General features: G+C 51.1%; 1 protein-coding gene across 1 annotated transcript; it reads left to right on the forward strand.

Moving 5' to 3' along the window:
• The first annotated feature begins 36,078 nt into the window (after positions 1–36,078).
• On the forward strand, positions 36,079–57,043 carry PAK4 (p21 (RAC1) activated kinase 4). Its single transcript, XM_023760534.1, is given in 11 exon segments — positions 36,079–36,299; positions 45,403–45,476; positions 47,110–47,328; positions 47,330–47,368; positions 50,451–50,912; positions 51,124–51,561; positions 52,240–52,373; positions 52,600–52,726; positions 53,960–54,085; positions 55,428–55,562; positions 56,047–57,043. Coding segments are annotated over 9 exon segments (1,782 nt in total). The 5' UTR covers positions 36,079–36,299; positions 45,403–45,476; positions 47,110–47,163; the 3' UTR covers positions 56,203–57,043.
• The last annotated feature ends 5,899 nt before the right edge of the window (positions 57,044–62,942 follow it).

A 62,942-nucleotide genomic window follows, 5' to 3' on the forward strand; every position in this document is an offset into this window, starting at 1 on the left:
GGGACCCTCGAGGATGTCCAACATGAGCGGTTAGGCCCGATCCCCGTTTAGGTTGGGATAGGGCCTAAATGGGCAGTCGGATATCCCTCTCACAATCCAGGACTGCTGGCTCCCAACCGCTCACCTGCCTGCCTGCCTGATAGCTCCTAACCACTCCCCTGCCAGCCTGATAGATGCCTAACTGCTCCCCTGCAGGCCTGGTCACCCCTAACTTCCCTCCCCTGCCAGCCTGGTTGCCCCCAACTGTCCTCCCCTGCCAGCCTGATCTCACCCCCAACTGCTCTCCTCTGCTGCCTTGATCTCCCCTAACTGCCTCTGCCTGCCTGATTGCCCATAACTGCCCTCCCCTGCCGGCCTGGTTGCACCCAACTGCCCTCCCCTGCAGGCCTGATCTCGCCCCCAACTACCCTCCCCTGCTGGCCTGATCTCGCCTCCAACTGCCCTCCCCTGCCAGCCTGATCTGGCCCCCAACTGCCCTCCCCAGCAAGCCTGATCGCTCCTAATGTCCTCTGCCTCAGCCCCCACCACCATGGCTTTGTCTGGAAGGAAGTCGGACATCAGGAAGATGGCCGGTTGACCTGGTTTAATTAGGATATTACCCTTTTAGTAGTATAGGTAGATTATATAGGATAGGATTGCTTAAATGCGGGGGGGGGGGGAGCCTTTTATCATCAGGAGGAGATGCTCTTGGCAGACAAACAGACAAAAATACATAATCCCTATATCTGGACTGATAGCCAGCCATATACTGCCAAACCGGTCATTAAAAATTGAACTGCTTTCTTACACCTTACACCAAACAGCTGCTGCCCTTAAAACCTCTCCTCAGCCCCCACCTTAGGTTCTCCCTTCCCAGTTCACCCAGATTTGGTTCTGATTGGTCAGTTTATATGCCAGTCAGCATCTGCGGGCCTATCAACAGGTCTGATCAGAGAAGTGAGGCCTGAGAGAAAGGGAGGCGTAGCTGCTGGCCAGGCCTGGAGTGAAAGAGAGAGGCAAGTGCTGATCAACAGCTGCCATGGAGGCTACAGATCAGACCCTGCTTCTCTCTCCAGGCCTGATCCGCAGCCTCCTCGGCAGTCAGTGCTGGGTCGCCACAGCAACCCAGCACTGACTTCCGGTTGGTCGAGCCTTCGGTTGTTTTGCATGTTATGGACCCTGGGTTTTTATGTATTAGGATAGATAGTATGGAGTTTCCTCAAAAAATTAAATATGGAACTGCTATTTGACCCAGTGACCCTGCTTCTAGAAATATATCCTAAGAAACCTGAAACACCAATCAGAAAGAATGTATGCACCCCTATGTTCATAGCAGCACAATTTACAATAGCTAAGATCTGGAAACAGCCCAAGTGCCCATCAGTAGATGAGTGGATAAAAAAGCTGTGGTACATTTACACCATGGAATACTATGCAGCAGTAAAAAAAGAAGGATCTCTTACCCTTTGAGACAGCATGGAGGGACCTGGAGAGTATTATGCTAAGTGAAATAAGCCAGTCAGAGAAAGACAAGTATCACATGATCTCACTCATATGTGGAATCTAATGAACAAAAGAAACTGATGAACAAAATAGATCCAGAGACATAGAAGCATGGAACAGACTGCAGAACCTCAGAGGGAAGGTGGGGGGGGGGGGGGCGGGGTGAGATCAAAGAACTTGTATGCATATATGCATAGCCCATGGACACAGACAATAGGGTGATGAAGGCCTGGGGCAGCCTAGAAGGGGTCAAGGGGAGAAATAAATAAATAAATAAATAAATAAATAAGAAAAAAGATCTGTTTAATAGTGTTAAAGAACAAAACTCAACAAAATAAGTTTTAGGATCTAATTAGCTTTATTAAGTGATTCATTAATTAAGTAGCACTCCATCTAGCAACTAGAAGTGAGCATCAAGGAGTTGTACAAGGAGGAAGGTTTTAATAGGCAGAAAGAGGATGGAACTAAGAAAAGAGTGGATTTTAAAAAATCCTCACCTGAGAATATTTTTCCCATTGATCTGTAGAGTGGAAAGGAGGGAGAAGGGGAGGAAGAGAAAGGGGAGAGAGAGAGAGGGAGAGAGAGAGAGAGAGAGGTGTGAGAGACATAGATCGTACCTCCTGCATGTGCCTGACTGGAGCCAGGAATTGAACCCGTGATCCTTTGGCACCGATATTCCTGAGGCAAACTGGCCAGGGCAAGAGTGAATTTTTCAAGCAAGATCACCTTCCCTTAGGGCAGTGGTTCTCAACCTTCCTAATGCTGCGGCCCTTTAATACAGTTCCTCATATTGTGGTGACCCCCAACCATAAAATTATTTTCATTGCTACTTCATAACTGTAATTTTGCTACTGTTATGAATCGTAATGTAAATATCTGATATGCAGGATGTATTTTCATTGTTACAAATTGAACATAATTAAAGCATAGTGATTGATCACAAAAACAATATGTAATTATACATGAGTTTTCCAATGGTCTTAGGCGACCCCTGTGAAAGGGTTGTTCGACCTCCAAAGGGGGTCTTAGGGGACAGCATGGGGGTCTTATCAGGCAGATTACCTCATTAGTGTTGATCAAGAAATTCCTGACTGGTTTAAAACTCCACTCATGGGAGAGGCTGAAACTGCAATTAGGTTAGTTATTAATTTTTGGTTTGGTGACGGGTTTAGCAAAAGTGACTCCATTTTGTTGTAGCCAGTTTTACTCAGTGGTTAGAGCGTTGGCCCTCAGACTGAAGGGTAGCGGGTTCAATTCTGGTCAAAGGCACATACCTCAGTTGCAGACTCGATCCCACACATGTGTGGGAGGCAACCAATCGATGTGTCTCTATCACATCACTTCAATGTTTCTCTCTTTCTATCTCTCCCCTCCCATCCACTCCCTATAAAGGTCAATGGAAAGAGTTTCCCCAAGTGAGAATTAACGAATAAACAAAAAAAGTGACTCCATTTTGGCTGTTTCTTTTAAAAAATATATATTTTATTGATTTTTACAGAGAGGAAGGGAGAGAGATAGTTAGAAACATCGATGAGAGAGAACCATTGATCAGCTGCCTCCTGCACACCTCCTACTGGAGATGTGCCCACAACCAAGGTACATGCCCTTGACTGGAGTCGAACCTGGGACCCTTCAGTCCACAGGTCGATGCTCTATCCACTGAGCAAAACTGGTTAGGGCTTGGCTGTTTCTTTTTTTTAATTTTTTTAACAATAGCCATTTTATTAATTTCTTGTTCAGCAACTTTATTTTTTTTCTTATCTATTGTTTGTATTTTAACTTTTGTTCATGTCCTTTGTCTATTTTTTTATTGTATGTTCACCTTTCATATTGATTTTTAAATGCTCTTTACATATGATGGAAGAAAGCTTTGCTTGCCATTCATATGTTGTCACTTCTCTTTTTCCTTGATGTATTGAAATGGATCATTTTTATTAACCCGAATCTACCTCACTCGCCTTTCCTATTTCTATCCTTTGAGGGTCACCTCCTCACCACCACCTCCAGGAAGCCTTCTCTATAGAAGGCTCTTTAGAGATGATTATTTTTTTCTCCCAGAACTCCAAAATGAGAGGGCCTGATAGCCTATCCTGAATAAGCCCTTGGAGCAGGTCTGTCACCAGGCTTATTCCAGGGGTCTGATCTCTGGCAGATTCCCAACTAAGTTACAGGAGTGCTTCCTTCAGAATGGGTTCTAGAGCCTAATGCCTTGCAATTTGTGCAGGGCACTGAAGAGGCAAAGGCTGTACCTGGCTCTCCTCCTATCACTGTGACCCGACTAAAGTGCAGACATTTCAGTTACTAGCCTTGTATGTGTGATGTTTTTTTGTTTGTTTAAATATGTTTTTATTGATTTCAGAGAGGAAGGGAAAGGGAGAGAGAGATAGAAACATCAATGATGAGAGAGAATCATTGATCGGCTGCCTCCTTCACGCCCCCCACTGGGGAACAAGCCCGCAATCTGGGCATGTGCCCTTGACTAGAATCGAACCTGGGACCCTTCAGTCCACAGGCCGACGCTCTATCCACTGAGCAAACCCTGCTAGTGCTTGTGTATGTTTTTTTTAAAATGGAAACTCTGTACGGATAAAGAGTTCAAAAGTGTGCAAAACCAAGAATGTTTAATGCTGGCGAGGCTATTTTATTTAAAGGGCATATTCCCTCTGAATGCGGTGGGGTGTGAATTGGATCCCTGTAACACAATTTGGCAATGTGTGTCCCAGGCCGTGTGGAGGCAGCAGAGGGCAGTTAGCGAGAGCCTGGGAGTCAAAGCTGGGGATGAATCCTAGCTCTGCCCCTTAGCTTGTGAGACTTTGAGCAAAGTTACTTCTGTAAGCCTCAGGTTCCTCCTCTGCGAAACAGGGGTGGTCATAGCTACTGTTGTTAAAATTACATGGCCTAGCACCATGCACAGAAATGCTAGAAACATGGAAACAGTTACTATTATTAAATCTTAAAAATGTGCATTTCTTCTGACCCAGCAGTTCCATTTGTGATAATCTATTCAAAGGAAATAATGGCAATAATTATTATTATCTTAATTTTTATTTATTGATTTGAGGGAGAGAGAGAGAGAGAGAGAGAGAGAGAGAGAGAGAGAGAGACTTGTTCATTTATTTATGCATTCATATTATGTATGTGCCCTGATCGGGGATTGAACCCACAATCTTGGCATATCAGGATGACACTCTTACCTACTGAGCTACCTGGCCAGGGCCAAAGGCAATAATTACTGATGTGCACAAATATTTGGCTGCTTTGATTTATTTGTGGGGAGAGATTATTTATAATAGCAAAATATTTATCACAGCTTAGAAGGTCAACAAGAAAAAGACTAATGGTCACCCTGGCCCCATTGCTCACTTGGTTGAAGCGTCCTCCCAAACAATAAAAGGTTGGTGTGTAATTCCTGGTCAGGGCACATATCTAGGTTATGGTTAGATCCTGATTGGGCATAAGGGGCAGCCGATAGATGTTTCTATCTCACATTTCACATCAATGTTTCTCTCTCTCTCTCTCTGGGTGAGAATTTAAAAAAACTAAAAAGCTAAAACTAATGATCTTGAAGAATACTTAATGGCATGGGAAGTATTGGTGATATTTATACTCTTGTTTAAAAAGATGCAAAATTCTTTACTATTTTTTACATATTTAAAAACTTTCAATTATAGTTGACATCCATTATTATATTAGTTTCAGATGTACATCATAGTGGTTAGAATTTATATAACTCACCAAGTGATCCCTTTCATACATAGTTATTACAATATTATTGACTATATTCCTTATGCTGTACTTTACATCTCCATGACTATTTTCTACCTACCAATATATGCTTCTTAATCTCTCACCTTTTTTACCCAGTCCCCCAATCCCACTCCCATCTGGCAACCATCAGTTTGTTCTCTGTAAAAAGATACAAAATTCTTTATAAATGTGTGTTTCTGGTTCTATTAAAAAATGTAGTTAAAATACAGAAAAAAATGACTCATCATGCATTTATTCATTCATTGCTTCCTAAGACATTAATTAAATGTCTATTATGTGCTAGACACTGCTGGGGCAGGGGAGATGCATTAAACATTTAAGAGTACCTCTGAGGAGATGGAATTACAATTCATCCAACCATCCATTCAACAAATGTTTATTGAGCATCTAATCTACATGCCAATAATGCCAGGCCCTGGGCATGCACAATGAACAAAACACAAACATCCACGCTCTCATGGAGCTGACATTCCAGCAGGAGAGACAACCAAAAATCAACAACTATGAATAGCTAATTATCCATGATGTTAAAAGGTGTTTTGAGCAACAGAAAATAAGAAAAAACAGACAAGGTAAGGGATAAGAGGAATATTTGCTGCTGTTGTTAGGGTGGGAGGAACAGTCCCATTGATAAGGTGTCATTTGAGTAAAACCCTGAAGGAGCAGAGGGAAGGAGCGGAAAGAATACCTGGGGGAAGGGTGTTTCCAGATGGAGGGAACAGCCACTGCAAAGACCTTGAAGTGGAAGAGCACCTGGTGTTTTTATGGAAGAGCAAAGTCCTGGAGCCCAGTGAGTGAAATCATAGAACATGTTGTCCGAGTTTAGTTTATGATTTCTGGTGTGGTGAGATATATATATATAATATATATTTTAAATTTTATTTAAAAGGTTAAGATCAAATAGAATCTTTTTTTAAAAAAAATATATTTTATTGATTTTTTACAGAGAGGAAGGGAGAGAGATAGAGAGTTAGAAACATCGATGAGAGAAACATCGATCAGCTGCCTCCTGCACATCTCCCACTGGGGATGTGCCCGCAACCAAGGTACATGCCCTTGACCAGAATCGAACCTGGGACCTTTCAGTCCGCAAGCCGACGCTCTATCCACTGAGCCAAACCGGTTCCGGCTCAAATAGAATCTTGGTTCCAGGTAAAGTTCCCGGACTCAGACAAAACTCATTATTTACTTCTTGTAATCCCAAACCCTTCTGAGCCTCAGTTTCTTTATCTGTAAAACGGTCATCAATAATACAATCGGGTTGTAGTGAGTGTTCAGCAAGACAATGCCTTGCTGGGTGTCTGGCAGATAGTAAATGCTTAAGAACTGTTTCTGGTCATTATTGTCCATTACTGCCTTCCAACCCCTGAACTTCTTTCCGGGGAAGGTGGGAATGACCATTACAAGAGAATAGTCATTTCCCCTTTAAGAACTAGAGTGGGCTGGGATCCAGCCTCCCCGCACCTTTTCCAAATTTCCCAATCCCAGCTTGGCATTTTCCGCCCGAAGGTCTCCGATTGGACAATCTGCACCAATCAGAGGCTGGAGCGGGCGCTGCCAGGCGCTCAGCTCCGCCCCTAAGCGGGCCCTGCCCCCTACCCGGTCAGCCCTGTTGCTATAGGGACTGGTGGGCGGCGAAGGGGGAAAGCCCCGGATGTTCGTTGGGTATTCAACATGGCGGCGGCAGTGGCCGCGGTGGCGGCGGCACAAGAGACCTGAGGGCGACGCGAAGGCGCGGAGTTCCGAGCCGAGCAGCCAGGCCGCGAGCGTCTACGGCGTCGAGCCGGTAGGATAAGCAGTCTGGCCAGGGTAATGGGGTGGTCTGGGCGGTGGAAGTGGGAGTGGGTTAACGTAGTAAAGAGGGGGCGGGGCCGCTGGGGTCAAAGTTCACTCGTGGAGGGTAGGGTCGCGCCGCGTGTCGAGGGTCAGTGGTGGAGGAGGTCAGAGGTCAAACTAACGAAGGGGGTGTGGCCAAGGGTAGCGCAAAGTTCGAAATTTGAAGTGGGGGGCGTGCTAGAGGGGGGTGGGGCGAGTGTCAAAAAAGGGGGTTAAAATAATAATTTGAGGAGAGGGTGCGCCTCCGATGGTCAGAGGTCACAATCTTGGGGGGATAGGGGGACAGGTGGAAGGTTAAGGCAGCAACCGGTGGGGCAGATGAATGAGATTTAGGTTGGGGGGCATCTTTTATGGGATCAAAGGTGAGGCATGGACAAAGGGGAGAAATCATGTTTCCAAGGGTCAAAAGTTAAAACCCAAGTGGGACATATTGCCCGGATGGGGTGGGGGACAGGACATCCAAGAGAGAGGTCAAAGGTGATATTTGGTGGGGGAGAGAGGAGCCCCCTTCCACAAATAATGACAATAATAGCAAACAGTCACAAAGCCCTCTGTGTCAGGCCCTGTGTATTGAATCCTGACTACAGCCCGGTGGGGTTGTGCCTTACTAAAGGCTACGTGACTGCCCCAGGGTCACATAATGAGGAAGTTTGCAGCTGGGATTCGAACTCTGAAGTTCTGGGCTGAGTTCTGTGCCTCTTAAATAATCACAGTATCGGTTAATATTTAATGTGGGTTAGCACACCGATCAGTGCCCTGTGTGCCTGGTCTTATTATACCACGATCTTGTGAAGTGGGTACTAAATAGACCCACTTTACAGACAGAAAAGTGAGGTTCAGAGAGCTGCTAAGTCACAGGCAGATAACAGGCTGGGTCTGAATCCCAGAGCTCTCACCCCTGATCACTACCTGGTAAATTGCTGAAGGTCTGTCTTTTTTTTTTTCCCCCTATATATATATATTGATTTTAGAAAGGAAGGGAGAGGGAGAGAGAGAGAAACATCAGTGATGAGAGAGAATCATTGATTGGCTGCCTTCTGCCCGCCCCCCACTGGGGACCGAGCCCGCAGCCCGGCATGTGCCCTTGATCAGATTCAAACCTGGGACCTTTCAGTCCACAGGCTGACGCTCTAGCCATGAGCCAAACTGGCTAGGGCTGAAGGTCTGTTTTTGGAAGCAGAGACCGGGCAAGGCTGGGCCACTCCCTGAGCAGGAAAGGATTGTCTGTTTGGCCTCCATGGAAGGGTGTGATCTGGGAAGAGAGGTTCCCCTGGGCTTATGGGATGGGTGTTTGTGGGTGGCCTGGAGTCCAAGTATGTCTAATGGGCTTCTGGCTGGGAGGGTGTCCTTGGGTGGTACCCTGTACAAAGCTGGGTGTTTTCTCTACTTAAAACCCTAAGCTCTCATCATGGTCCTCAATTGCTCCCCCTTCATTTCCTCCTGCTCTCCCATTCCTCGCCTCAGTCCAACCACATTGGCCTCTTTGCTGTTCTTCAGCTCTGTGGACTTACACCTGCAGGTCTTTGACCTTCTTGTTCTCTGTGCCCGGAATCCTTTCCCACCTGCCCCTCTCAATTGTCACTCACCCACAGCCCTCCCAGGACCACCCAGCTCTCCCTGCCCTCAGACACTCTCTTTTTTTTGTTTTCTCCCCAGCCCTCACTCTGTCCTTACCTTGGTTGTCAGCCTCTCCCACTAAAATGTGAGCTCCTCACTGGGCAGAAATTGCTCCATGTTGCACTTGCCCTGAATCCCCACTGAAGCGCTGCCTGGCTTGTGAGGATGCTTTGTTGTGGGGGTCGAATGTTGGGTACTGTGCTGGGTGCGGGAACTGTAGCAGTGGACAAGACACATGGAGCCTCTGGGGCTCTGGGTCCCTTGGTCGGAGAAGACATAGTCTGCGAGGACGTGTTCAGGGAGCCAGGAGAGTGCCCGGACCTGGGCCCCAAGCTGGGCTGGGGACTGTGTCCCTGGGAACATCCCCTGGGTAAGTTCTGAAGGATGAGTAGGACGAATGGGAAATGGCAAACCAGGCAGGAGGAGACGTTCTGTCTGTGAGTGGAGGTCAGGGATGGATACAGAGTTGGGGGCTTGTTGGTCACAAGCAGCCTGTAGGCTTACACCTGCAGGCCGACCACTAGGGTGCCCGGTCTGGGAGGGGGATGGAGCAGAGGTGGATGAATAGCTTCCTGTGTCTGTGGGGCTGTGAGGCAATACTAGGGAGTAGTTCAGAAAGCAGACACGAGCAGGGATGCCGGGTTCTCACCCCGCTCCATCACTCACAGGCTGTGTGACCGTGGGCAGGTTGCTTAACTTTTCTGGGCCTCAGTTTCCTCTTCTGAAAAATGGGCCTAATGATAGTGGCTACCTCACAGAATTGCTGTGAGGATGCACAGTGTGCAGTGTGCCCAAGGCCTGGCACACAGTAGGTGCTGTGTATGCACTAACTTGATGTTGCTGCTGCTCCTGCTACCTCAGAGATGATGGAGGGGCCTCTCTCTACCTGCCTCCTGGCTTTCTCTAGCAGCCACCCACCCCTGGCTCTAGCAGTGTCACTGAGTGGGTGGACTCTCCAGGCAGCCTTCTGAGGCCAGCCCAGCCCTTGTGGTGCAAGCTCACTCAGCATCTCAGGGCTCAGCACAGGGAAGGAGCGGAGGGGCTTGGCGTTGAGGACCCACGTTCTGGTCCCTGCCCTGTCACGTACCAGCCGTGGGACCTTGGGCAAGAGATTTCTTATGTGCCAGTTGTGTTCCTTATGATACACTTTAGACTATCAACAAAAATAGAGTTTAAAAAAAAAAATAGAGTTTTCAGTATACCAGAACACCGACATCTCCAGCATCCGGCCTGGGACAGAACATGTAGTGGATGCAGTTAAAAGCTCCACTCCTCTGCCCACCCCTCCCAGTCCTTCCTGCCATTGGCTGCTCCTGTCCTGGAATTTGGTGTATAGCGTTTCTCTGCAGCCTGTCACACTTTTGCTGTCCTGAATTGTATTCACAAATGCTAGAGCAATAGCTCTCAACCCCAGCTGCACATTGCTATGTATTGTAGTCACCTAGAGAGCTTTCAAAACTCTGTTGCCCAGGCCCACCATAGATATTCTGCCGGGTTCCGGGGTGGGGGTTGCAGCAATAGTATGAGGTTCTCAGGGCCTGCCAGGGTTGACCACCACCATTTTACAGGTCATGTAAATGGGATCACGATGAGCAGTCTGCTTCTATGCAGCATTAGGGTTGGGTATTTCTTTGTGTGGATGTGTGTAGGTCTAGGGCAGTCATTCGTTTTCCTTGCTGTCGAGTGTTTCTTTTTGTGATTTCTGCCACACAGGAGTTCACTTTTTGGTGGCCATTTAAGTGGTTTCCCATTGGGATTGTTATAAACAGCACTGCAGTGAACCTTCTAGAAAGTGTTTCCTTTTGTACTATCAATGGCCAGAGTCTCTCTTGAGCACATGTCTTGCTTGCCTTCCAGATTGCTTTCCTGAATGTTTGTACAGTGTGCTTCCCAATAGGACTTGCAGGTTCCCTTTCCTCTGCGTCCTGCTTTGGGCACTTTGGTGGCTCTTGCTGAGATGATTTATTCAGTCATGAGATGGTAGGTTTTATGGCCTCCCAGGCTGGTGGGGCACAGCTGGGGAGATGGTTCATGTGATGGGCTTAGGTGGGGCCTGACAAGCACCGCTGAGCCCCAGAGGGCTTCGGCCTTTGCTTCTAGGGCATCTGGGACAGTGACTGCAGCTTTGACCCAGCTCTCCTTGGGCTTCTCCCAGGGCACACAGTTGGGGAAGGAAACTGTACTGCCTTGCACCTCCTCAGGAAGGAGGCAGGGAGAAGAAGGTGAAGCTTGGAAGGGAAGGGCGAAGCCTTGCTACACTCATGTGTCTGACCATTGGTCCCAGTGGTGACCCAGCACAGCCATTGGCCCATCCCTCTCCGTGGCCCATTGTATTATAGTACAACTAGAGGCCCAGTGCACGAAATTCTTGCACAGGTGGGGTCCCTAGGCCTGGCTGGTGATCAGGGCCTATCGGGGCCGGGCTGGCCGGGGCCTGCCAGACGGGGGGAGGGACCGCGGGAGGTTTGCCAGCTAGGGGGAGGGACTGGGGGAAGTTGGCTGGCCGTGGGAGGTTGGCTGTGGGAGCGCACTGACCACCGGGGACAACTCCTGCATTGATCGTCTGCTCCCTGGTGGTCAGTGTGCATCATAGCGACTGGTTGACTTGTCGTTCCAGTCGTTCAGTTGTAACTGTCACTTAGGCTTTTATATATATGAAAGAGACAGACTTGTCCTCAGCCAGTGACAGCCCAGAGTGGTCGGGGCAGGGATAGGGAAGGCACATGGACTGTAGGAATCCAGAGGAGGTGCCTGTCACAGCCTGGGAAGTCATTGAGAACTTTCTGGAGGAAACATCTGATCAATAAGAGTGAGACAGGCCTACAAAGAAGATGGAAAGAATATAACAGTTAGTGAGGATGGAAAGTACAAAGGCCCTGAGGTCCAAATTAGTTTGGGATGGTCAAGTATCATCAAGGAGGCCAGTGTGGCAGAGTGGGCGATGAGATTGGGGAGGTGGGGAGGATGTGGAAGGTAGAGCAGGTGCTTTCAGATTGAGGGAAGGATGGATTTCACTGTGTGTAATGGAGAGTCATTGGAGGGCTTTAAGCAATGTCTGGTTTCCTTTCATAAAGATTTCTCAGGCTACCCTGTGGGGAACAGATCATGGAGGGCAGTGGCAGGGAGACCCGAGGGGAGGTACTGTGATAGTTGAATAGAAGAGGGGGCATAGGACGAGGGTGGCAGTGATGGAGGAGGTTTAGATGTGCTGGCCAAGATTTACACACATTAACTCATTTGATCTTCACAACAACCTACAAGGTAGGTACTGTTATCCCCATTTTAGAGATGAGTAAACTGAGATCCAGAGAAGAATGTTATTTGTCTAAGGTCACACAGCAGGCAAGTGGCAGAGGCAGGACTTAAACTCCACACCTTCGGGCTCCAGAGTCGCTGCTTGTTGTGGTTACTTGCAATGATTTGGAAGTGTTTTTTGTTTTTGTCTTTATTGATTTGAGAGAGAGAGGAAGGGAGAGGGACAGAGAGATAGAAACATTAATGAGAAATATTAATCGGCTGCCTCATGTTCACCACCTACTGGAATTGAGCCCGCTACCCAAGCATGTGCCCTGACTCGGAATCAAACAGTGATCTCATGGTTCCTAGGTTGACACTCAACCACTGAGCCACACCAGCTGGGCCCAGGCTGCTCTTTAGATGGAAGCTCCTTGGGAGCCTGTTCAACCTGCATAGTTTCTGGACTCTGGGCCCCTATCTCCCTCAGGGACCCCCACAACCCTCTTGCCTTTTTTGTCTATCACCTCATCCCTCCTTGTCCTGCTGGCTCACCGTGAGCCAGACTTCCTGGCCAGACGCCGCTTGGGGTGTCCCCAGCAGCTGTTTCTCCCATCAGCCGAGCCGGGTGGCCACAGATGCAGCCAGCAGGAAGCAGTCTCCTTCCAAGGCACAGTTAGGGAAATGGGACCCTTCCCGCCCCAACCACCCATCCGGGGCTGGGGCTTATTGTCTGCCAGCTGCCTTGGCCCACAGGAAGGGTGGGGGGGCAAAGAGGGTCAGAAGGGGAGCTTTCCTAAGTCCCAGGGAGCCAACCATGGCAGATTCGGCAGAAGCCACTATTCACTGTAGCCTGTCTCCTGGGGCCCTCTGGTCCCACCCTGACCTTCCCCAGGATGCGAGATGATATGCTGCCGCCCTCAGGGCCACACTGGCCACACATGTCCTTCAGCCTGACCCCACTTTCCCCAGCTGGGGCCCCTGAGGAAGAGACATTTGTAACCTGTTGGGAGAATTGGAGGAGATAAGGCTATAGAGTGCTTTAGCACATTGCCTGGCACACGGTAAGCTGGGGGTAGGTGTCCTCCTCTGGGCTGCAGCCTCCTCCTCACCTCTCCCAGCCTCTAGTGACACTGCACTAACCCAGCAGCTCCCTGCTTACCAGGCGCTGGATCGTGCTTTATGGCCATCAGCACAGTGGCACCACCCGCAGACCCTGAGGAGGAGGTGTTATTAACCTCATTTCTCTTTTCCTGCATTTTAATTTTAAGAAGACACATTTTTGCTCCATGGGCATGTATTATCTAGTCTCCTAAGTAATCACTGAAACACTGAGCCCAGCACAGAAGGGCATACAGTGACAGGGACATCTCTTTCCCATTCTGGCTGGCTGTCCCTTTCCCAGAGGCAGCCATTGTTCCCAGTTCTCTTTTTTGTGGTATTTGTTCCTACACGCGTTCTCCCCCTTCTCCCCCCTTTGTTTTTACGCCAGTGGAGCCAACTTCCCATGTTTGTATTCCGTCCTGCCCCCTTGCATTTTTCACTTTATTCACTTTATTTTTTTTTGTTAAGTATATTTTTATTGATTTCAGAGAGGAAGGGAGAGGGAGAGAAAGAAACATCAATGATGGGAGAGAATCATTGATTGGCTGCCTCCTGCACGCCCCCTACTGGGGATGGAGCACACAACCCGGGCATGTGCCCGTTACCGGAATTGAACCTGGGAGCCTTCAGTTTGCAGGCTGACGCTCTATCCAGTGAGCCAAACCAGCTAGGGCAGCATTTTTCACTCTTAAGTTCTGTGTCAGGACAGAGTGCTTCCTTGTGCTGGTGGTGGCTGTCATGTTCCGTGGCATCCGATGGCCATTCAGGCCTTCTGGGCTTTCCCTCCTCTGAACAGGGCTGCACGTGCCTGGGAAACAGCTGTGGATTCACCTCTGGAGTTGGGCTGGGGTCCAGTAGCTCGCCGGTGGTGTTCTGGCCTTCCTGAGAGCATGTTCCCCTTTATACCCCCATCCCAGTGGCTGATGGCACCAAGGTTTCCTCACCTGCTGGTCATGTGGACAGGGTGTTATCTGATGCTTCAAACTTTGCCTGTCAGATAGGTACCAAATGACTCTTGTTGTGGCTCTGATTTTAACATGAGAAAAGTCTTTATGTTTATTGAAAGCCATCTGGGTCTCTTTTTCTGGGAGCTGTCTATTCATGATATTTTTACTTTACCTGAGAAGTGGAAACGAAGGCATAGCCTGGAAACCCCACAGCAAGTAAGCCTGACCCCGACTTGAACCCAGGCTTACCTGGCTCCAGTTTGTAGCTCTTTTTTTTCCCCTTTCCAGTTTGTAGCCCTTAACCTGTCTGACACAGTGAAGGGCATGGACTCTGGAGCCGGCTTTGCCACTACTGGCTGTGTGATCCCAGACAAGTCACTTCACCTCTCTGTGCCTCAGTGTCATCTGTAAAATGGGATGTTAATGGTATCTCTTCATAGGGTTGTCTTGAGGTTATAAATGCATAATCATCAGGTAGAATGCATAGCAAGTGCTCAAAGACAGTTATCTGCTAGCATTACTACCCAGTATTAGTCTATATTGTAGTATTCACAGAAAGTACTATTCTTTCTGTGAACTAATGTGTTGGATCTTCCCAGCACCCCCAAGTTGTAGGTGTTACTATTCCCCTTTCAAAGGGGAGGAAATTGAGAACCTGGGAGACTTGCCTGGGGTCACAGAGCCAGCAGAGCTGGGATTTGGCCCCAAGCTGCTGGCTGCCCAGTCTGGCTCCAACCCCTATGACACACCACCTGTGCTACCCCCTTAACTAAGCCTCCCTCCCGCCCCCTCTTGTCTCCTCAGTCCAAGCAGGCTACAGCAGAACTATGAAGGGGAACACCTTGACAGGTGGGGTCACCAGGCAGGGTCCCCACAGAGGGCCTCCCTCTTGGGCCTTCCCTGCTTCCTCTCCAGGTGTCCCAGCCTGGAAACTCCTGATAAAGGAGCATTGTGCTATGGTTTCGGCTGGCTTTCCCAGTCTGGTTTCAGCCACTCCCACACCAGGGAAGTAGCCTGCTGTCCTGGGCCTCCCCCCACCTCTCCTCCTCTCTCTCTGCCCTTCCCTCCTCAGTCAGTGCTGGGAATGGGGAGAAAGTAGGACATTGCAGGAGGGCAGGGCTCTTCTGTATATCAGCCCCCGGGTGAGGATTCCCCCAGGGAGTTCTGCCTCCTCTCTCCCTAGGGACCCCTCCTCTGCTGTCTGCAGGGGCCTCCACAGCCCCAGTCCCCTTCCCCCACACTTTCCACAGCATCCTGGCCCCAGGTTATTTGACTCTGAAATGCCGTGTATATATATACACATAGAAAAGTGTATGTCAGTTTGATAGATAATGACAAGGTGAACAGACACTTCACCCACCACACCAAGGTAAAGACAGCTCAGCATCCTAGAAGCCCCCATCACCCTCTTGATCACGACTCCACTAGTAATCACTCCCCTTATCTCGGGAGTCACCATGTCCGGGTAGCTTTTACCAGGTGTGCATCCCTGAATTCTAGAGTGCCACCTTGCCTGCTTTTGAACTTCACATAAAGGGGATCCTTTGCATGTCCTTGTTTGTGTCTACCTTCTTTCATCCTCTGTCCCCGTGGTTGCATATATTGTCAGTTCATTCACCCTCCTTGCTGTGTGGTATCCTGTGCTGTGAACAAATCATAACTTAGTTCTCTGTCTCCTGCTGCGCAGGTGTGAACATCCTCTTTGAATGTGCCCACTGTGCGTGTGTGCACGAATTTCTCCAGGGAATAGGTGCAGGGTGCTCCGGTCAGAGGGTTGGGTATCATCACCGTTAGTGGACCCCGCCCTGCAGCTTTCCAGAGTGCTTGTACCTGTGCACACGCCCAATCCTCACCAACACTTGGTTTGTCAGACGTTTGAATTAACCTTGAAACATTTTACATTCTGTTCATCTGCAAAAGTAACACGTGCTTGTTATAATTGAGATGAGTCCCTCGTGTCATTTTCTCCTCCCTGTGTTCCTGTCCATGCCAGCTCTTACCTGTCCTACCTACAGGAGTCAAGTGCTTATTCCTGGATAAGCCCTGTGCTGGGGGCACGGGACCCAGAGTTGAACACAACAGGCTCTGTCACTGAGCTCAGTCCTAGTAGGGGACACAGAGACCGGAAAAAAAGCCCCATCTCCCCTCAGTGACCTTGTTTGGGTAACAGGCACCCCATCCATCCTCTCAATTGGGCCAAGAATCTGGTATCATCCTGACTCATCTTGCCCTTTTCCTCCATATCCATGAGATCAGGAAAGCCTATTGCTCTACCTTCAGAATAGAACCTGGTACCTTTCCCTCTTCTTTATCGTTACCTCCAATTCAACCCACCCTCATCTCCCCCCTGGGCCATTCAGCAGTATCCTCCCTCCTCCCTTCCCCGCTGGCTCCATAGTCTGCCCCTACAGAAGCCAGAGGGAGCCTGAGTCAGATCATGACCCTTTCCTGCTGGGGACCCTCCCGTGGCTTCATTTCTCTTAGGAAATGCCTCCAAGGCCCCACAAGATTCTTGTCCAGTTTTTCTTTTCTCAAGGATATTTTTTCCATTGATTTTTAGAGAGAGTGGAAGGGAGGGGAAGAGAGAGAGAGAGAGAGAGAGATGTGAGAGAGACACATTGATTGGTTGCTTCCTGCATGCACCTGACTGCAACCCAGGTACATGCCCTTGACCAGGAATGGAACCCGTGACCCTTTGGACCCCAGGCCAGTGCTCTAACCACTGAGCCAAAACCCACCAGGGCTGGCCCGGCTTTTCTGCTCACCATTGCTGTACCATTCCTAGAGCAGTCTAGGCTAGGTCCTGTCTCAGGGCCTTTGTTCATGCTGCTCTTTCAGTAACTTGTCTCTCTTGCCCCCCACCTTCCCCTGCTTGATTTTCTCTATAGCACTCATCATTACTACTTACATTACATTATGATTTGTGGTTCTGTTGGTTTATTGTCCCCACTGCCCATAACTTAGCTTTATAACTTAGCTTACTGTATCCCTTTGCTATATTCTCAGAGCATGATGTGTAGTAGTCACTCAGTAAACACTGGTGGACCAATGTGAATGAATGAATGAATGAATGAATGAGCTATAATAAGTAGTGAGTGTCATTGCCAGAATGAAGGAGTACAGGGTGAGGAGTACAGGGCAGGCTTCCTGAGGAGGAAATGGCACTTGCAGTTAGCTTAGAGAGGAGGAGGGTAGGGGCACTGGTGGCTGCGGGAGCTGCCTGTGCAGGAGTCTAGGCGGGAGCATGCAGGGGCACTTGAGGACCTGAAGAAAGACCAACATCAGTGTCAGTTCTCCAGGTGGTCTGGATTCGAACGATCACAGCCACTCGAGCCTCTCTGTGTCTCAGTTTCTTTCTCTCTCTAGACCTGAGGTTACTCTGGGTGTCTGGACATCTCTGAAGTTCTGCTCCTAACATACTTCCCCAGGGCCTGGCATGAAAATGTGAACGTGATCGTTTTCTTTTTCTTCCCACAAATACTCGGGAGTGCCTGGCCCTTAGTGGCCTCCAGGGACACAGTGGTAGATAAATAGACCCAGTTGCTACCCAGTTTGGAGCCTGCCTCTGGGACTCTGAGCCTTCTGAGGCACCCCTGCCTGGAGGCAGGAGGAGGCCTGAAATAATCTTGGGCCTGGGCGTCTTTATTCCTCAGGCTGATTGAGTATAAGGAAAACAAATTGAGGGTTTGCAGTGCCAGGCCCAGTGACCCACACAGCACCACCCACTTCTGCCTAATCCTTCCTGGAATCCCAGAAGGTGGCTACAACCATCGGACCTGCTTCACAGATGAGGGTGAGAGTGACACCAGTGGTGTGTGCTTGGCTCACCCTGCAAGCGGGTGCTGAGCACATGTGGTGGCATCTCCTTGTGGTGCTGATTTGCATTCCCCTGGTGGCAGGTCAGGACTTGTTTTCGAACATCCCGAGAGCCTGTCCTGTGAAGTGCCTGTTTTCCCTTGGGCTGTCTGCGTGTTCATTTATCTCTGAGTTAAATCCTGGGTTCTGGAGGAGAGCCTTGTTTCTAAGATGTTACACTATCTCCTCCCAGTCTGCAGCTTGCGTTTTCACTTTTTTAAATTGTCTTTTGATGAACAAAAGTGCTTAATTTTAATGTCAAATGTGTCACTCATTTCCTTTGTAGTTTTATGGTTCTGCTTTTCACATTTATTCTATTTGTTCTGGAATTGGTGTGTGTGTGTGTGTGTGGTAAGCATCCAGTATTATATTTTCCACCTAGATCCCCATTTATGAAAAACAGACCAACTTTTCTCCACTGCGGCCCTGATCATAAATCATGTCTCTGTCTAAGTGGGCCTGTTTCTGGGAGCTCTCTTCCTTTCTCACTCTGTTTTTCTATTCCCGTAGCAATACTATACTGTCCTCATTTTAGTTATAACAAGTCTAGATCATGGGAAAACAAGCCCTCCCACTTATCTTGGCTATTCTTGGCTTTTTGTAATTTTGTTTAAATATTAGACAAGCATCTGTCACACACACAGATATGGCATAGACTCTTTCATTCCATGAATGTGGTCTATATTTATTTATGTCTTTTCTGATGGCTCTCAGAGAAGTATCATAGTTTCCCATCACAGTCCTTGTTCACCTCTTGTTGGATTTTAAAAAAATATATTTTTATTGATTTCAGAGAGGAAGGGAGAGGGAAGAGAGATAGAAATATCAATGATGAGAGAGGATCATTGATTAGCTGCCTTCTGCACGCCCCCTTCTGGGGATCAAGCTCACAACCTGGGCATGCGCCCTTGACCAGAATCGAACCTGGGACCCTTCAGTCCTCAGGCTGACACTCTATCTACTGAGCCAAACCAACTAGGGCACCTCTTGTTGGATTTACTCCCAGGTACTTCATGCCGTGGCAGGGGGAGCCTGGGCCCTCCTCTCCAATGAGGTGCCTTGCTCACTAGGTTGGGCCTTGTTGGGTGACGCTCTCATAGCAGCAGCAGGGCCCACCTCCCCCATTCCCTGCTTCCTCCCTGGCACCATCCTGGGCCCTGGCAGAGGACAGGCAGGGTGCCTGCAGAGGAGGTTGTAATTTTCCTGAATGACTTTAAGCCTAATGAAAGGTTTTCCTTGACTAATCAGTTTATGGTTTAATTATCTGGAACAGGCTCAGGAATACGGGAAGTAGGTCTGGTGGGATCTCACGGTGTGGCTAGAAGGAGCCAGGGCATAGCCCTACCCTGGAGGGTGGCAAGACTGGTATCCCCCAACGCCCTGCAGCAGGCCAGTTGGGCTTCTCCATGTCTGTGAGAGAAGATGTGGAGGGCAGCAGGTTCGGTTGAGGTTAGAATGGGTCCCTTTCTGCTTAGAATCCTTCACAGCTCTGTTGCCCAGGGAGGAGGCCAGGACCCAGTCCCTCCTCTGCTCCATAAGGCCTGCTCCCTTCTGCTTGCTGGCTGCATTAACACCTGACTGGCCTTTGTTTAGTGCTCTCACTTCATTTATTCTTTGGGTCTTGGCCTGAAGGTCACTACCTCTGGGAAGCCATGTCAAGCTGCCCCACCAGCCAGAGCAGGTTCAGAGCAGGTGATAAGCTCCACCCTCCCCATGCCTGCTGTCAGGGTTACTCATTACACCACTGATAAGTGCTTTGCAAAGGGGATGCCTGGGCTGGGCCTTATGGTCTAGCACTTGAGTTGCAGGGGACCCAAGAGGAGAAGCCGTTCAGGACTGGTGCCCCTATGTGAGGGCTGGAGTGGGTGTTCAGGCCTGGAGGACTGTGTGCTGGCGCCTGGCTGGACTGGACTGGACTGAGGATGGGCTCCGGGGAGTTTGTTGAAGGGGGAGGGGACCTGGAGATGGCTGTGCCAGGCCTGGCTTCATTCCTTGCATTCCTTAGCAGGCCCCAGACTCTTGGTGTCCTAAGGTGGGGGAGGGTGGACAGGCAGAGGGGGGGGCGCTCCTGGGCAATTGACCCTGTCCCTCCCCACTCCTCCCCTCCTTGTCCCTCCCTCTGCCTGCCTCATCAGTGTGTCTCACTGTATACTCCCTCCAGAGGCTCAGGCCTGGGTCTGTGTGTCCAGTCCTTCCTCCAGCCCCCTCATCCCATACTCACCCTTGGCTACACATTAGAGTTACCTGGTGGGGCCTCTGTACAGGGACCCAAGCCCAGACTGTTTGAATCCAAATCTCTGGCTGTGGGGCCTAAGTGTTGGTTTTTTTCTTAAAGCTCCCGGGTGACTCTAGTATGATGCTGAGCTGGGATGAGAGCCACTGGCCTACAGGAATGACAGCAAACATGTATTCGCTTTTGCGATGTTCAGGACGCTTCTCTAGGCTTCTCACATGGCGTGATTAAGTCATGTCCCCCTCACAGGCACACTATAGGAAGACATTACTCCCATGTTATGGATGAGGCCATGGAGGCCCTGGCGGTGCAGCCTCTGCCACTGTCCTGTCTCCCCCCACCCCCATCCCTGGTCTGGACTGCATCTCTCTGTCTCCCCACCTTCTGTCTTTCTCCCTGTCTCTCTCCCTTCTTCCCACCCTCAGTTTCCACTCTCTCCCACCCCACCCCCATCCCCCAGCAGAAGCTTTCCCAGGCTCCCCGTTTAGAGCCAGGATCCCCCTGATGCCACAGAAGGGAGCTGGTTTCTGCAGGCCCAGGGCAAGGATGGGAAGGATGCAGATGTCATTGTGCACCAGCCTCCCTCACTGCTTCTGGAGTGCAGGGAGTCGGGGAGGGCACCCATCCTGCTAAAGTTGGGGGTACTGGGGCTGGCTCTGCAACCTTGTCGGGAGGACCATCTAGGCTGGTGAACCCTGACAGATCCTGTGACCCTTACCCTTCCATGGGCCCCAAATTTGGTGTCATCTGTTACCATTAACATTTCAGGATCCTATGGAGCGGCTGATGGTTTAATTTCAGCAGAGGTTTATGCTAAGATGTGACGGCTCTATGTCTGGAGCCTTTATTATTTGATGGGAATGAGAGCTCAGTGCTCCCATGCTTGGCAAGGACTGGGGCCCCCAGCTACCTCTGTGACCTTGGGTCAGGCCCTGAGTCCCAGATGTCTCTCCATTGGTTCCCACATCTGGAGCAGGAGAAGGATTCTGGCTGCCTCCCAGTTTAGCTGGGTGCATTAAGTGAGTCAGTGTGAGTGCCTGTGTGACACTCAGCAGAGGGCTGCCGTCATTATGTCATTATGGTTGCTGTTGCCTCGATTACTGTTACAGTTATTAGAGGCAGGTACATGTTTGGATTAATAGTTAAGATTCACGGGGTGAGTGATCCATAATTCTTTGCTATTATGACTAGGTCACATTTCCTGTTGTATAATGTTAAAAGTCTCATAAAATATCATATACTTTAACTATAAATATTTCAGATTTTCCTCCTTTAAGAGATAAGGAATCTTTAAAAAAAAAATATCCACAATACCATTGTCACAGGAAAAAAAAGAAACAAAATAATTCCTTCATCTCCTCACATTTCCCCAATTGTCTATCACCTTTTTTTCAGTTTGTGTGTTTGAGTTGGAGTGCAGACAAAGGTCAATGCTTTTGGATTTGGTTGGTATGTGTTCTGTAGTCCATAAGATTTACTCCTTCAGTTCTTTTGTGTCCTTGCTGTTTGGGTCATTTATCTTTCAAAGACCCTGGCCTTTTGTCTACATCTGGCTGATGCTTTTTGCGGTGTCATCTAACATGTTCCTCTATACCCTGTGCTTTTTGTAAATTGGGACTTAGGTTAGAGACTTGGTTATAATTAAATTGTTTCTTTCATGAACAGTATGTGCCTGGGTGACTTTAAAAATAAATTTAGTTAAGTTTTATAAAAAGTGAGTGGATTGAAAAAAAAATCTTCAGTTGCTGCTAGTAGGGCTGGTACCCAGATATAGCAGAGTAAGAGGGGGGAACTGAAGGACTGAGATTTGGGAATTCCTGAGAACAGAGGGCTCAGTATTAGCTCCCAGCCTGCAGTGAACCGCTGTCATAAATGCACAGCTTTGGGCTCTTGCTTTGCTAGGACGTAAGCCCCCAGATGAGAACTGTCCCTGACCCCTATCCCCTTCAGCCTGGCCTGGTGGTTAAGCCTTAGAGACAGAGCTAGACTCTGCCCTTGGCCACACTGGGAACCTTTCTCATCCCTCGCCTGCTTCCTCCTGCTTAACATGATGGGGAGGGCTGTGGTCAGGACTCAGTGACCACACGGAAAAGGGCATGGTGCCTGGCGTGTGCTCCGGAGCTGCTGTTCTGCATTTAGTGTAGATCTCTTTGACCTCAACTGCGTCACCCTCCCCTCCAACTCTCCCTTCCTGCCACGCTGGCCTCCACGCGCACATCTTGAAATGCATCAGGCGGGCTGTAGTCCTTGGGCCTTTGCAGTGGCCATTCCCCCCACCTTCAGTGCTCTCCTCATGGCTCCTTCACTTCTTCTGGTCTTGCTCACATGCCACCCCCCAGACCTCCCTGACTGTATTCTCTGGCCCCTCTCTCACTTGTTATATACATTTTTATTTACTTGTGTATTGTCTTATATCCAACACTAGAATTTCTGCTCCAAAAAAGAGGGACTGTCTTATTCACTGCTGTGTCCCCAGAGCCTAAAACAGTGCTTGACAAAGGATTGCTTAATGCGTGAACTAATGAGAGAATGAACATGGTTAAGTGAATGGTTAAGTGAATGGACTTTGGCACAGGTTAGACCTGCCATGGAACCCTGACTCTGATATACACCGTGTGACCTTGGGCCGGCACCTCTCCTCCCTGAGCCTTTTTCCTCCTCTGCAACATGGGGGTGTTAGCAGCACCTTGTTTTGCAACAGCATGCTACCCACATATATGCTTTTTAGCTGGCCTCATGACTGTCCTTTGTCTCCCGCACAAGGCACAGATGAGCCAGCCGGGGCTGTCCCTGCCATGGAGACACTTTATCAAATCTTAAATAAGGCCTTCTAGTCTGTGTGACCAGCTGTGGTGCCCCAGAGCAGTCCAAGGATATGGATAGGTGAGTCCCCAGGGCCAGAAAGGCTCCCTGGGGAAGGTGACTCACAAAGGACATGAGAGTGCCAGGATGTGGAGAGACCTGTGTGTTGTGGCCGAGTCTGAGGGCTCTGTGGCTGGCTACTTCCAGGCCATTGTCTTCCTTTCAAGAAGCAAGCAAAGAGCTGCAAGGGGCCAAGAAGGACTGCTGCTCTGATTACAGTAGCAGTTCCAGGAGTGTGTGTGTGTGTGTGTGTGTGTGTGTGTGTGAGAGAGAGAGAGAGAGAGAGAGAGAGAGAGAGAGAGAGAGAGAATGTGCGCAATCTCATCTGGCCAGCATAGCTCAGTGGTTGAGCATAGACCTATGAACCAGGAAGTCACAGTATGATTCCCAGTCAGGACATATACCCGGGTTGCAGGCTTGATCCCCAGTGTGGGGTGTGCAGGAGGCAGCCGATCAAGGATTCTTTTTCATCATTTATGTTTCTCTCTCTCTCTCTCTCTCTCTCTCTCTCTCTCTCTCTCTCTCCCCCTTCCTCTCTGAAATCAATAAAAATCCTATATAATAAAAGGCTAATATGCAAATTGTCCCCTCAACTAGGAGTTCAACCAGGGGCAGAGCCGGCCAGCTGGTCAACCGCCTGCGGCCCCTCCCCCCAGCTGGCCCCACTCCTGATCAGCACCCCCACCCCGATTAGGGGCGGGGCTGTTCCCCAACTGCCTGCGGCCTGATCGGCCCTGATTGGGGCAGACCAGCCGAACCCCACCCATGCACGAATTTGTGCACTGGGCCTCTAGTATATTATAAAAAATAAGAGAGCCAGCACGCACATGCATGTGTAGATGAAGCTGCATGTGTAGATGGAGCTGCCAGCTGTCAGAATTGCTATCACTGGTGTTTCCTGCATGGGAGTGTAAAATATGATGTGTACATAAAAGTGTATAGAACCTCCCTGTTCAGTTTAATGAATAAGTATAAAGCAAACACTCATCTGTTGACAACCTGATGAAGACAAGCATCGCCAATGCCCTAAAAGCCCCCTCCTTCATGTGCTCTTTCTAGCATTATCAAATAAATGCAATAATCTTTTCTTCTTTTAATTATTACCTCTTTTGTGAATTATGAAAGATTTCAGATGTCCCAGGAGAATAGAGAATCACCTGATGAACCCCCTCAGGCCTGATGCGCAGTATGGGAGAGAAAACACTATTGCTATGATTAAAGTCCTCCAGATGCCTTCCCCCAGGTACCCAAGAGCCTCACTGTGGGCCCCTCCCCTGGCTTTTGGTCCCTCCCTGGGCTTTCCTAAATAGTATACTGGATGATTCTCCAGGTTTTAAAACGGTGTAAATGATCCCAGGCTGCCAGTACTTGGCTGCAGCTTGCTCTCAATAGGGTTGCTCTTGAGGTTTCTCTGGGTGGATAAATGAAGTTCCGTGCCAATAGGGATGCATCCAGCATGGATCAGAGGTCCCCCCACCCCAGCCAGATAAAAGCAGCCTGCCCTGCTGGAACTCAGGAGGGCACTTGGGGCTCCTCTGTCCCAGGCCCACAGCCCCCACCCCAGCCTGGCATTGCCTCCAAGTGAAAGTGGGCATTTTGGGGGGTGGGGAGCACTGCTAGCTTTGCAGGTCACCAAATGGAATTCAGTTGCAGGTCCTTGATGTGTAAGGGGCTTCCCCTGAGCATCTGTAAGGTAAGAATGGGTTATCACCTGGGATCTGTCCAGAGAAAGCTGAGACCCTCCCTCCATGTGGGAATAGATTGGGGGTTGAGGTGGGAGGGTCTCTTCTCTTTGGCTTCTCCTGAGGGCCCTGTTTAGTGATCTCATCTAGCAGCTCATGGAGAGGCCTTCTGGGTTGGAGATTATTATCAAAGGCTCTGGATCCGGAAGCCTGGGTTTGCCACCTGGCTGTGCCATCTACTAGCTGGGTGACCTTGGGCATGTGGCACCCTTAACCCTTTGGCCTGTTCCCCCATTTATAAAATCAGATTGTATAAAGGTTATTTCATCTATGTAAAGCACTCAAAAGAGAGCTAGCACATAGAAACCTCTTAATGAATCCTAGTTCTCAGTATTATTGTCATATTGCCATTCACTCATTCATTTTGTAGATACTCACTGAGTTCATCCCTGGGCTGGTTGATGCCTGAGACAGGCTGGTGGCCTGATAGCCCAAAGTCCTACCCTCATGGAACTTGAGGCAGTGACATTCTAGAGTCACCTTGGGGAAAGCACAGTCCAGAGTGTCCCAGCTCTAGCCTAGGAAATCAGGGAAGGCTTCCTGGAGTAGGAGACATCTGAGCTACTGGCTGGAAGAGGAACAGAAATTAGTGTGTGGAAGGCTGTTTTAAGGAGCATGAACAGCATATTCAAAGGCTAAAAGTTGGGAAAGGGGCTGGCATTTTTAATAAAATTATTTTTAATTAAAAATTTTGAGTTAATTGTTGATTCACATGCAGTTGTAAGAAATAATTCAGAGAGAGCCCTGGTGCCCTTTACCCAGTTTTCCCAATGGTGACATTTGGCAAGTCTATAGTTAGTACAAGAACACAACCTGGATATTGATGTGGATATGGTCAAAATACAGAACATTTTATCATAAGGATTCCTCCTGATGCCTTTTTATAGCTACATCCCCTCCCTGGCCCATCCCTAACTCCTGGCAACCACTTATCTGTCTATTCCCCGTTTTTATAATTCTGTCATTTCAAGAATCTATCTATATATATAAAAGCCTAAGTGACCATTTGACCTGTAGCTATGATGCACACTGACCACCAGAGGGCAGATGCTCAACGCACAGGCATGGAAACATGGAACAGACTGATGAATCTCAGAGGGAAGGGAGGAGGGGAGAGGGCAGAAAGAGACTAACCAAAGATCTTATATGTATACTAGAGGCCTGGTGCATGGATTCGTGCACCGGTGGGGTCCCTCAGCCTGGCCTGCAGGGATTGGGCAGAAACCAGCCATTTGACACCCCCCAAGGGGTCCCAGATTGCGAGAGGGCGCAGGCCAGGCCAAGGGATCCCACTGGTGCATGAATCGTGCACCAGGCCTCTAGTATATATATAAAACCCTAATATGCAAATAGACCGAACAGCGGAACAACCGGTTGCTATGACATATGCTGACCACCAGGGGGTACGCGCAGAACATGGTGGGCATTGGCCGCAGCAGGATAGTGGAGCAGGTGAGCGGGGGTGCCAGAAAAAGGCGGGGCACCTGTCGCTGTCATTGGGGCGAGCCTCTGGTGGTTACTGAAAATCCTTTGCCTCCGTGCACTGTGGTCCCGCCCGGCACTTGCACCTGTTGCCAGTGCCAGAGCCACTGCTCACACCCACTGCCGGTGCCTGGCGCTGGCCCCGATTGCTTGGCGTCATCAGTGGATGTGAGCAGCGGCTGCCAGCCCCTATGGCCCCTGAGGGCTTCTCCTCCCCCTGCTCCCGAGGGGCGATCAGGGCAGCAGCCACCGCTCACACCCACTGATGGCACCAGCCCCACTCACACCCACTACTGGTGCCGGCCCAATCTTTCTGCGTCGTCAGTATGTGGGAGCAGCGGTGGCGGGAGCAGAGCTGCCGGCAGACAGGGGACTGGGGGCCGGGCAGGGGCGCAGAGGATGGGCCAAGACCCGCCCTCTGCCCACCACAGCCTCGCGGCCCACAGTTTCTTTCAAGGTGTACGAATTTGTGCATTGGGCCCTTAGTGTTATATAAATGGAATCATGCTATATGTAACCTTTTGGGGTTGACTGTTTTTCACTAAGTATATTCTCGAGATAAGTACCTGAATTCATTCCCTTGATATGAATGTACCACAGTTTGTTTAACCATTCACCCATTGAAGGACATCTGGGTTGTTTATAGTTTAGGGTGATGACAAATAAAGCTGCTATAAACAGCCACATACAGGATTATGTGTGAATGTAAATTTTCATTTCTCTGGGACAAATACCCAGAAGTGCAGCTGCTGGGTAGTATGGTAGCTGCATGTTTAAAGAAACTGCCACATTGTTTTCCAGCGTGGCTGCACCATCTTACATCCCCACCAGCAATGAAATGCATGGGCGATCCAGTTTCTCTGCATCCCCACCAGCATTTGTTGTTGTCACTATTTTTCACTTTAGCTGGTATAATAGGTGTGTAATCATAACTCACTGTGGCTTTAATTTGTATTTCTCTAATGGCTAATGATGTTGAACACCCTTTCAGGTGCTTATCTGTCATCTGTGCATCCTCTTTGGTGAAGTGTCTCTTCCTGTCTTCTGTCCATTTGTTAATTGGATTGTTTGGGGTTTTTTGTGTGTTTTTTAAACTAAGTTTTGAGAGTTCTTTGTCTCTTCTAGATATTACTCCTTTGCCAGATAAGGAGTTTGTAAATGTTTTCTCCCAGTCTTTAGTTTTTTACCCTCTTCACATGGGCTTTTGCAAAACAGACGTTTTTAATTTTGATGAGGTGTAATTGATTAAATTTTCCTGTTATGGATCTTGCTTTTGGTGTCATGTTTAAGAACTCTGCACCTAGCCCTAGATTCTGAAGATTCGCCTATTTGTTGTCTAAAAGTTTTATACTTTTAACATTTTACATTTAGCTCTATGATCCTTAATGAATTAATATTTGTGCAAATTGTAAGGTTTGGATCAAGGTCCATTTATTTATTTATTTACTTTCTTTTTGCATATGGATATCCAGTTGTTCTAGCACCATTTGTTGAAAATGCTGACTTTTCTCCATTGAATTGCTTATGCTTCTTTGTAAAAAAAAAAGTTCCCAGAGTAAGATACCCGTTTACACCTACCAAGATGGCTATTATTTAAAAAACAGGAAAATAACAAATATTGGTGAGGATGTAATATTCCTACCATGCAGTGCTGGTAGGGATATTAAATGGAGCAGCCACTGTGGAAGACAGTTCAGTCATTTCTTAAAAGGTTAAATACAGAACTACCATAGCAATTCCAATCCTAGGTATAAGTCCAAAAGACTTGGACAGATATTTGTATACCAGTGTTCATAGTTGCATTATTCACAGTAGCTAAAAAGTAAAAGGCTTAAGTGTCTATTAACAAATAAATGAATACACAGAAGAATCAAGATGGCGGCATAGGTAAATGCCTGTACTCATTGCCTCTCACAACCACATGAAAATTACAACTAAAATACTAAACAACCATCGTTCAGAACCACCTGAAAGCTGACTGAATGGAAGTCCTACAACTAGAGAAGTAAATAAGAAAGCACATTGAGACTGGTAGGAGGGGCGGAGGCACAGACCAGGACTGGCACCCATGTGTGCCGCTTTTTTTAATCAGGAGGGAGATCATCTTTGTGGAGGTCACCCATGAGGAACAAGGAGTCCCAGACCCACACCAGACCTCCAGCACAGGGTTCCAGAGCTGGAAAGAGGAGTACCTGCACCAATGGCTGTAAAAACAGTAGTTTGTGGCTGAGTGACACCAAGGCTGCTGGAGACCCAAGTGTTCCATTTAAAGGGCTGGGCACAGACGTACTCGGACTCCCAGCACGGGTGGCTTTGGGGAACACAAACACATATGGGGAGGAAGTGGGTTGTCTGGCATTGGGGCAGAAACTTGGGGTGGCTTTCTCCCAGATGGGGTTACTCACAGGGGTCATTGCTCCTGTGCTGGAAACTCCTCTTTCGCAGGGCTGACTGGCAGCCATATCTGAGTCTCCATCAGCCTAGACCACACTGTTTGCTGTATCATGGGTATTCCCTGACACCCTGCCCCAACCAATTTGCAGCACTGCCCAAGTTTGCAGCAGCTTTTCCATATGAATGGCCTGTCCTGGCTCAGGCTTCAGCCTTTGCTAAAATCTCTCAAACAAGCTGCAGGAGGTGACAGCATGCCCCACACTTATCAATAAAAGGCCCAACCCCAGCACTAGCACCAGCCTTCCTTACTTCCCAGCTGGGCCTTGCCTGGGCACATCCAAGCCCAATACAAATAGAAAATAGCAGCCATCTGTAGATCCTTCTATAGCTCCTGTTAGGTGGCCTCAGGCAGTGGCTGACTTTGCATCTCCCTGGAGGCCCTAGAGCCAGTACACCTGGTGGGCAGCTTCAGACCATAGCAGATTACAACTCTACACATCCACAAGTGACGCACTCAAGGGGCAGACTCAGTGAGCACCAAAGCCCCACTGAAGCAAATCCTGCTCCATTGGGTGTTTCCTGCACAGCAGCTCTCCCACTGTAGCCACAGCTGGTCCTCACAGCTAATTGGCCTCCCAGAGTCGTCAAAAGCAGTTAAGGCTTAAGTACAAGACTGTGCACACAGCCCACACAGGGGTGCACCAAGAGTGCCCAGCTCAGAAGACTGGGGAGGCTGAGCCAATGGGCCCTACAAGATATCTACTACACAAGGCCACTCTACCAATTCCAGGAGACATAGCAACTCTACCTAATACATAGAAACAAACACAGAAAAGCAGCCAAAATGTGCAAAGAAACATGTCACAAATGAAAGAAATGTAAGCAAGCAAACTACTGAATACAGAATTCAAAACCATGGTTATAAGGTTGCTCAAGAATCTTCATGAGACTTTCAAAAATCTTAGAATGTCAGGGACATGAAAAAGGACCAGTCAGAAATAAAGCATACACTAACTGAAATAAGGAATAACTTACTGGGATTCAATAGTAGAGTAGAGGATTCCGAGAATCAAATCAAGGATTTGGAATATAAGGAGACAAAAAACACCCAATCAGAAGAACAACAACAACAAAAAGAATCCAAAAATATGAAGCTAGAGTAAGGAGCCTCTGGGACAACATCAGGTGTTCCAACATTCGCATTACGGAGGTACCAGAAGAAGAAGAGAGCAAGATATTGAAAACATATTTGAAGAAATAATGACAGAAAACTTTGCCTACCTGGTGAAAGAAATAGACTTACAAGTCCAGGAAGCACAGAGAATCCCAAAAAAGAGGAATCCAAAGAGGCCTACACCAAGACACATAATTAAAATGTCAAGGGCTAAAGACAAAGAATTTTAAAAGCAGCAAGAGAAAAGCAGTTAGTTACCTACAAGGGAGCGCCCATACAACTTGTCAGCTGATTTCTCAGCAGAAACTTTGCAGGCCAGAAGGGAGTAGCAAGAAATATTCAAAGTGATGAATAGCAAGGAACTGCAATCAAGATTACTCTACCCAGCAAAGCTATCGTTTAGAATTGAAGGTCAGATAAAGATCGTCACAGACAAGAAAAAGCTAAAGGAATTCATCACCACCAAACCAGTATTACATGAAATGTTGAAGGGTATTCTTTAAGAAGAGGAAGAAGGAGAAGAAGAGGAAGAGATACAAATTATGAACAATAAAATGGCAACAAATATATATCTATCAACAATAGAATCTAAAAATCAAAATAAATGAACAAGAAATCTAATGAACAAAATAAACTGGTGAGTAAAATAGAGTCAGAGGAAGCATTGGACAGACTGATGAATCTCAGAGGAAAAGGGGGGGGGGGTGCAGTGGAGAGTGGTAGGAAGAGATTACCTTAACTATAGACACAGATAGTAAGGTGGTGAAGGGGCGGGGCAGGAATTGGGTGAAGGGAGGCAAAGAGGGGAAAAAGGGGGACATCTGTAATACTCTCAACAATAAAGATTTTCTTTTTTCTTTTTTAATTTTTTAATAAATATATTTTATTGATTTTCCCCACTGGGGATGTGCCCGCAACCAAGGTACCTGCCCTTGACGGGAATCGAACCCAGGACCCTTCAGTCTGCAGGCCGACGCTCTATCCACTGAGCCAAACCGGTTAGGGCCAACAATAAAGATTTTAAAGAAATAAAATACGTGGATACACAAATTGTAGAATATTATTCAGTCATGTAAAAGGAAGGAGACCTGGCTGGTCTTGCTCAGTTAATTGGGTGACATCCTGTGCACCAGGAGGTTTCCTGTTCCATTTCCGGTCAGAGCACATGGCTGGGCTAGGTTTTCAATCCCAAGTAGGGGGTGTACAGGAAGCATCCTATCAGTGTTGCGGCCTCACATTGATGTTTCTTTCCAGAAACCAATAAAAACTATTCTTTAGCCTTGGCTGGTATTTCAGTGGTTAGAACACCAACCTGGGCACTGCAGGGTTGCGGGTTCAGTTCCCAGTCAAGGGCATGAACCTGGTTGCAGTTTGTTCTCTGTCCTGGTCAGGGCACATGCTGGATGCAACCAATCAATGTGTCTCTCTCACATTGGTGTTCTCTCTCTCTCTCTCTCTCCACCCCTCCTTCTTTTCTACTCTATCTAAAAGCAACGGAAAAATATCAGGTGAAGAGTAATACAAAAACAAAACAAACAAAACTATTCTTTAAAAAAAAAAAAGGAAGGAAATTTTGATATATGCTACCAATATGAATGGACTTTGAAAACATTATACTAAGTGAAATGAGCCAAACATGTGGCTCAGTGGTTGAGTGTCAACCCATGAACCAGGAAGTCATGGTTAGATTCCAGATCAGGGCATATTCCTGGGTTGTGAGCTCGGTCCCCTATAGAGGATGTGCAGGAAAGAGGCAGCCGATCAATGATTCTCTTTCATCATTGATGTTTCTCTCTCTCCTTCTCCCTTCCTCTCTCTGTAACCAATAACATATTAAGGGAAAAAAAAGAAATGAGCCAACCATAGAAGAAATAATGCAAGAATCCATTTACATAATTTGCCTAGAATAGGCTAATTCGTAGAGACTGAAAATGGAATAGAATTTACCAGGGGCTGAGGAGGAGAGGATGGGGAGCTATTATTTAATGTATACAGGATTTGCATTAAAGTTTTGGGTAAAGACAGTGATGGTGATTACACGACATTGTGAATGTATTTAATGCCATGGAATTATCCATGTTACATACAGCTAAAGTGATAAGTATTAGGTATGTTTTAACACATGAAAAATATCAGTGTTTTAAAATGTTAGGTATATTTGTGTGGATCTGTTTCTGCGTCCTCTCTCTGGTTACTGATCTATGTGTTTATCCACACTCCTGATTACTGTAGCTGTCTTTTAGGCCTTTATATTAGAGACAGTGAGTCCTCCCACTTTATTCATCTTTTTCAAAATGGAGCTGTTCTAGGGCCTGGGCCTGGCAGTTTTGGAGCTCCTCTCAGGCTCCCTTGTGTGGAAAATGGCACTATGGTTTACCCAGCTTCAGAGTCACCCTTGGCACCTGCCTTGTCCTCAGTCCCCTCATCAACGAGCCTTTTTCTTGGCAGACATAGCTCTGTCTGTCCTCCTCTCTTCATGTCCAACCATCCTGGCTACCTTCATCAGTTGCTGGAGCAGTGATGCGCTCTTGTCACTTGTCCTCACACCTCTCTGGCCCCCTTAGTTCCGTCCTCCACAGACAAGGCAGCCAGAGTTACGTCTTCCAAATGCAGGCCCTCTGGCTCACCCATGGCCTGGCTCCACCACACCCCTGTCCCTCCAGCCTGTGAGTCTCAGCTGAATTTCACATTTAATTTGTGTGATTTTTGACTCTAAGCCCCACAGGGCAAGGACCATGCTGCACCCCCTCCCCAGCCTGTGCAGCACATGGTGGACACACATTGGACTTCTATTGGTGGAACCCATGAATGTGGGAAGGAAGCTGCATGCTGCTGGAGCTGATGACTGGAGGAGGAGTGTGTTGAGAAATGAGACCGAGAGGTGGCAAGAGCCTGGGGAACCTGGGGAGGAGGTAGCTTTAGCTGTGCTGGCCACAGTAAGTAAGGTGAGGGACATCAGGTTTACAGAGCTCTCCCTGACCATGCAGAGAAATAGGCAATGACTTAGAAGAGATACTCAGCAGAAAAGGAATTCTGACTCTTGTGAAAGGATGTGCAGCCTGCTAAGCAGAAAAAAGCAGATGACAACTAGGCTGAGGGGACAACTTCACCTATCTGACTGGCAAGGAGTTTGACAATCCCATGGGCTGTGAGGCCCTCACACTGGACAACTTGGCAGTGCTGAGCTTTGCCTGCAGTTCCACTTCTAGACATTTGACCCACAGGCACACCTGTGAAATGACATCTGTACGTGGTTGTCATTGCTGCACTGTTTGTAAGAGCTCAAGGCTGGAAACCACCAAGGCTGGAAACCACCGGTGGTGACTGGTTCAAGGCACCTTGGCCCTTCCATGCAGGGCTGCGCTTTGCGGAGATCAAGGCATGGAAAGACTAAGATATACTGTATGTATTTTTTCTATTAAGTTATAATAAGGTTTTTATTAATAAACAAAATAGATAAACTATAAATAACATAAGTAAATATGATAACATTTAAAAATAATATAAATTGTTAGTATACATGCTGGAAAGTGAATAAAGCATAAAGACATAGCATAACCAATTATTATAAAGGGAAGACCTACATAGCCCCTGCCTCCCCAGGCCCTCCCGCCCCAGTGGCAGCCCCTTCCTTGACTTTTGAGGCAGTCACGGCCTTGCTTTTCTCTTTGGTTTTACCCCCTCTGTATAGGTCCCTAAACAGTGTATTTCATTTTGTATGGTTTCAGACTTTTTCTGGACAAAATCCTAGGATGTGTTTTATGTCTCACTTGTTTTGTTAGCATCATTTTGCTATTCGTGCACATGCAGCTATGGTCATTCCTTGTCACTCTTGTGTACTATTCCGTGCAGCCAGTAGATCACACTTGATTATCCATTTCCTGTGGATGAGCATTTGCATTGTTTCCAGTCTCCGGCAGATTCAGATTGTGCTTCTTGAACCTTCCCATACGTGTCCCTGGAGCCCAAGGGCCAAATTTGCGTGGTAGCTCCCAGGGGAGCGCTGGCCAGGTCCCAAGTGTGTGTCTTCACCTTTACTAGATGCTGCCAAACTCCTCCTGGTGCCAGCAGCATAGGAGAACCAAGAAATGTTCTTGAAAAAAGCAGGTGCAGAATAGTCTATGTGGTATGCTGCCATTTAAAGAGTGTGTCAGTGTAAGTGTGTACCCGCATACATACATGCATTTGTAGGCTCTCTCAGAAAGGACAAAAAACCCACTAGAGGTTGTTTCCAGGGCCAAGCTAGGACAGGGCAGGAGGCCATCCTGTCACTGCTTACCCTCTGGTGCCATTGGCTTTTGAACCATGTGTCTGCATTATAAAGAGACAGACACTGAGATGGAAAGAAAGGGCAGAGATGAAGCCCAAATGTGGCAGAATGTTAATAGTTGGGAATCTGAGTAGTAGATTTTATGGGGGTTCACTGGTTTAGTCTCTATTTTGAGGTATGTTTAAAAAGTTTATAATAAAATCTGTTCCAGTGTGAGAGGATCTTTGATGACCTCTCCTGGCCCCTGAGGCCTATCACCAGGAGAACCTCTTGTTTCCAATGAGACTTCTAGAGGCTTGGTGCACCCTCCTTCCTCCCTTCCCCTTCTCTCCTCTGTGCCTCCCCTTAGGAACTCTCCCCTTTGCTGGCCACTACTTGCTTCCTCCACCAGAGCCCAAACCAGCCTATCCAGTTTGGGGAGGTTAGAGGAGCCGCCTCCCTTGGCTCATGTCTGGGTGGCTGCCTGACAGGTGCTCCACCCTGGTGGGGGAGGGAGTGGCCTGGGATCTGGGACTTCTGGGATCCCCTGCCTACCCTGCTGTAGCCCTGGGAGCCTCTGGCTTACTGAACAGGTGATGGACAGGAGGGGGTTGGAGGGATCTCCAGGCCCTCCTGGTCTGAGTGATGGGAGTCCTGTGGGAGTTGGCCACTGTAGGGGAATGGGAATGACTCAGGTTTCTGTCCCCCTGTCTGCCTGGGCTGCTCACTGTTCTCACTGGGCTCACCAGCAACTGGGCATCTGTCCTGGACCCAGCCACCTACTCGAACCCGTTCCCTGTCACTCACAGGACCCTTCAGTGAGGAAGCCCAGGGCAGGGAGTTTTGTCTAGTTTGTTCATTGCCGAGTTCTCAGGGCCTCCAACAGGCCTGCCTGGTATGTGCTAGGAGCTCAGCCCATGTGTGAACCAGTGGGGGAGACAGACATTCAGAGACAGTGACAGCCGGGAGTGGTAGCACTGGGATAAGGCCCAGAGGGGGCACCTGACCCAGCCTAGCGTGTCAGGAGGGCATCCTGCAGGAGCAGCCTGTGGTAGGCTCCAAAGGATGAACAGGGATGAACCTAATAGCCGACCCCTGCCCCTAAGTCCTCTATCATGGGTGAGACAGACAGAAACAAATTGCACACCAGGAACTCTGACCTGGGCCAGCGAAGGCTTTGTGGAGGAAGCGAGATCTAAGGGCAACAGGTGTGAGGTAGGGCAGCACGGCCCCTTCTTAATCCCCCTGAGTGTCTTTTTCTCCTGTTCTGGAATGGGGTTCTGAACAAGTTAGCCTGCTGCTCAGAAAAGCTGGTTTAGGGCACAGGCACTGGGACAGGTGGCAGGCACCCAACTTCCCTGCCTCAGTTTCCTCTTATGTAAATGGGCCAGATAAAGTACTTGTCCATTGAAGGCAGCAGTGTGTCAAGGCTAAGAGTAGAGCCACTTATTTTCAGGAGGGTTAGTCACATCCTGGAAGACAGAGCCAGCATGGCACAGCCCTTTCTTTCTCTCTCCCCATTCCCACCATCCATATCTCCCAGCCCTACACCTAGAGATGGCGATGTGGGGGTTTCACCATGAACTGGATCTTCCCCTTCTGGTTAAGCTGCAAGTCTCAGGCCCATCCTCATGCATGAGTGGGGCAGAGCTAGAGAGGCTACCTTCGTTGTCTTTTCTAGAAGCTCTTGCTGGACTCAGCCTGGAAGTGGGGGGAGCAGAGAATACATCCAGCCCCAGATCTCCAGCCACCCCTCCATATCAGAGCCCCATCCCTCTGTCCTGCCCCCAGCCTGGATCATTGTTTCAAACCTAGCTGCCCGCCAGCTGCTCTTAGGCACTATGCAGCACTGCTTGCTTCCCTAACCCCTGGCATCTAGCCTACCATGGGGAACGAGGTGGGGGTGTGGGAGTGCTAGTGGGGTACTGGCCCTCTGAAGCAAGGGCTGTGGTTGGAGTCTCCTCTGCCTGTGTCCCTGCCTAGCCCCTCCCTCTGCCGGCCATTGTGGTGATGGTGATGTGGCCCAGGCTCTCCAGACTCAGCTCCGCCTCCCTCTATCTCTCCCTCCCATTCTCCCCCTCCCTCCTCCTGTGGGCTGGAGCCACAGGGAGCTCAACTTCTGCCAGGGCAGGGCAGCGTCACCACCCACTGCCAGGGAGGCTGGGGCACAAAGCCCAGCCAGCTCTCCTTGGTGGGTGCGTGTGTCAGAGAGCCAGGGGAGCCCCCTTGGTACCTGCTCCCTGCTCTCCCAGCTGGAAGCCTCTGTCTGTGGCTCACCCCAATGAGGGTGGCCCAGGACCCAGGGAAGAGGATGAAGGAGGTGAGCTGGCCCTGGCCTCAGGCAGGAGGGGAGGATAAGGAAGGGCTGCGCTGGGTGTGAAGAGGGTAGTCCTGCTGCCTGGTCACCTGAGCCAGTGTGAGCATGTGATCAAGGGGCCACACCTTTACTGGGCCCAGGAGCAGGGTTCCTGTGTTGGTGGCAGGTGTCTTTGCTGGGTCTTACCACATGTCTCAGTTCAGGCCCCTGAGCATGTCAGTGGGAGTGCCTTCCTGGGGTCTGGTTTGCATGGGGTGGCTCTGAGGGGCTGTGCCTCTCTAGGTGACTGACCCTGGAGTTGGCCGTGGCTGTGCCTGGGTCTGCCATGGGGACTCATTGCATAGTGTGTGTGGATCTGGGCTTGTGTGGGTCTGTGGTCTAACTCTGTCTTGGGGAATGTTCCTGGTGTGTGTATGGGGTCCTGGGTCTACCTTTCTAGGGAAGTCCAGCATTATGATGCATCTGTGGAATTGTGTGTGTGCATGCATGCGCCTGTGTTTCTGGCTGGTGGCCCAGGTCTGTATCGTGTGTGCCACTGGCATGTGTCTGTGGGTCTCTTTCAGGAATGCCTGCACCTCTGGGATGTGTGTGGGTCTTTATAGTGGGTTTGGAGGGGTCCTGGGTGCATGGGTGCTTCAGGGACCTGGCTGTGACTGTCCTAGTGTCTGACCCTTCCATGCTGAGAGCTTCCTCTGAGCCAGCCCCACTTTAAGACTGCTTCCCCCACCTTCTCCCATGATGCCTCACATTTCCTTTGGACTTGCTCTGTGGGTGCCCATATCCGAGAGGCAGGAGCTGAGGCTCAGGGTGTGATGTCCCTTCCCATGCTCAGGCTCTACAGCCGCTGCCTCTGTGGAGTTGGCATGACTGCTGCTGGCTCTGGCTGCTCAGGGAGTTTTCTGTACGACCATGGTGTGTGTTCCTGTGCGTCTATGGTTGTGTAGCTGGATGTTTATGCTGAGTCTGTGATATGGTCTCTGTGGATGACTGTGCTTCTGTGTCTAGGGAGTGTGTGTGTGTCCGGGAGTTGCATGGCAGGAGAGGGCTTGAGTTCCGGGGACCTGGGAGGACTCCAGAGCCTCTTTTCTGCCTGTACCCTCTCCCTCCTTCCTGCCCTGCCTTAGGGAAGAATGAATGAAGTCTAATCTGATTTCCCCGTCCCTGCGGACTCACCCACACTCAGGTTTGCTGTGGCATTCATTCCCACCCTGGGCACCTCTGGAGGGAGAGGGATACCAACAGAGCCCTTTGTGTCTGTGCCCTCTTGTGCCTGGCCAGGAGGGCAGGGGTATTCGAGGCTGGGGCTGCCAGAGGAGCTAACTGGCCTCCCTTGAACCTCTGAGCACCAGCCTGGGCCCAGCTGGATAAAGGAAGTGGCATCTTTTCATTCAACCACAGTCAGAGCTGTGCCCGTCCCCCCTTCCCCCCCCCCCCCCCCGCCTTTGCTGGGCAGGGCTGGGCACACAGGGTGGCTGAGATGGCCCCAGGCCCTGTCCTCTTGGAGGCTCCCAGTCCAGCGGGAGAGGCAGATGTGTCCTCAGACAGTGGCCGCCCATTACACTCCCCCACTCCAGCCCTAAGAAGGTAAGACTTAACAGAGATAGTAAGACTGGCACATTTGCTCTGGCAGGAGAGGAACTTGCCCAGCATCCTCTTTTATTTATTTGTCCCTGATTCATTCAGCAGCAGCAGCAGCAACAACAATGGCAATAAGTATTAATAACAGCAGCTAACATGTAGTGAGGACCCATGGGTGCCATGCACTCTTTTAAATGTCATCTCATTCTATTGTCTAGACATTCCTGGGACATAAGAGACTTGTTCCCCTCCGTTTGCAGATGAGGACATTGAGGCCCAGAGAGGTTGAGTCACTTGCTCAGAGACACACAGCTTGGCAGTGGTGGAGCTGGTATCTGAGCCTGGGCAGTCTGCTCTTAGCCACCAACTGCCTGCTGAGCCCTTGTACTGGCACAATCTGTATGAAGGCCTGGTGGGGGAGAATGGCACTGTGTCTGGCCAGAATTCAGAGAGCAGGGCTGCTTCTCACTCCCCAGACTGCTGACTCCAGGCTCTGCTTCCCAAGACCAGGGTGAACCCAGATAGATCTATGTGCTTCTGTGGGCTTTCACCCGCTGGGGGAGACTCATGGATTTCCAGCAGCATCCTCCACTCTATGACTTGCCTCTTGTCTGTAGCCCAAATATGCTGCCCCCTTCCTCAGATTTCCAGCTTAGGCCACATGGCTGGGGCAGGCCTCCCTGTGGTGGGGAGGACCTGGGATGGACTCCCAATGGGTGCTTCTTGTGTTTGGGACACACACCTGGTTATTTACTAAATAGCCAGCTTCACTAGGACTTGGGCCCCAGTTCCTTCTCAGGCATCAGGTCAGACTTCCAGTGTGGGATGGGCCTTGGGGCTCCTATCTGCCCTCTGCCCCCAACACCCTTCCCTGCCTCTCCTCAGGGTCTGGACTCATCACACTGGCAAGGGCATCACTCCTTGTCCACTGATATTTACTGAGTGCCTACTGTGTGCTCGGGTCCTACTCTGGATGGCAGGGACACAGCAAGAACAAGACAAAGGCCCCTGTTCTCCGGGAGCCGACATTGTACTGGGGGGAGAGGTGATGCCAGGTAGTAATAAAAGCCATGGAGAAATTGTGAGAGGGGGTCAGGGGAGGCCTCTCTGAGGCAGTTTTATTTACACTGACCTGAATGTCAAGAAAGGGTGAGCCATGCAGCTCTGGGCAGAGAAAATAGTAGGTGCAAAGGCCCTAAGGCTGGAACAAGATTCCTATGTTTAAAACGAAAGACGAGACACCAGTGTGGTTGGAGTAAAGTGAGGGGAGGAGACAACGTCCTGAGGTTGGCAGGGCCCACTGGGCAGTGCCATGTTAAGTCACAGTTTGAGCCAAGGTGGAAGCCCTTGTCGAGTTTTATTTGTTTAACATTTTTTCAGATTCCCTCCTAACCAAGGCAGCCTTTCTGATCCTGATTCTGGTTATCACTCGTGGAATTGTCTCTGTCCTGGTTCTTATCCCTTAAACCTCTGGGGTCTGTTGTCTGGAATGGAGGCACTGGCTAGAGCCAGGGCCACTGGGAAGCAGGAGGCTGAGGAGGCATCAACAAGGCCTCTCGGTCAATGGGCGCTTCTGTGACCTGGTGCTGGGCAGCCCCGTGCAGTGACTTCCCCTCTCTGGGCCTGTTTCCAGGTTTGGGAAACAGGAAGGAAGAGGACTCCATACCCACCCACCCAGGAACTATTTGGAAGGCTCATCGTGGCCCGGTCTGCATGCCTGGCATAGGCTCAGGCCAGAGTCAGCATCGAAGCATGTCTGTGTCCTCTCTATCCACCCAGCTGCCTCTAAGGGGTGACCTGTTCTAGGTTCTGAGATCTGGTCATGACCAACCAAAATGTGGTTCCCACCTGTGTGGAGCCACAGGAGATAACAATAGACACACTCATAACCGTGTAACATATTAGGTGATACTAAGGGCCAGCAGAGAGTGGACCAAGTGCCAGAATGTGCCAGGTGTTTGCGGGATGTGTTGATGGGCAAGACCAGACCATGCCCCTGCCTCCGGGGAGCTCACACTCCAACTATTACTAAAGTTGTATCATCCGTCCTTGGCAAGTCCTACCAACTCGACCTTTATAGCGAGCCTGGAACCTGCCCACTGCTTCCGCTTCCACCATCCCCATGTGGCCTCCCGCTGGACCCTCAAGCCTCCTCTTCCCCGGTTCCCTGCTCCAGTCCCAACTCCAGGGTCTGTGCTTCTCGCACAGCGTCAGGCCCTGTCTCTCCCCTGCCAGATCTTTCTGTGGCTCCATCTCACTCAGGAAAAAGCCAGTGTCCTCCCCTGTGGTTCACAAGTTCCTACTCGATCTGCCCCCACCGCCTGCCTGCCCTCCTCTTTCATCACGTGCTCCCTCGCTGCCCAGGCCCCAGCCACTTAGACTGACTTCTACTCTTTGACTGACTTAGTCTGACTTCTACTCTTTGTCCATATCAGGCATGTTCCTACCTCAGGACATTTGCCCTGGCTGTTCTTGCTGCCCAGTGCTCTTCCTCCAGGTACCCACATGGCTCCCCCTTCCCTCCCTATTCAGGTCCCTCCTCAAGTGTCACCTTCTCAGCAAGGCCCTCCCAGACCTCATTGAAAATTCTAACCTCCCCTTACCCTCCTGATCCATTTCATTTTCTTCTCATCACTTATCTGACTTAGCTGTTTTTCGGATTTATCTCATCTGTTGACAGTCTCCCTACCCCTAAACGGTGAGCTCTGTCGGGGCAGGGATGTTTCTGGCTGTTCAGGCCACTGCTGTCGGCCCTGCCTTGCCTGGTAGCTATCAGCTCTCAGTAGACAGTGATGTTTGGATAGTGGGTTCGTGAGTGTCATGGGGTCATTGTGGGTAGAGTAGGTGTTTGACAAGGAGGGGGGCATGTGTCAGTCACAGGTATGTGAGGATTTCTTGGAGGAACTAGGCTCATGGGGAGAAGCTTGAGTGATTTAGATGGGGGACAGCAAGAGCTGAGGAAGGGTGGGGAGGTGGGAATGGCATGGGATGTTAAGAGGGGCAGTGAGGAGCTTGCTGTCAGCTAGAAGGCAAACTGGCTTTTCCCTCCATTGTCAGAACACAGCCCAGAGAGGTAGGCAGTAAGCTGAGGTAGGGAGAGGTTTCCTGGAGCTGGTAGGTAAGGGTGAGCAGGAGCCAGTGGTGGAAGCCCTGAGTGCAGCTGGGGACAGTGAGCGCTTCATAGTCCCCTTCCTGGTTTGGGTTTCAGTTTGGTGAAGATGTTGTGATCCCAGTCACATCCCCTCTCTGCCCCTGGGCCCCTGGGTTCCAGCTGGGTCAGCTCCCTTCACTACCAGGGGAGCAGCTTTATACAGAGCCTGCAGCCAGGAGGGAGTAGGAAGTAAGGGTTTTACACATGCGCACACACCCAGACAGCTTTGTCACACAGTGGCTCTTGCTCTTCTGCCTGTTTCCTCTCATGAAAGGTCAGAGGGTAGAACAAGCCAGTGTGACTGGAAAACCTGAAACTTTTGGTAGGACAGGTTGAAAACTGCCTGTTCCACATGAGAAATGATGTAATTGAAAAGATTTTTTAAAATTGAAACAAACATTTTAGAGTAGGATGCAAAAATGTGTCTGCATTCTTGGGATCAAACACTGGACTTCAGAGGGGTCTGTGTCCTGGCTGGTGGCTGCGGGCTTCATGCTGTCCTCTTCATTCTGTCTGAGCGCACTGGTTCACGCTCTGCCTCTGGGCTCCAGGGCTTTCTCTGCCAGTTTCATAGTCTGCCTGTGCAGAGGCTGAGACACGAGAACAGGAAAGTAATGTAGTGGGTACAGATGAATCTGTGGGCCCATCCATGTTGCAGGCATTGGGGTACAGTGGGGAGCAATTGGATGACAGGCCCTGCTCTCATGGAGCAGACAGTCTAGTAGGTGAGACAGACACTGAAGAATTACACACACACACACACACACACACACACACACAATGTATGGAAATGCAGTGAGGAAAAACAAAGCAGAGAAAGGGGGCATAGAGAGTGATAGGACAGGAACAGGGACATTTGACCAGAGATGTGGGTGGAGGGAAGGAGAGAGAGAGCCATGTGCAAATCAGTGAGAAGTAAGTTCCAGCAGGTAGCAACCACCAGTGCAAAGGCCCTGAGGTGGGAGCATTTCTAGGGTGTGAAGAATAGTGAGGAAGCCCATGTAGCTGGGGTAGAGTGAGCAAGGGGGTGTGAAGAAGGACAAAGGGGAGAAGTGATGGGCCTGGTGGGTTACAGGGAGGAGTCTTTGTGGGCCAAAGTAGGATTTAAGGATGTTGACTCTGGAGTGAATAGGACTGTCTCCCAACCTCAGTTCTGCTGGATGCCCTTAGTGCAGGATTTCACTTTGTGAGCCTCAGTTTCCACATCTTCAGAATGGGCATGAGAATAACCACTTCACTGAGATTGTGAGCTCAGCATCAGCATCTGTGCAGGGTTGTGAGGTCCTCTGGTGTTGATGGGAGTGTAAATACTGGGGCTGAGCCTCAGCGAGCCACATGTGGTGGTAGGGACTGGCTTTCAGACACCTTTTCCGCTGCAGCCTGTCACACCAAAGGCCTGTGGGAAAGGGGATAAGGAATCACGGGGGAGGGGAGGCAGCTGCCCCACTTGTGCTGCCTCTTGCTATCCCTGGGGGCCAGGGCCAGACAGGTCAGATAGGAAGTAGGGACCCTCCCCCTGAGAAAGGTTCAGGGCAGGAGAAGAAGGACAAGATCTTGGTGGGGAGAGGGGAGGAGTCCAGGACCTACTCCAAGATGATGATGATGATGATAATAGCATGGCTGCAGCCTGGCTGGTATACCTCAGTGGTTGAACATTGACCCATGAACCAAGAGTTCACTGATTCGATTCCCGGTCAGGGCACATGCCCAGGTTGCAGGCTCAATCCTCAACAGGGGGTATACAGGAGGCAGCTGGACAATATTTCTCTCTCATCAATGTTTCTATCTCTCTATCCCTCTCCCTTCCTCTCTCTCTAAAAATCAATAAAAACACGTAAAAATTAATTTACAAAATAGCATGGCTGCAATCCTCAGGGGCAGAATAGGCAGCTAAGAGCTTGGACTTTGGTGTCCAACTCTCTGGGTTCAAAGCCTGGGTGCCCTGGACAAGGGGCTCATCTCTGAACCTCGGGGTCCCCATCTGTGAATTGGGGATGATAAGAGTGCCTCTCTCAGAGGTTACTATGAGGATGGAGTGGGATTAGGCACAGAGGGCATCAAGCAGGGCCCAGCACATAAAAATCTCCCAAGAGGCAGCTGCTGCTAATTTCGAGAACTGGGTTGGACAGGCCTGAAATCTCATGTCCACGCTGCTACTAAACTGTGTAACCTGGCGAGGGGGTATGTCCTCATCCTCTCTATGCCTTGTGTTTTATTGTCTTTTGTTTTTTCACCTGTAACCGGGGTCAGGTCTGTAGCGTGGGTCAGGTGTGCAGATTAAATGAGGGACTCTGGCCCTAACCAGCTTGGCTCAGTGGATAGAACGTCGGCCTGCGGACTAAAGGGTCCCAGGTTCGATTCCGGTCAAGGGCATGTACCTTGGTTGCGGGCACATCCCCAGTAGGAGGTGTGCAGGAGGCAGCTGATCGATGTTTCTCTCTCATCGATGTTTCTAACTCTCTATCCCTATCCCTTCCTCTCTGTAAAAAATCAATAAAATATATTTTTAAAAAATAAATGAGGGACTCTGGGTTGAGTGCTTAGAAGAGGGGCTAGAACCCAGCAGGTGCGCAGTAAGTGTGGGTGGCCTCTCTAAAGGGCACACTTCCTTCCTATGTGCAGTTCCTAGGGGCCTGGCCATCAGTGCCTATGCTCTCTGTGACTCCTTATAGAACTCCAGGAGCTGTCATAGCCCACTTTTACAGGAGGAAACTGAGGCACAGAGTGGCTGAGCTGCCAGTGCAGGGCCACACAGTGAGCTCCCAAGGTGGGTTGGCTCATGCTATTTCACGGGCACAGAAAATGAAGTGGCACAGTGTGTAGCAATAGAGCCCGGGTTTGGGCCCTGGGCTGACTGACTCCTAAGTTCCAAGCTTGTCTGGGAATCCCAGCATCCCCCATTCCTGGTGCAGGCCCCTACCTTTAAGTAGCAGCTCCTCTCCTTTTTCTTCTGAGGCCCCCATAAGGTCAGGAGCTTGGGGACTTAGTGGGAAGGGGGGCGTGGTAAAGGAGCCAGCTGTGCTTGGAGCTGCCCCAGGGTGGGGCTCCCGCCGCCTGATCATTATAAACATGGTCAGTTCCTCTGTTTGTCCTGCCCTCCATGTGGTGCCAGAGGGAAGGGGTGGCCCCAGGCAAATATCCGGAGGTGTGCCCCTCTACCCCCTTCCCCTGTGGGGTCACTGCCTGCACTGTGCAGCGGTGGCTTGGCGGTTTATAGGTGGGTGTTCTGGGTTGGCTGCCCCATGTGCCAGGCTGCTGCCTGCCCACCCATCTGGATCCTGAGCTCCCTCTCCTCGGTTAGTAAGGGGTCATGTGGCTAACCCTCTCCTATGAGGCCTAGGCTGGGAGATGGAGGATGGGCAGAGCAAAGAGTGAGAAAGGCCAAGGGGAAAAATGAGGCTAAGTCCGGGGCCAAAGGGGGTTACAGCTGGGAAGACAGTGCAGAGGTGATAGGATATAGGGCAAAGATCTGGGGTGACAGAGCAGGGAAGATGGGAGAGGGTCGGGTGTAGGGTGTAGTGTGGGTCAGGGTCACCAATGGGAGTCTGGGAGGGAGGGCTGGACAGTGTTCAGAGGCCTGGAATGGGGGAGACACTGAAGGGGCTCCTGGTTTGGCTGGGGCTATAGAAGGGGCTGAGGCAGAGGCAGAGGCAGAGGCAGAAGCAAAGAGGCCCCCTCCCTGACCAGGGCTGTCCCACCCCATATCTAGACAGCTAGGGTCCCTGGAGCATGGGGGACAGTGCCCTGGCTGGGGGAGCTCGGCCCAGATCTGATTCTGGCCACCTGCTGGCCAAGAGGCCCAGACCAGTTGAGACAGGTTAGCTGCTGGGTTCCTGCCCACCTCCCTCCACTGCCAAACCGGTTCTCCTGGAGGCTGCCCATTGATGGTCCTTCCTCTGAGCAAGGGGTGGCAGCCTATTTGGCCTCACCTTACAGAGCTGCTCCCACAGGAAAGGAGCAGCTCTCTCATGGGAGGAGAGCCAGGGGCTGAAGAGGCCACATCCCAGACATGCTTCTGAGCATCCTCATAGGTCATAAGACTCACTGAGCTTGTGACTGACCCTGTGCCAGGCACTGGGAAGCTAGCCATGAACCAGACAAAATCCCCACCTGGGTGTTTCCTCTCATCCTTAGATATAAGCTCACAAGCACCTCCTCTGGGAATCCTCCCTTATTTTCACCCTGCCATTCCTCCATCTGGGTCTGGTGCTCCCTGACCCAGTCCCTGCCACTCTGGGCTGTCAGAAGCTGTCTCTATCACCGCTGTGTTCCTAATACCAACCAGCACAGGCTGGGCACAGAGGAATGAGTTATTACTGAATGAGTGGGTGAATAAATGAATGGATGAGTAAAAGACGTTTTGTTCCCGTTTTACAGATGAGTAACCCGAAGCCCCAAGAGGAGATGGCACCTGCCCAAGGGCACTTCTAGCACAGCCAGTGTCACACCAGGTCTGTGGGCTCTGGGGCTCGTGTGTGGGACAGGGGAGCCAGACCTGAGTCCCCCTCCCTCAGGCACTGCTAGAAGTAATCCTAACCATCAACATCGTAAATGAGGACAGGCCCTCCTTCTGTGCCCAGCTCTGTTTGTATTAACTCGTTTAATTCTCACAGCAGTCCTAAGGAGGTTGGTCTAAGCACAGAGAAGTGAAGTCACTTACCCAAGGTCACACAGAGCAAGTGGCAGAGAGAGATTTACTCTCTGGACATCTTGCTCCTTCCCATTATTTCTCTGGTCTCCCTGTGGGACTCCACCATCAGGTGTCTCCCCTTTGGCCCCTTTGGATGTTTTGTTTGTTTGTTAATCCTCACCCAAGGATATTTTCCCATTGATTTTTAGAGAGTGGAAGGGAGGAGGAGAGACAGAAAGGGAGAAATACCATGTGAGAGAGACAGGGAGACACATTGATTGGTTGCCTCCTGCATACGCCCCAACCAGGGCTGGAGATCGAGCCCACAACTGAGGTATGTACCCTTGACTGGAATCAAACCTGGGACCCTTCAGTCCAGAGGCCTACCCTCTGTCTCCTTTGTTTGTTTGTTTTTAAATATATATATATATACACACTATATTTTATTGATTTCAGAGAGGAAGGGAGAGGGGCGACAGAGAGAGAAACATCAGTGATGAGAGAGAATCATTGATCGCTGCCTCCTGCATGTCCCCTACTGGGGATGGAGCCCACAACCTGGGCATGTGCTATTGACTGGAATCGAACCCAGGACCCTTCAGTCTACAGGCTGACGCTCTATCTAATGAGCCAAACCAGCCAGGTTTTTTTAATCAACTTTCATTTACACTGTGCCTGGTACTATTCTGAATACCTGACTGGAGACCCCACACCCTAAAAACAGGGACTGTGTTGTCTGTGAGTATCTGTTATGATGTGTGTCTTCCCAAATGTGTGATCTTGGTGAGGAGCTTCCCTCCTCTGGGCTGCGGTCTCCTCCTCCGTGGAGCGGGAGTGGAGCAGCCAGGCTGCCTAGGCGTGGCGAGGCTCAGTGACCATTTGTTGAACAAGTAACCAGAGGGGTGTAGTGTTCCTGGCCCAGAGTCTAGGCTGGGAAAGCATGATGGTTGTGACCAGGCCGTTAGGAACAGGTCATGAGCACACTGTGTGCCAGGCACTGTGCTACGCATGGGGGTGGGACATGGGGAGCCTGGGCAGAGACCTGGCCTACAGTACTGATATTCTAGTGATGGGGCTGTAGACGCTAAACTAGTAAACACAGGAATAAACAGCAGAATTTCTAGAAGTTAAACGTGCTATGAAGTGGAGCGTGGGCCTCTTTTACTTGGGGTAGTCAGGAAAGGATTCACCAAGGACTCTGAGACCTGAAGGAGGGGAGGGAGGGAGCCATGTATGGATACTGGGGAAGAGTATCCCATGAAGGGGACAGCCAGTGTGAAGGCCCTGAGGTTAAAAAGCCAGTGTGAGCAAGGGGAGATACAAGTCGAGAGGTGATGGGGCAGGCCATGTGGGGTGGATCATAGGGACGACTTGGCTTCTCCCCTGAGTGAGATGGCAGGACCAGAGAAGCAGGGAGAAATGGGCAGGTTCTGGTGAGTGGCCCCCTCCTCCAGGCCTGCCGCAGGAGCCCACGTCTGCGCCCTCCTGGTACTAAGAGCCTTGGCGCCATGTTTGGGAAGAAGAAGAAGCGGGTAGAGATCTCGGCACCATCCAACTTCGAGCACCGCGTGCACACTGGCTTCGACCAGCATGAGCAGAAGTTCACGGGGCTGCCCCGCCAATGGCAGAGCCTGATCGAGGAGTCAGCTCGTCGGCCCAAGCCCCTCATCGACCCCTGCCTGCATCACTTCCATCCAGCATGAGGCCCCCAAGGTATACTGGCACCCCCCACCTTGCCTGACCCTCGCCAACCCCCACAGAGGGACCCCAATCCTTAACCCCACACTTGACCCTGTGGCCAACATCTCCTCGCTGACCCCCATCCTTTATGACTTCCAAATACACGCCCCAACCCTCCACACTCATCCTCACCCCCAATGCTGCCCTTTCATCCACCCCTTTACCCACTGACGCCTTACCTAGCCTCCAGCCCTGAGAACCCCACACTTACCTTGATCCCTCCAACAGTCCCTTCATACCAGCTCCTAAGCTGTGCTCTCCCAGAGCCTCACATCTAGAGCTCTGTGTTCCTGACCCCAGTGCCATCCATAACTTGTCCTTGGGTCTTTACAGAGCTCCCATGGCAGTGGGGGGTGAGGGGGGAGGGCAGACCTATTCCCAGATGGTGAGCCCCCTTAAGTGGTCAGGGCTGGGCTGGGGAAACCCAGAGAAGAGGCCTGATCCAGGCCTGGGGTTCAGACTAAGCCCTGAGGACTGAGGAGGAGGAGGAGTCCTGGGCAGATGGTGAGCAGCAGGGCTTCTAGTGGAGGAAGAGGCCCGTGTGAACCTTGGGGATTGGGGTTTGGGATTGCCAGCAAACGAGCAGAGCTGGGATTGGTTCGTCATGCTCTTTTTTAAAAATATATTTTTTTATTGATTTTTTTTACAGAGAGGAAGGGAGAGGGATAGAGAGTTAGAAACATCGATGAGAGAGAAACATTGATCAGCCGCCTCCTGCACACCCCCCACTGGGGATGTCCCCGCAACCGCACCAAGGTACATGCCCTTGACTGGAATTGAACCTGGGACCCTTCAGTCCGCAGGCCGACGCTCTATCCACTGAGCCAAACCAGTCAGGGCAAAAGGCTCATGCTCTTAATCCCTTTCCTGCCTCCATGGTTCAGGTGCTCTGGCATGGCCTGCAGTGAGGCCGGCCTGGTGGCATGGACTTTATCCCAAGGGCAGTGGGAACAGGAAGGGCCTCGGGCCAGGGGAACGAATCAGGGCTGTTCCAGGAGTGGAGGTGGGTGTAGCAGGCTCAGCGCCCGGGACCAGGCTTGCAGATGACTCATCCTCTCCAGTTGCCCAACCCAGCCTGGCAGGAGGAGGCCCCAGGTCAGTGAGGTGGGTGTAGACACAAGTGTGGACACTCTCCCACCAGGGTCTCAGTCTGGGGGCCCACTGAAGTGTTCCTGTGTCCCATGCAGGATGCTTCTGAATATTTTGAATTGTTTGTCACCTCTTATAAAGTGAGAGATTTCATGTCCAAACTTCTGTTTCTGGCTTCTCCTGACTGATCAGCTGAGGCTGAGTGGTAGCTGCCTCCAGAGGCAGGGCCCCACCTGGGCCACCAGGAAGAAGAGGCACCTTGTCTTAATTCACACAAAGGTGCCACACAGGCTAGCACTGTCCTGGGGCCCCTGTGTGTTTGCTGCCCAGTCCTCCCAGGCCCTTCCTCCCTCCCCCAGGCACTTCTGACCCTAAAGCCTGACCAGCCGTCTGCCAGGCTTCCGGGCTGGCAGCCAAGGTCCAGCAGAGGCAGGGGCAGGCCCCATAGGTGGGTTTTGTGGGATCAGTGTTTTCTGCACAGTAGAGGCAATTCTGACTTCGGGCTATCTGGCAGCCCTGGGCCCATGTCCCTGTGTGTCCGTGGTTGACAGCACAGAAGTGGGGGCCATATTCTCTGCTTTCCACAGCCTCCACTCAGCTCCCCTCACTCCCTCACGGTTCAGCAAATGTTTATTGAGTGCCTTCTGCAGACCCACACTGCTCTAGGTGTTCACATTTAGCAAGAGCAGAAACAGGAAGACCTAATCGCTGCTCACACACACATTGCACCTGGGGAGCTGTAGGTGTGTTTATATCCACTGGTTTTATGTACTTTATTTTTTTAATAAATATATTGTATTGATGTCAGAGAGGAAGGGAGAGGGAGAGATAGAAACATCAGTGGTGAGAGAGAATCATTGATCAGCTGTCTCCTACACGCCCCCTACTGGGGATCGAGCTCGCAACCTGGGCATGCGCCCTTAACCGGAATTGAACCCGGACCCTTCAGTTCGCAGGCCGATGCTCTGTCTCCTGAGCCAACCCAGCTAGGGCTCCACTGGTTTTAAGTGCTCTAAAGAAAAGGCAGGGAAGAGGGACAGGGAGTGTTAGGGGCTGGCATTTTAGATGGCCGCTCAGCAAAAGCCTCCCTCTGAGAAGCTGAGTTTCCAGCAAACACCTGAGGAGAGGAGGGAGGGAGCCATGGCATACTTGGGGGAAGATGTTCCAGGCAGAATGAACAGCCAGTGCAAAGGCCCTGAGGTAGGAGCTGCCTTTGTACTTGAGGAGCAGTGAGGCCCATGTGCCTGGAGCTAAGTGGGGGACAGGGAACCCTGGAGACTGTTTCTCAAAGAGGGAGCCAGGACCTGGATGAGGGTGGTGCCCACGGAGAGGGTGAGCACCCATCCCCCATCGGCATTCTCATTGCCATCCCCGCTCCTGGGGTACTCTTTCCCTCTATGTTGGGCCCAATCCTTTTTGACTCTCCCTATACCCAACCCTTGGCTTCCAGGGGAACAGAGAATGTGTTTTGGGGGTTAACAACATTGGCAGGCTGCAGGGGAGGAAGCACCAAGCTGTGCCCTGGCCCCAGCATCCTGTAATTTGCAGCTCTCCAAGGCTGATTATGGAGTGGTGTGGCCTCTGCCCTCCCCCTTCACCCACAGGGCAGGAACCCCCGCCCCCCCCAACCCCCCCAAGCCAGGAGAGCAGGAGGCAGGAGGGTGCTTCAGCTAGCTTCCGGCTGGGGGTGGGGCGGAGGCAGCCTGACTGAGGGGAGGTTACTCCTTCAGCCCTCCCCCTGCAACTGACTTCTCTGTGTGGGGTGGGGGAAGGGTGCTGCGGGGCCTCCCTGGTGCTGCCCCCATCTGCCCAGCCCCATCATCACCCATAGCATTTCTTCATTTGTCTCTGTCTTGTCTCTGTGTGTGTTGTACTGTCCTGTCCTTGTGTGTTGGTTACATATCCTTTGTCCCCCTCCTACTTGCCCGGCCCCTCTCCCACCACTGCCCTGGATCCTGGACCCCAGACCATCGTGCGGGGCAGCAAAGGTGCCAAGGATGGGGCCCTCACGCTGCTACTGGACGAGTTTGAGAACATGTCAGTGACACGCTCCAATTCCCTGAGGAGAGACAGCCCGCCGCCGCCACCCACTCGTGCCCGCCAAGAAAATGGGATGCCCTCGGAGCAGGCTGCCATAGCCAGAGGGGGCCCAGAGAAGGCGGGCAGCCAAAGCCGGGTTGCTGGTCATCGTGAGGGGAGTGGCAGCAGTGGTGACAAGCGGCGGGTGGGGCCGGAGAAGAAGCCAAAGTCTTCCAGGGAGGGCTCAGGGGGGCCCCAGGAATCCTCCCGGGACAAGCGACCCCTCTCTGGGCCTGACGTCAGCACCCCCCAACCTGCTGGTGTGGCCAGTGGGACGAAAGTGGCTGCTGGCCGGCCCTTTAACACATACCCGCGGGCCGACACGGATCATCCATCCCGGGGCACCCAGGTAACTGATCCCCCACCCCAAGACCCCGTATGTCTCCTTCCCCAAAGCTTTTCCTATCCCCACCCACCTACTCCAACCTGTGCCCAGCCCACTGTGCATCTCCATCCTGACCACCATGTGTCTGTGCCACAGCCGGGCCCCTGTCCTGCTCAGGAGAGCAGAGCTGGCCCCTGTTCCCTCCACTGACAGCTTCCTCTCCTTTCTGTTTCAGGGGGAGCCTCACAACATGGCCCCCAATGGGCCATCAGTGGGGGCCCTGGCTGTCCCCCAGTCCTCTTCCTCCCGGCCTCCCACCCGAGCTCGGGGCCCCCCCAGCCCTGGAGTGCTGGGCCCCCATGCCTCCGAGCCCCAGCTGGCCCCTCCAGCCAGAACCCTCGGTGCCCCTGCTGGCACCCCCGCCTCTGGGCCTCCCGGCCCCCGCTCTCCACAGCGGGAACCCCAGCGTGTGTCCCATGAGCAGTTCCGGGCTGCTCTGCAGTTGGTGGTGGACCCTGGTGACCCCCGCTCCTACCTGGACAACTTCATCAAGATTGGCGAGGGCTCCACAGGCGTTGTGTGCATCGCCACTGTGCGCAGCTCAGGTCGTCTGGTGGCTGTCAAGAAGATGGACCTGCGCACGCAGCAGAGGCGTGAGCTGCTCTTTAATGAGGTGGGCCTCCTGGCCTCCCTCTCCTGCCCTCACCTTCCTCCCCGGGGTCCTCCCCCTGTGGGTAGTGAGGCCCGAAGAAGGGGGCCCTTCTTCCAGCAAGCTGGTTACAAAGGGAGCCTCGGCTCTTTCAGGAGGGCTGAGGGGGAGCGGCCTTGGGACTTTGATGCAGGGTCAGTCAGCACTAGCCCCACAGCCCGGCCCTGGCCCCCCCCCCCCAGCCCCCCGTTACTATGAGCTTCGGTTGAATGTGGCCCTGAAAGCAGGGTGTTCCCACCTCCCCCATCCCCATCCCACCTTCCATTCTAACCTCGGCTCATACCTACTTGTCCTGATCTCAGCCCTGTGCTCAGACGCTCTCTTCCCACTTCCTCTCCCAACACCAGCCTGGTCTTCAGGGCCACTCAGAGACCAGCTCAGGACTGGTTACAGATTGGGATCAGAAATGTGTGTGCATGGGGACGAGAGCGCCCTCAGAATGGAGGCTTCAGGCCTAAGCTGCCTTTGTGGTCTGTTAACTTTGGGGAAGGCAGTCCAGGGCGATCCCGATGAGCAAGAGTGACAGGTGGAACTGGGCCTGCAGTGCGGCAGAACCCAAACCCTGGCCCGAGAGTGAGGTAGGAGGGCGGCTGACGGCTGGCGGCCCTCCCCCTACCACGCTGACCCAGCCTCCCTCGCCAGGTGGTGATCATGCGCGACTATCAGCACGAGAATGTGGTGGAGATGTACAACAGCTACCTGGTGGGCGATGAGCTCTGGGTGGTGATGGAGTTCCTGGAGGGAGGTGCCCTCACTGACATCGTCACCCACACCAGGTACTGCCAGGCAGCACAGCCCTGGCTGACACCCAGCCCACTGTCTCCCCAGGCTCCCTAAGGTGGCGCTAGATTCCCCCCAGACCTCTTCTGTGACAGGATGAAGTCCCCTCCAGACCCCTTGGGGTGGCGGAGCCAACAGGGCTATATCCCCCTCAGACACCCAGGGTTGGACTGGATCCCCCTTGGACCCTGTTTGCCCCAGTTGCTTACTCCTCCCACACAGGATGAACGAGGAGCAGATTGCCTCAGTGTGCCTCGCCGTGCTGCAGGCCTTGTCTGTGCTCCACGCCCAGGGCGTTATCCACCGGGACATCAAGAGTGACTCCATCCTGCTGACCCACGACGGCAGGGTGAGGATTCGGGTGGCTTGGGCTTCCGCTGCCCCTCCCCAGCTCCCCTCTGCCGTCAGGGCAGGCTCTGGCCCCAGTGCAGCGTCTTGAGGAGCAGTCAGCTTGTTCCTTGGGCAGCAGTCCAGAGTCAGGTCATTGGTGGGGCTCCGCCATCAGCACAGGACACTGGCACCTGTACTCTTGCCCTAGGCTCAGGAAGGGGAGAACACATTTGGGTGGCCACCACAGTTTGGCCATGTGCTTCTCCCACCCCTGAGACCAAGCACCTGAGTGGCCCTGGACCCCATCCTGCCTCCCGTCTTCTGGACTGAATGAAGTTCTGAATCTGGTCTATGGATGAGCCACAGAGTGCCCAGAACCTGCATGTACAGTCCGAGAGTGGACTCTCAGTGGGAGGGCCCCTTGACTATCACCCAATTCTTGGAGATTCGACCTCCCTCCCCCAGGAAAGTTAATCCAGACAACAGAAGTGGCAGTGTGGAGCTCTTCACTGGGAGGGCTCAGGGGGGCAGCTTCAATCTAGGGCCGTGGTCGGCAAACTGCGGCTCGAAAGCCACATGCGGCTCTTTGGCCCCTTGAGTGTGGCTCTTCCTAAGTCTTAGGAGTACCCTAATTAAGTTAATAACAATGTACCTACCTATATAGTTTAAGTTTAAAAAAATTGGCTCTCAAAAGAAATTTCAATTGTTGTACTGTTGATATTTGGCTCTGTTGACTAATGAGTTTGCCGACCACTGATCTAGGGCCTGTGAACCCCTGAAGATGTCTACAGAAGTGTTTTAGAGACATGTGTAGCCACCTAAACTTGCACACACTCTGGGCAGGCTTTCTGGGGTTGCGACACACAGACATCCTCAAGAGTCTGGAAGGAGCCTGCAACTCAAAAGAGGTGTGCATCCTTAGTTCTGCGGTCCTGGTTGTCGCAGAGGCAGGCCCAGTGTCCTCACACTCCAGGGAAGCAGAGGCCCAGGCGTGAGCTTTGGGATCCAGCTCTGGTCTCGGCCCCAGCATCAGCCTGGGTACCTGTAGGACTCAGGCCACTTCCCCTCACAGCCCCAGGGCAGACCCTGTCTGGAAGTCAGATGGTGTGATGTGGAGGCAGTGACACACCTAAGGGCTCCCTACCAGAGGTGGAGACCCAGCATGTCGGAGGCCAAGGAATTAATAGGGGGCTGCCTCTCTCACCCTCCCCATGCCAGCACCTCTGACCTCGCTGCCTGCCCCCTGCCCCAGGTAAAGCTGTCAGACTTCGGGTTCTGCGCCCAGGTGAGCAAGGAGGTGCCACGGAGGAAGTCATTGGTTGGCACGCCCTACTGGATGGCCCCAGAGCTCATCTCCCGCCTTCCCTACGGGCCAGAGGTAAGCCAGAGGGCGCTGGTGTACCGCTGTCAGCACCAGTTCGTGCTGTGAACAGCATGAGTGGCGGGGTTCAGAACAGCCAGAGTGTTGGGGTGAAGTGGGTCTCAGTCTGGGGAATGGGTCTCCAGGGATGATTTTGGAAGAAGAGGTAGACATTCATTCATTCATTCATTCATTCTTGATTGGGTACTAGTTCTGAGCCAGGCCTAATGCTTGGCAGTGAGAACAGAATGCTGAGCAGAAGTGGTCACGGCTTTGACTGACAGCTGGTGCAGAGGCCACAAAGTGGCTGGCTCCTGGCTGGTTGGCTTGAAGATGCTTTTGCAAGCATTTAAAAAAGATAAGTCTCTCATAGAAGTCCAAATTTCCATTCTCCATCAGAAAACCAAGATGTGTGGTCACATGGAGGCCAAATTCCCACATGGCAACAATCGGCAGCACAGATAGGCTGCTCTGCTGTAGAAAGGCAGCCCCTTCGTCCTGGTCGTAGCCCCCACCCATTCCTATTAGGTACACTGACCTGCGTCACTGCCATCACCTGCCTGGCCCTGAGGCCTGTGAGCTGGTGCCCAAGGCCCTGAGGATTCCTCCACAGTCAGTCAGCAAGGCCTGACCCAGTGCCTGGCCCTGGGACAGGCATCCTGGGAAGCACATCTTGGGGGGCCTCAGGCTGGAGTGGGGTCACACTGGGAGGGGAGACTAGTATGAGATTCTGAGGGGACATCTCAGTCAGGACAGCCTGTGAGTGACAAACCCTGCTCAAATGGATTTAGCAAAACCTGGAAGCTAAGGGTCCCCAAAATTGTGACAGGCTTCAGGCCTAGCCGTCCACATGCTCCCTCCCTTCAGGCCCTGATTTTCTCTGCAGTGTTCTCTCAGTCAGATGCTCCCCTTGTGACAGCAGAGATGACCCTGACAACTGGGACATGTCTCCCTGCCTGTGGACACCATAGGATATTTGGCTTATAGTCTCAGGGTTGACTCTGATTGGTTTAGCTTGTGTCATGTGCCCATTCCTGACCCAGTTACTGGTCCCAACCAACCTGGTCATGCCCTTGCCTCCCCTTCCCCCCGCCTGCCCCTGGCTAGGTGTGAGGAAGGGTGGGGGGTCCACCAGAGGAAACTGGTTGTGCTTAGCAAAAAGAAAGGGGACAGGCTAGGTGGGCAGAACCCTCCAGGGGGTTCCCTGGGTGAAGAGTGCACGGGGTTGGCAGGCTCATGTCAGAGCAGGGGTTCCAGGTCCGAGGCTCAGGTTGCAGAGAGGCAAAGGTAGAACTGGGGGCCGTCCCTCCCCGGGCTGGGCCACCCAGCACAAGCCCTGCCATTCCTTCCTCCGCTGCAGGTGGACATCTGGTCACTGGGGGTGATGGTGATTGAGATGGTGGATGGGGAGCCCCCCTACTTCAATGAGCCACCCCTCAAAGCCATGAAGATGATTCGGGACAACCTGCCACCCCGACTGAAGAACCTGCACAAGGTGGGCCCTGCCGGCAGGCAGGTAGTGTGAGGAAGATATACAAGCCTGTAGGGTGGCTGGGTGCCACCCGGCCTCACACCCAAGCAGAGCACTGGTGGTTGGTGTGGACTGAACTGGGGCATTGATATCTCCTGGGATGGCATTTACTGGGTGCTAGACTCATTGCCCTCCTCATCCCACAGAGGTGCTCACGCTGGCCTGACTGAAGGCACACAGCATGGTCAGGCCCCGGAGAGGGGCCTTCCATGTAGAGCTATCTGGGGAGAAGGGGTGCCTCCAGGGCCCCGCTGCTGCCAGCTCCTCACCAAACTTTGAAAATAGGGAGGAAATGAGTCCGTGGGGTCAAGCTCTAGACACAGGGCACCTCTTTCCTCCCAACCTGGACAATAGATGTCAGCCTATTGACAGAGAAGAGGCGACTGAGGCCCCTACAGCGAGTGAGCAGTGGAGCTGGCACTCAGACCCTGCCCTGCCTCCCCCACAGGTGTCACCGTCCCTGAAGGGCTTCCTGGACCGCCTGCTGGTGCGTGACCCAGCACAGCGGGCCACGGCAGCTGAGCTGCTGAAGCACCCGTTCTTGGCCAAAGCGGGCCCGCCCGCCAGCATCGTGCCCCTCATGCGCCACAACCGCACCAGATGAGGCTTGGTGCCCTGTCCCTGAACCAAAGAGCCCCTTGGGTTACCCCTGCCTTGCCGAAGGCCAGTAGGGGGCCGGCCTCTGCTCCTCCTGGCCTGGGAGACACTCCATGTGGCACTGCCTTCGTTACTGGGGCAGTGTGTGGGACCCTACTACTGAACTCCAGTTTTGATTTTGTGACTCAAAATATGGGATTTGTGGGAGCAAGTGAGGCTCCCAGATCCCCCCTACAGGACAGGCCCTCCCTGTGTTTCCCTGTCCCCAGGAAGGACAGGCAGCTTCCCATCACTGGAACTCTGCAGTGGGGGCTGCTAGGGGTGGAAAGAACACTACGAAAGAGGCGTGTGTGCATTTGCGTGCGTGCGTGCGTGTGTGTGTGTGTGTGTGTGTGTGTGTGTACATGGGTGTGCACACAGTGGAAGGTCCAGCTCCTCTGTCCTCCAGACTGCGAGTGGGTGTCTCTGACCTTGCCTCACATACAACCCCCTCTCCCCCTGAGCCATGGTGGGGGTCGATCATGAATGTCTGAAGAGTGGCCTTCTCCCTTAGCCCTACATCTCCTTTCTGTGGTTGGATGGGGAGACAGGTCAGGGCTTCCCCCCACCCCCAGCCTCTGCAGAAAATGACTACTGCACCTGGACAGCCTCTTCTTTTCTAGAAGTCTATTTATATTGTCATTTTATAACACTCTAGCCCCTGCTCCCAGCTGGGGACAGATGGTCCCTGTCCTGCGGGGGGCACCGGGGACAGAACCACTGCTTGAAGAATCAGGTTCCTGTCCCCTTGGCGCAGCCCCACCTTCCCTCCCTCAAGTTAGTTTTACAATTAAAACATTTTCTTGATTTTTGTGTGTGTGTGTGTTTGTGGAGTGTGTAGAGGCCCCTGCCTGCCCACACTGTCCAGGCGGAGGGACTCTAGGGTCAGGAGTGGGCGGGCCTGGCCTACCCAGGATTCTAGCCCAGCTTAGGGCAAGGGCTATGTCTGTGGGCGAGTGGGGAGTTCCAGGTCAAAGGACAGCCAGTAAAGCTCCTGCTCACGGGGCACATTGACACTGCCCACCCCTTTTCTCCAAGCCTGGAAGGAGTCAGTTTACAAGTCCATGTGCCGTGATGACCAGTGTACCAAATCTGCAATTTCTGGCGACTTGTTTCAAAGGTTGTCTTGAGTGTGTTCAGTGGGTAGGAATTAATCCGTGCTGAGTTGATGCTAGTAAATTGCTCAATGGACAGATGGGCTTTGGGGCTTGGCTAAGGCGGATGGACCAAGGCTGCCAGCTTCCCAGAGACTCCATCAGTCAAGCTCTTCCCTCCAGGCTGACTCGGGCCTGGGCCTACCTCCCAACAAGGAGAAGGAGTCCAGCTGTCATCGAGTGACAGTGCAGCGTTCTGGACATTGAGCACTCCAGGGCTTTGTGTGTCCTCCCCAGCATGCTGAGAGGTGTTGGGCAGGAGCAGCTTCCTGGGGGCAGCTGGGAGCACAGGAGAGAGCCCCTCTCCATAGCCCTCCGGTATCAGTGGCACCAGCAACCCCAGCCTGGTTTGTGGGTGGAAGTGTGTGGTGAGGACGGAGAGATTCCAGCTTGGTCCACACTACCACTCTCCTCCACTATCACGTGACTATCTCCAGAGCACCCCTCTCCACTGGCCCCGACTTCCCCCAAGAATTGGGGTGCTGTTTCTGTGACAGCCTGGCCGAGTACATGCATGGTCTAGATAAATAATCAGATTTAAACGGCCCAGCATGAGCAATAATTGCTGTATGTGAATGTGTCTGGAAAAAATATGCCAAAATTGGCATAAGGAGAAATAACCAAAAAGACCAAAATAACCCCCGACACACACTTTTTTAAAAAATGCTTTGAGCTTGAATACCTGTACAAATGAGTTGTGCCAAGCTTTGAAGTATCAGGTCATTCCTACCTTGTACAAATTGTTCCAGAAAACAGGAAAAGATGATAGCTGTCGGAGGCTCTTTTAGGAGCCTGGAATACCCATAATCCCCAAAACAGATAAGGGTGATGAAGAATGAGCGTTGCAGCCACACTGGGCGCCTGGAGGTGCCACTTGGTGGAGACGCCCACCGAGACTCAGCGATGACATTTGCCCCTTAGGTTGTGGAGGAAGAGCCCACGGCAACTCTGCCCTTACTGTGTCTTCAGTCACATGACTGCAGTTTTAAAGAATCGCCTTGGGGAGCCCCTTGTCCAGCCCCCCTGCTCCCCCCAGCTGCTGACGTCCATGCTGGAGGAGTTCCTACGTTATCAGTAAGAAACTCCTCTAGTTTCAAACAGGATTTAATACAGGGGGTCGGTTACCAAGGCACTGGGACAGCTGGGGGAGCCACAGAGGGCCAGGAACCCAACCAGTAGTCGTTAAAGGCAGGAGCCTCCACTGTGGGGCTAGAGGGACGAAGAGTCAGTGGCCCTACTAAAGTCCACTTGTGTCCCTGCTGCACTGAGCAGAATGGCTGTCCAGCTTCCCACCCTCTACTCCCACTGGAAGCCTCCTATTGGCAGGACCTTACTGATTCCAGCTGGCAAGGGAGTCGTACAGGCAGCTTTGCAGGCTTCCCGCCTCCGTGGAAAAGGAGGCACTCGGAAGGGCAGGTGTGGCGGAGCAGCAGAGTCATCTGCTCCGCTGGGACGTGGCACAGGGGTCTCACTCTGTCCAGATGTTACTGTGCAGACATGGTGCTCCACAAGGAGTGTTAGCCACAGCAAAGGTCCAGGAGAGGGAGTTAAGGACGTGTGAAGGTCAGACTTAAGTCAGACCAGTGGTTCTCAAAGTCTGGTTCTGGACTGGCAGCATCCCTGGGAACTTAATGGGAATGCAAGTTTCTGGGCCCCACTCACCCCATCACACCGTGTGGGACCTGGCTGTCTGTACTACACATAACAAACAACCTGCCGGGGGATTCTGAGGCCTCTCAAGTGTGAGAGCCACTGCGACCTATGATTGGCCAAGGAGTGTGGGATTCAGCCCTGCCCAGTCAGCAGGATCCCAACCTCCTTCTATCTCACGCTCCTCCATACTGGGACTGTGGCCTCTCCCCGCGGTCCAAGAGCACTGCCACCACCAGAGGGAGCCAGAAAGAGGGCACCTGCCTTTAAGGATAGGACCCCTGTGGTTGCACCAGGGCCTCAGTGGCCAGAGCTTAGTCAGGTGACCACAGTCAGAGCAATGAGGTTAGGAAATGTAACCATTGTGTCTAGCTAAAAATTCTATTACTATAAAATTGTGCTCCTTTACCCCTGCTGATAGACTATAAAGTTGATAGAGGAAAATATTTAATGGCCTAGAGCAGCCATGGGCAAACTACGGCCCGCGGGCCGGATCCGGCCCGTTTGAAATGAATAAAACTAAAAAAAAAAAAAAGACCATACCCTTTTATGTAATGATGTTTACTTTGAATTTATATTAGTTCACACAAACACTCCATCCATGCTTTTGTTCCGGCCCTCCGGTCCAGTTTAAGAACCCATTGTGGCCCTCGAGTCAAAAAGTTTGCCCACCCCTGGCCTAGAGGCAGAAAAGGATTTAATTTATTTTTATTTTTATTTTTTAGAGAGGGAAGAGGAAGAGAGAGAGAGACATTTATGTGAGAGAGAGACATCAATCCGTTGCCTGCCACTGTTGGTACCCCAACTAGGGATTGAACCCACAACCTGGGCATGTGCCATGACCAGGAAGTGCACAGGATGACATTCAAGCAACTGAGTCACACCAGCCAGGACTTCTTCAATAAAACTTAAAAGGAACAAATTATGAAGAAAATAAATTTGGTTATATCAAAAATTTGTTCGAGGAAGGACATGAGCAAATATAATAGGTTCAGAATGGGAGGAAATATTTGCAAAGTATAACACCTTGTAAGATTTTTTTAACAAGAAAAAGAACAACCCTAGTAGAAAAATGGTCAAAGGCTGTAAACAGGTAACTTATGGAAGAAAAACCCAAAGGCCAACAAGAGTGCACAGGTGCTCAAACTCATTAGTAATCATAGAGAGGCAGCTTCCATCACTAAGCTGACCCTTGAGCAACACGGGTTTGAACTGCATGGGTTCCCTTATATGTGGACTTTTTCTCATAAATACCTCTACTGCTTTCGATCCCCCGTTGAGAGTCTGAGGATGTGGAGAGCCGACCATGCATTGAGCTAAGTCTTTTTACATAGGGGACTTGAGCATCTGTGGATTTTGATATTTTCTGGGGGTCCTGGAACTAATTCCCTATACATACCAAAGGGACAAGTTAAGTTTGGGGGAAGTCAGAAGTTATACATGGATTTTAAACTGCAGAAATAAGGGGGTTGACACCCCTAAGCCCCACATTGTTCAAGGGTTAACTGTATTGCACATTAGTATTTCCCAGTAATTCAGCTCCTGGCTGACTTACCAACGAAATCTCACTTGGGACCATGTAGGAGCGAGCCTGAGGATGTTCACTGCAGCAGGACGGATGGGATGGGAGCTGGAGGCAGCCTGGGTGTCCACCCCAGTGAGTGAGTGAGACACCAAGGGGTGCAGCCGGTAGGACCATGTATGCCCGAGGGGGGGTGGGAGCCAAACCAGTTATGGAAAAGTAAAATTAAGAGCTATATTGCCAGACAAGGTGTATGAATTACAAATTGTGGACATAAAACAATCATTTTGCAAGACCGAAAAAGAGACTCATTTATATATTACAATGGCTCCCAATGGGAAGCAAGGGAGGAGGATAAAGGTAAAGAATAAACAAGAGATTGGTCTTGGAGGTGTAAAGGCCTCAAAGGCAATGCTGAAGATCTGTTCTATAAGCAAGGGCAACCCCATTAGTGTGGATTGGGGCCCAGGTACTGGTATTTAAAATGGAAATTATCCAGATGATTCTAACACACAGCCAGGATTCAGAATGCGAAGATGGCAGTTTGTCACTGTTGACCTCAAGCCTCATGTCTACCTCTTGCCAACACCTCACACCTTCTCAGGGAACATTTCGCAGATGTGGAGACTGAGGTCCCCAGAAGGGAAGGGCCTGCCCAGGGTGACAGGGCTTAGGAAGGCCAAACCTAAACTCTTTTTATTTATTTTTAATACATATTTTTATTGATTTCAGAGAGGAAGAAAGAGGGAGAGAGATAGAAACATCAATGATGAGGGAGAATCATTGATTGGCTGCCTCCTGCACGCCCCCCACTGGGGATCAATCCCACAACCCAGGCATGCGCCCTTGACTGGAACCGAACCTGCGACTCATCAGTCTTCAGGCCGACACTCTATCCACTGACCCAAACAGGCGAGGGCCACACATGCCTTTTTGAAGGGCTGTCACTACTCAGGCCACTGTGGCCTTATGAGAATTTGGCCCCACAATGCTAAATGTTCTGATTTTTCTCCAGAAATCCTCATGTTCATGGAAAAGCTCTTGAATCTAAAAGATAGGCAACTCACTCGAAACATTTAACAATATTGTATGGACCAAGCAAAATCAAGATCATAGCTAATATTCATCAAGATCTTACTGTGGCCCTGGCCAGGTAGCTTAGTTGGTTAGAGTGTCGTCCCCATACCCCAAAGTTGTGGGTTTCCCTCGTCAGGGCACATACGAGAAACAACCAATGAATCCGTAAGTAAGTGGAACAACAAATAAGTGCTTCTCTCTCTCTCTCAAATCAATAACTAAAGCCCTGGCTGGCGTGGCTCGGTTAAGCGCCATCCCACGCACCAAAAGGTTGCTGGTTTGATTCCCAGTCAGGGCACATGCCCAGGTTGCAGGTTCCAGCCCCAGTAGGGGACGTGCAGGAGACAGCCGATGGATGTTTCTCTCATTGATGTTTCTTTCTCTCCCTCTCCCATCTTCTCTCTCTCTAAAGTTAATAAAAACATTTTAAAAAATGAAAATATATCTTCTTAAGCTCCTAATTGTTTGACCTCACTTAATCTTTAGTGAGTTGAATGCCACTCTCCTGCCCCCATCCCACCCTTCACCCCCCACCCGCCACCAAAAGACATGTCCCTGCAGAACCTATTAATGTGCCCTTATTTGGAAAAAGGGTCTTTGTAGATGCAGTTAAGGATCTTGAGATGAGATCATTCTGGTTTGTCTGGGTGGGACCTAAATCCAGTGACATCTGACACAGAGGAGAAGGCCGTGTGAAGAGGCGGAGAGCGGAGTGATGAGGCGCCAGCCACCCCACACCCCCACCACCAGGCTTCAGGGAGAGCATGGCCGTGCTGACACTGATTTCAGGCTCTGGCCTCCAGAACTTGAGCAGAATACATTTTCTGCTATTTTCAGCATCCAAGTTTGTGGTAATTTCTTACGCAGCCACAGGAAACTAATACAACCCTCCTAGCAGCCCTCTCAGGAAGCACCTCCCTCACCCCATTTTACAGCTAGAAGACTGAGGACAGAGGCACGAAGCCACCAACCAGGTCACACAGCACGAAAGGGGTAGAGGCTGAGTTTGAACCCAGGCACTTAGCCTGGGAGTCCCTCCACGAGATCATCACGCCACAGCCTCCCGAAGAACTTCTGAGCCTGAGGGACCACGTGTCAACCTCTGTCTTCCTGTGTGGTCAGTCAACTCAACTAGGGCCAGACCCCAACAAGGGACTCTGGAAGAAAGATGGTTGCTCAAGGAGAAAGCCTGGGGCTGAGAGATGTTTGGGCTGGGGGATGAGATGAAGAGCAAATAGAGTCCTGGCCCGCCAGTTTGGGGAGGTGTGGACAGCTCAGAGCCTTTTCCCTGGAAGACTAGAGGCA

The sequence above is a fragment of the Myotis lucifugus genome, unplaced genomic scaffold (assembly GCF_000147115.1).
Source record: "Myotis lucifugus unplaced genomic scaffold, Myoluc2.0 scaffold_185, whole genome shotgun sequence".
In the NCBI taxonomy this organism is placed as follows: domain Eukaryota; kingdom Metazoa; phylum Chordata; class Mammalia; order Chiroptera; family Vespertilionidae; genus Myotis; species Myotis lucifugus.